This window comes from Ambystoma mexicanum, chromosome 14, assembly GCF_040938575.1.
Source record: "Ambystoma mexicanum isolate Mex_15411 chromosome 14, UKY_AmexF1_1, whole genome shotgun sequence".
Taxonomy (NCBI): Eukaryota; Metazoa; Chordata; class Amphibia; order Caudata; family Ambystomatidae; genus Ambystoma; species Ambystoma mexicanum.
In genome coordinates, this window is record NC_090940.1 from 581,588,306 (window position 1) to 581,660,394 (window position 72,089).

Consider the following 72,089-nt stretch of genomic DNA (forward strand, 5'->3'; position numbering starts at 1 on the left):
CCTGGTATATGCTCAGTATTAGGGGGGGTGTTGCGCGCAAGCAACAAGTTTATTAGGGCATAAAATATGTGCCCCAGGCAAGGCCTCCAAAGATTATGTGTTGAAAGAAACTCTAGTGTCTGATCTAATGGCAATAGATATGTCCGACAATGATTCGGGATGTATAGACATTGAAAATGTGGAGTTACCCGCAAAACAATTGAAGGTAGTTTAGCGCTTGGCATAGGCCAAAAGGAGGGTTTGTTAGAACTGATATAATATTGTTTAGTCCTCATCGTATATATTGGCCTATGCCCAGTCGCTTTGCAAGGAAATTCGTATTACAAGGTTGTGACCTCAAGTGAATCAAGCCTCCATTTTAGGTTAAAGCCGCCATTTTAGTTTTTTGTATAAAGTCACCCTGTAGTCTAAAATGGCCGTCTCGTGTGCTCTTGGTCTTGCCTTAACCTCTTCAACCTCTGTAGGAGAGTTAATGTCCAACCTGCCTTCAGGCTCATGTAGACCTTGTCCTTTGTTGACCTCGGGATCAGGGGATTACTTGAATCGGCGATGTTAACCTACAAGTATACAAGAACAATAACGCTATCCAAATACAACATGTGAAACATTTGTTTGATCTGTATTAAAGCAATGTGTAAAGAGTGTAACGTTAAACTAGAGAATAAGAGTGTGTGTTAGTAAATATGTTTAAAAGTAAACCGCATGCACGAGATATGTAAATTGGGAAACGAACCTGGTGCGACTCTAGCCCAGTTCATAATTAACCTGAAAGAGGCTAGACATCATTATAACGAAAATGTATAAATACGCCGATGTCCAGCTAACAATTCCTGTTCACTGCTCACATTGAACCCTGCTGGTGGTCTCTGTGATGTATTGACAGCCAAATAGCTATTTGTGTACTTTGTTTGGTAACTGTTCAGTTTTGTAATAAAGATTCTGGGAATCTTTTCTAGCCTGTGTCGGTGTATTTTCCTTTGCTTGGTGTAAAAACCTTAATATTGTATTTTTATGATTCCACAGAGGCAGGTAACACCTACTATCTAGTTCTAACGGTTAGGAAGTCCTAACAGCAAAAGTCTTATCTTTATGGATCCTTCTGGGAATTTTCTAGTGGTGACCTGACACTTCCCTGGTTTCTTAATAGGAACTGATGGATAAAGCGTGCAGACTGCAGACACCATGGTCTAGACTCTGTCTCTCTGCTGCTCCGGTTCTCGCATTTGGCTTGATCTTACTATGACTTCTGTTGTACCGTTGCCTTTATTCTCCTGCCCTGTCTCACTCCCTCTGGTCATCTACCCACACTCTCTCTCTCTTCTGTCCCTCTGATGTGCTCACTCTCTCTGCTCTTCTCCCCTTTCATCTCTCCTTCCCATTCTTCTCTTTCACACTCTACTCTCCTTACAACTCTACTGCCCACTCTCCACATCCCTCTTGTTACCTTTCTTCACACCCTTGTCCCTCTATGTACACATTTCCTAATCGTACCACACTCTCTCTGCCCATCTCTTTGATCTCCCCACTCCTGCTTCACTCTGCCCTCACCACTGCTCCCACTACTGCCTTCACTCTTGTCAGACCCTCAGACCATACACTCTATTACTCTCACACCCTCTAATTCACCCTACACTCCCCCCTCTTTCTCTTTCTTCACCCACCTTTCACACTCACCTTTTACACCCCATTCACACGACATCACATACAGCGGGTACCACTCTTTCTCACAATCAATACCTCCCTGTGCTCTACCACCCACTACTATGCACTCTGCTCCACTGTCTTTCTTCTGCCTGGTCTCTTGGTCTATGTCCACACCTCCTGTCCTCTCATTAGCAACCCTCACTCAGCACTTCTTTCCTTCGCCTTTTACAGTGCTCTTTAGTTGTTCTGACTCTATCCCTCTTCCATTGGTCACAGCACTCACCTGACGCTATGGACCAATCTAAAGCTGTTCTTTCACCAAGGTCTGGGTTACGCAGGTGGAAAGCTTTTATTTATTTATTTTATTTATTACATTTGTTATACACCCAGACCCGGAGGCTTTAAAAAAGATTCTTACATTTATTTCCGTAGCCAAATCTGTTTGGTCCCTCCAGTTCCCCTGCAGTGTCTCCTCACACATAGTCCATTTTCTGTTGCACTATAATTCTCCCGGGGTCATGTGGGGTTGGCAGGTCAGGTGTTGGTATTCTCATTCCTGTTGGCAAGAAAATTCCCAGTTCATTCCATTCTCGTTCTCGGATATATTTGCCCTGGCTCCAATCCGGGTTTCCTAGGTTGCTTCCAGGTGCATTCGCAGAGTTTCAGTTCTGAAACAGAAAAAAGAGAACACTGTCCAGAAACAGTACTGGGAAGGAACATATAACAGTGGGTGGAAATGGAATTAACATTCATGGCACTTGAGGGGAAACTGCCCCCTCGCAAGCATCACTCCCAGACTATGGGACAGACTGGCACTCACTTATGTCCTTGTACCTCTCCTAGACAAGAAAAAGGGAGGGAGAGTCAACAGCTACTCCTGGTCAATCGTGTAGAGAGAATAGGCTTAGAAGAGGCAGGGTGCTAGTATGCAATTACTAACCATTAAGGGTCACAGATAGATTGGAAAAATAATTAAATGTATTCATAGATTTGGACACATATCTTAAAAATAGTAGGTTCACAACAGAAAAAAACAACAAAGAACAGACTTGAAAAAGTCACATATAGGCCTCATTTGGCTTACAATGGAAAGTAAAAAGGGTGACAGACTGTTATTGCATCACAGTTGGTTAAGTGAGTATTAGTAGCATATATCTCTAGTGTAGATTTCAAATACTACTGTTGAACTAGTAGTATGCATTGCAGTTGACACATATTTATGCAGGTGTTTCTGGTTCGGGATCTAGTCAGCCTTCACTGGGTTTGAGATGTTCACAGATGAAGGGTCCGAACTGTCATCAGGACATGATTAGGGCTGGTGAATGCCTGTGTTCTATCAACGGTTGAAAATGAATTGGTGTCAGGAAAGCATCCAAAATGGCGCGGGCGTCTGTAGTGAAGAATCTTAATAGTAGGTATATGGTCCAGCGATGGTGCTGGAACTCTTTCACGGGAGAAAAAGTTCTCTGATGTTTGAGGCTTGTTCAGGGTAGACACATAGCCATGATGGCTGAAGTACGATTAGCAGTTTTCTTTCGTTGGAGAGCGGAAGTAAACTGCTAATCGTACTTACAATAACAGTCTGTCACCCTTTTGACTTTCCATTGTAAGCCAAATGAGGCCTATATGTGACTTTTTCAAGTCTGTTCTTTGTTGTTTTTTCTGTTGTGAACCTACTATTTTTAAGATATGTGTCCAAATCTTTGAATAAATGTAATTATTTTTTCCAATCTATCTGTGACCCTTAATGGTTAGTAATTGCATACTAGCTCCCTGCCTCTTCTAAGCCTATTCTCTCTACACGATTGACCAGGGGTAGCTGTTGACTCTCCCTCCCTTTTTCTTGTCTATGCCAAACGCCTTTCCTGAGTCAAGCCCCACTAAACAAAAAAAAGGCTTTCCTTGCCCTTATATTCCATTACTTGTACGTCTCCTGCCAAGATAGGGGCAGTGCCCTGACACCCACAGACAGGGTCAAGTACCTGGTTTTTCACAGCACATACAATTTCTTCATTTAGTGGGAATGACATTTTACTGCCACTAAGGGTGTAGTTAAAGTGAGTGCTCTTACATGGGTATACTCTCCTGTGTGACCAGAACCTGCATGGACATGTTTTCTTGCAGTGTATGGTATTTTCTGCAAAGTAAAATGAGTGTTCCTATGTGGGGATAGTTTCCTCTTTGGGTACAGCCATCATGGACAATTTATCTTGCAGTAGGACACATTATTATTGGCTTCATGAGCAAAGCCACTGTAAGGATTCATGTATGTGGATGGTAAACTAGAGTGGGCAAAGCTAGCATACATTTTCTTTTTCATGAAGTGATGTGGTATTATTACTAGCATTATGGGCAAAGCCAATGTCAGTCTTCTTACATGGGGCCACTGGGTTACATTGACACAGCTAACAGGTGTATGTCCCCTCACCCTGTTGTGTGGCAAAAAAACATGGGAGTCATCTTCGACTCCTCTCTCTCCTTCTCACCTCACATCAAGGACCTTGCCAAGAAGGCCCACTTTCAGTTACACCTCCTCAGAGGCATTCTCTCTTTCCTCACCTTCCCCCAGCAACTCAATGTCTCCAGAGCTCAGGTTCTCTCCAGGCTGGACTACCGCAACAACCTCTTCTTCAACCTGCCTCTTCCCTCCCTCTACTCTCTCCAACTAATCCAGAATAGCACTGCAAGACGTATCCTTGGGCTCAAGCCCAGGAACTGCATCTTTCCATCCCTAACATCTCTCTACATGCTCTTGGCGGCTGCAAGTATCAAATTCAAGAATCTCTGCATAATACACAAGGCCTTCTGGGGACTGGAAACAAACTACATCCAGCTTTCCCACTCTAAATAGCTCCCTGCATCAGTCTTCTAGCTCTAACTCTCTGCAGGTCAAATGATTCTCCAAGCAGAGAGTTGGGGGTAGATTTCTTTGCTCGGCAGGGGCCCCCCTGTGGAATGGTCTTCCTGCCCCTCTCAGACTTGAGCTGGATCTCCTTAAATTGGTTCCATGTCTTAAAATTGCAAATGGCAGTGAATACAAAATATTGTGGCAAAAATGCTGTGGTTTTGCAGCCACAATCATGTAAAGGAGGCGGGGGGACACCCCCGCGTCCCCTGGACCTATTATACCATTTAAGGGGAGCAGGGGACACCCCCACAACCACCACTCCCCTTAAATGGTATAATAGGGTACACCTTTACAGTGTCAAACCACAGCATTCTTTATACCGGTGACATTTTTGCCGCAATTTTATTACCCGATACCCTTAAGTTCTGGGAGCACCTCAAGACTTTTCTCTTCTCCTCCTCCTACCCTCTCTCCCTGCTACTCTCCCCCGCCGCAATTACTGACTGCCTGGTACCTTCCAAGTCTTACAGAGGCCAGGCCATCCTCCTACCAGTCTTCTGCAGTGCCCCACTAGCAGCAGTTGCCTTCGGGCACCTCTCCCTGACTAGCCTACCAAGTCCGTCCACCCCTGTTTCTCGCACTTAAGTGTTCTTAAGTGGCATTATTGGCATACGTTGGCACAGTCAGAAAATATTTTTTTTTAGTGGCATTGTATCGTATGGAATGCCAAATGGGTGTCTTTCTGTGGGGCTACTGTTCTATACTGGCACAGCCAGCATGGACATCTTACCTTGCAGTAGTATGGAATGTTTACTAGAATTAATGGGAAAAGGCTAAGTGGCTATTTTGTTTAGGAATACTGGCCTGTATAGGAATGTGGGGTGCATATTAAGGCTTCAAACAGAAGTCCCTTTCACATGAATAGCAGGCATTTAAACATTGCAACAAACGGACTGGCTTTTTCTTTTTTTGTGTATAGTTTGAAAGCCATTTGGAAAGGGGCTTACCTATCATTATCGACAAGCAGCAGTGTAATTCACCCAAGAAGGAGGAATCAAAGAATCCTGTGACATGGAAAACAGGAATTTTAAACATTAAAAGCAAAAACAGCTTACACATGTGTTTGCAAATAAAACAGCTTTAAAAAGTCACAATGGAAGAAGCTATCACTGCTCACAGAAAAATGTCAGGAAAGCAAAATTTGATGTGTGTGGTGACCAAAGCAAATGTATATTATGTTTCATCCACAAACTCCAGTAACATGTGAAGAGACACTTACTTCAGAAAAAACCTGTTCTGGCTGAGGTCAAAACCTCACAATCAAAAGTCCCACTTTCAGCCCTGATATGACATGATATGGCATTTATAATGGGCCTATACACAAGTGTTTCAAGGCACAACGAGGCAAGGTGGGGGAACAGGGGGAAGACAGAAAAACAATCCTACTAGGCCAGGTGTCATTCAGGTCATGCAAGTGCATGGGAAAGGGAAGGGGGAGAGTGCAGGGTGTAAAGGGGGGGAGGGACAGTGCAGTACATGGGATAAAAGAATACATAACAATAGTAGAAGTGTTGCCAGCAAGTGGCAAGGGTTGGTGCAGACATCTATCAAGTGCTGGAAGTGGGACTGACGGGATACAGAACAGTCCCCAAGTTGCCAGGAGGGCAGTGCAGGTGTGCGACTGGCTGGGGAGGGGACCTGGGCCCCGAGATCAGAGGGTGGCCAGGTAACCAGTGCAGGTTAGGTTTCAACCAGGAAGTCAGTAGGGGAGAGGAGGAGAAAAAGCTTAAGAAACGAGAAAGGTTTTGAGGTGCTTACGGAACCAGAGATAGTTCTCCTCAAGTTTCAGGGAGACTGGGAGGACGTTACAGAGGGAGGCCCCAGCCAAAGATGTCTCTGGATGTCACACCTCCCATCTAATGATGCCGTGCAATAGAATCTGCTGCTGAAGGGGTTGAAGGTCCACCATTCCCCAGACTGGACGGCCATGAAGGCAGTTAAAGCAGGGACTTCAAGGAAAAGTCATCCCTGGCTGAAGCATGAAAAATAGATCTGAGTCCTTTTGCACCCATTTCAAAAGAGCCCACATTGATTTCAAAGAGACTCATAAAAAACTCTGGTCACAGGCAAGCCCATGGAGACGGTTGGCTGTGGAGGATGAAGCTGCCCTCCCATTTGCTGAACAGACACTCCTAATTAATTTAAAAGACTATTTTCATTTTAGGCATTTTGCACAGCAATCAGACTCAGGATTGATTTCATTTTTATGCCATTTATCATGTAATTTCCAGGCAGTTTTAACGGTATCAAATGCATCTACATGTGACTCTGGAAACTGTACCGACCAGTTAGACTAGATTTCTGGCTTATCTAAACGTGTGGCGATTGTCAGAGTTGGTGAAAAGATGGAACATTAAATTAGGAATCTGTGTGATAACTTACATATTCATAACTGTTGTACATTTTATGAAAACTACACAAACGTGACAAATGGCCATGCTACATCGTATGGATATGGTGGTCGGCTTATCTAATTCCCCATGATCATCTAAAACAAAATATATGTTTCATATGGCAGTTGCTAGTACAATTGTGAAGTTATGAGACATAACAATTTTTTGCCAAAAAGTTGAAAGGAGAACAACAATGGTGATAAAAGGGAAAAGACAGGTGTTGCTCCAAAATCCCTAAACCAATCCTGACTGGGGGTGGAGAGAGAGGGTAAGTCTCTAATCCTTGTGGCAGGGATTATTGCAGGGTACTTCCCCTATATTGTAAAATTAGCGATGTCATGTCTGCTATATAAAGGGGATTGTACTAGGACTCAAGACACACACAAACCGGGGAGACAGAAAAGGACGATGGAGAAAAGGCTGCTGAAACTTACCATCTTTGAGAGTGGAGTGACCAGACCCCTGCCCAATCTTTCCAGAGTGTCCTGAGATCCAGCTGACTTTCCTGAAACTTAAACAAAAGCTTGCTGTGCAAATAGCAATCACCCCATCCCTAAATTGCATAAGCACTTCATTTTTGTAGCAGTGCATCAAATATGTCCCATTGAAAATCCCAAATTTCCAGTTTAGTTCAGCCATCTCCCCATAGAAGAATCTCTTGTTTGTCTGTGTATGTTAGCATATCCCCATTGAAAAACCCCTCATTTGACTGTGTAAATCCTTAGTATTTTTGTAATAAATCAATTAATTCCCCATTGAATTTCACAGGATCAGGATTGTTGGCGTTCAAAACCAACAATCTTTCCCCAGTGTAGTTGCTAATTGTTATAGTCATTAAAGTGTTGCCCAAAAGAATGAATCCCCTTTTGAGTTGAAACCAATGTTTCCCTGTGTCTAAATCATGCCCTGCTAAGCAAATTTTCAGTTACCAGTGTCATTCCAATTTGCATCTGTGTTATTAAACCCAAACCGTTGTTCCCATTGTTGGTAATCTCTTTGCCCAAAGCCTACCTGTTAGGTGCCCCTGTCATTTTCACCAAAACCGTGTTTCCTATGTGCCTTTCTCATTGTTTCAATGTTGAAAGCGTGCCTGTCATTATCAGCCCAAGTAAAATTAGTGTGATTCGTATTTTCGTTTTTCTAAACATTTCACTTCACCTTTGAAAAAGTGTTTTTCCTAGAGTATTCCCCTGCCCCTGTCATATTCTGAGCGTGGATTTTGAATTGCATTTCCTTTGTTTTTCATGGCATATAGCTTGCCTGTGATTTCCAGCCCCAGCAAAAATCAGGGTAATTACCATTTTCTGATTTCTAAAATTTTTAATTCACCTGTTTAAATCCGTTTTTCCTACTTTATATTTCTTCCTCTACTGTATCCTGACGACAGATTTTAGTTGCATTCCCTTTTATTTTGATGTTATTGACTTTGTTCATGTTTTGCCTATATTAAACTCGAATTTCCCATGTGTGCTAGCTAGTGTGTTTTGAAGCCCTATTTGTCTTCTAGTGTAAGCAGCCCAAAGTTCCCTTGTGTGCTGTCCCATAGCAGTAGTATTAAATAATTGAATACCCATTTAGCGATTGTACACCAAAACAAAATGTGCCCCTCTTTACTGGTTCCCCACATTGTGTCTGTGGGCACCACCCCAAAACCTATTTGTTCATTGTATTCTTACCCATGCCACTGCCTTCATTCAAAGGGATTTCAATCCAATTGTTGTTTGGGGAGTGGAGTGTTGCAGGGGGGAGTGCCTAACCTTCCAGCAATCATTTGAGTAAAATTGTTTTTAATGCTTTTCAGAAAACAAAATAGGATTGGCATCACAGTATCTGTTAACCTGGTTGGTTTCTAGAAGTCTGTGCATTTGTGTTGCCACCACATTAGTGGCTGCTGTCATCTATTTGTTCTGATTTGATATCAAAATAATACATTAATAAAGTATTCATTGACAACACACCGGCCTGGTTCCTAGTCCATTGTGACACAGGGTGTTGGTGGAGGTTGGGTGAGGGACGGGTGTGAGGCCTACTCAAATGAAATCAGTAGTATACTAAAAACAAAATGTGCTTTATTGTGTGCCACATTCATTGTAGGGGAAGGAGTTCTCTGGCTGGCGTGTGCCGTGTAATAAACCGTGACAGGAATAAGCAGCATACACATTGTTTTTCTTTTTTCTTGAAGTAGCACATTGCTATTGCTGGCATCATGAGCAGAGACAAATTAACTATTCTTACGTTGGGTGGCGATGCTGACCTATAGTGGCACAACAGTATAACAATGTTTTCTTGAAAGGGAGCAACAGTATTATTGATTTTATGGGCAAAGCATAATAAATAGTCCTCATTCATGTGAATATTAGACAACGTGGGTACAAACTGGATGGGCATATTTTCTGCAACTAGCATAATACTTTTACTGGCATTATCTGTAAAGCAAAACTGAGTCTTATTATGAGTGGCAGACTGTTTTATATGGACACATCCAGTTTGCCTATGCTTCTATGCAGTGTAATATCATTATGGCCAATGCCAACGTGAGTGTTATTACTGGGAAATGCTGCATATGTAGAAATAGTGGCCTATTTTGGCATGGACATTCTTGTGACATTATGGCCAAACCCAAAATGCGTGTTCTTCATATTTGGGAATAGTCATATGTAATGAAGCAACCAGCATAGACTTGCATTAGGGGCAAACCCTGCAGGAGTGTGGGAATACTGGCACATAAGGGTACACGCAGCATGGATTGCCATCTTGCAGTGGTAATGCAACCATTGTTGGGCATATCCTGCATTGCAAGGTATTCTTATGCTAGCTGAATACTGGCATACACTGTGGGCAATGTCATGATGAAAATGTCTTTTGACATTGGGAAGAGTGCATGCATACTTTGTCTGCAAAAGCATCATGAACATTTACTGTTAAATGGTACTCTGCACTGTTAGTAAGCTGACATCTATTGGATTGTTTAGTTCTTGTGTTCCCAGCAAAAGCATTGTAGATTGTATGTCTTAATTCCAAATGTTTTCAAATGATGTGTGCTGTTAAATTCCCTATTGTATCCAATGTATCTTAAATAATATCCTGGGGAAGAGAAGCACACAAATCTCCTTTGGTTGGGGTTATCTTAGTACTCTCAGTCAAACCCGACCTTAGTTTGGAAACAATCACCAGTCGCCCCTGCCTGAGTCTATATAGCAGTTCCCTTGCATGCCGTAAAGCTCACATCTTTTATTAAATACAGGTAAGCTTGTTTCACTGTGGATTCTGTATTTTCAATGCAAATATATAACACCAGTGGTGGACAGGTAAATGGTAGCTGATGATATTAGTTGACACAATGATGCTCATTTTATTGAGCTCAAAGGACTGATATAATGAGATGGCTGTTCTAGGAGGAAAACTGTAGACTAAGGGTCTGATTCATGGAATTATTTGTGTGTAAAATCTGGTACTTGGGCGTCAAACTGCGTGCAAATCTCTGCTTGTCGAATCATGGAATCGAATGTGCGGGACTCTTCCAGAACTTGCGTGGAGTTTGCAAAGGCTCAGCACGTCTCTGCGAGCTGTCAAGCACCTTGCATTAGCAGCCACGCAGAGCGTTGGGCATGGGTTGTACAGAGGGCTGGGAAGGGAGCAGAACACAGAAAATGGGGAAGAACATACGAAAAAGTGGGTGTTCTGAGGGACGGCCCAAAGGTCGTCCCTCAAAATGCCCACAATTATGCCAAACGACACGTAATCATGGAACCACCTGTTTAGCCTCTCGGCACAGAAATGGCACTTGCGCATGGTAATTGCAGCACAGTGGTTTGTACGCATGTCGGATTTTGGGGTGTGTTAACGCAACTGGGGTTCGGATCTGATTTAGTGGTGCGCAAAGAGTAAAGCGGGGTGCAGGAATGGTTTACAGGGGTTTTCACATAGATTTTCTGAGTTTAACCAGAATTACAAATTTTCGTAAACAGTGTTTCCCTTTGACAGTTCAGCTGGAAAAAGCAGCCGAGGGAGGGTTTAGTGCTTCACTGGGCTGGCTCCTCGGCTCCTTAATAATGGGTGAGGGGTCCACTGGGCGGATGCCCCCTCGCCGATTATGGATGAGTCACTAGGCTAGGACAGGCCTATAGGGCAATGCCCGCACCAAAAAATGCAAATGCTATTGTGGGCCCGTCAAAATGGGCCACTTTCTGGCCTATGTGGGCTAGTTTGATGAGTAACTTCACTATGCAGCTAGTAGGTATGACCATTGTTGCTGAATAAATATTCTTTAATTTGCTTACATTTCAAACAAGCCCCCACCCCCCTTAGGAACTATTCAAACAGTCTCTCACTAAAGAATGAATATCCATTTGCAACTGGGGCCACTTTTTCATTGGTGCCTGAGACAGTTTTATGCTCCAGTCCGACCATGTGAACCGCCCTTGCCCATTTCCTAAAATAAAAAAAATAAAATATATATATATATATATATATATATATATATTTCTTGTTTTCATTTTTTGTTTGTTTACATTTCATGCTGGGCCCTCGCACCGCCTGGAGATGCGGCCACGCCCCCTGAGGGCACACCCCACAGTTTGAAGACCTCTGCTTTAGAGTGAGTGGGGGCAGAGACAGCTTGTGTGAACTTCATCTCATGCAGAGATGTGGTGGTGGCTATAGATTTCTGTCCTTGGGGTCATTAAAACTTTGGTTGAAGTCACCCAAGACCAGGCATTTAGTGTTAGGTTTCAGGAGGGAGGCAAGGAGGAGGGGGATGTCAGCATCAGGGGTGCTGTGGTTGTAGGGTTGGCAGTAAAAGAGTTGGAGGTTGATGGTGGTTAGATTAGATTTTTGCTAGTAGGAATTCATTGCCAGGCAAAAGTGGGAGGCGAGAGACTTTGATGGGGAGCAGTGATTTATAGATGAAGGCTACTCCTCCGCCTGGGTTGGCATCTCTGTAAAATATGTGAATGGAGTCCAGTGGGTAGAGTGAGGGACAGGGAGGGGCCAGCTGCTTCTTGCATCCAGGTTTCTATGATGGCTAGCAGGTTAATGTTAATGTTAAAGGATATTTGTACCGCGCATTATCACCACCACAGTGGTCCCCTGGCGATCTGGAAGCTCTGAAAAAGGGAAGGAGGGGGCCAGTTAGTGTGATTGAGCTGGAAAAGTGCAAGAGAGCAGTGATGTGCTGTTGGCGGCCTCAGCCCGGTGGGTCCGTTGGCTCAGCTTGGGGTGCTTTCTATTTGGTAGCCGTTGTGTACTGTTGTGCGAGTCTATGCGTATTTTGTTTTGTTGTTGCAGTGTAATGAAGTTTGTGCGGTTTGTTGTGCTACAGAGTTGTGGTTGTGTTTGTTTAGAGTTTGAGAGGTGTATGCAGAGGAAAAAATTGTTAGTGGGTTGATTATTGATTCATGATTGTACACTTGGTCCAGGCTCGGCAGGTGAATCGTATGTCAAACATGAATCACATTTCTATCTAGTGACACAGACTAAACTCAAGAACTCCATCCAAGTGTGGCACGTGCTAACATTTACAATTCTAGCTGGACGTGACGCAGGCTAAACTTAAGAATTCCATCTAAGTGTAGCATGTGCTAACATGTACAGTTCTATCTGGATGCGACACAGGCTAAACTTAAGAATTCCATCTAAGTGTGGCACTTGCTAACATTTACAATTCTATTCTCTGTAAGGGTGCATGGTGTAAGTCTAGGTTATGGAATCTTTGTCTAGAATAAGGTCATGTATGTCAGAATGGTGGGCACACATGAAGCGGGCGTTGATGAGGGTGCAGGAAAGATGTTTGGACCTGGAAATGGTGGAAGGACTTGTGGCTGATGGGGTGGGAGTGGCTTTGGATAAGGAGTTGGAGATGAAAAGCATGAATTCAAAATTGTTAACAACAAATTCATCAATAGCAGCATATCATACAATCAAGAAAAAAGATCAATATAACAGGAATTAAACCAAAAATATATATATATATACCGTTTACATTTCAAGATTCATAATGTGTTTAATGTGCAAGTAAGCAAGTTCAAATTCTAAAATAGTGCAATAAAAGTACAAATATGTTCCTAGCAGGTACCCACTTTAGCTAGGCTCCATTTCCTTTTCCTCCAAGTTCTTAAAAGATAATTTGCCACATTGTGAACTGCTAATCTGTACATCTATAGATGCTAACAGCGACAGATCTATCATTGGTGTTGCAATGTCTGGAAAAGATCAGGGGCTAAGCTAATGTTGGTACTGGTAGGATTTTGGGGCTAGTTATAGCCTTTTGGTTGTAGTCCCTAAGCTTCCTTCCGGGGCTACAACCAAAATACCTGAGCCCCCCCCGCCCCCCCAGCAACGCCTCTGAGATCTATTAACCAAACACAAGGCTTCAGTATAGCCTTGCTATGATAGGCTTTCTTGACAAGTACATTTGTACTGCTGCCGATAAGGTCAGGTATATTCCAGCAAGTGATCTGTCCAAACTTACTGACCTACTCTCTTAGATGACAAACCAGGGGAGAGAAGACCCACCATTCTGGGCCAGGATGTCCGCAAAGGTTTCTCTGTATTTTGCTAGTGCGATGTGGACCAAATCTTGATCCAGAAAACACAGATCTGGATTTGCATATTGTTTCTATCCTGGACATATTTGTTTCTAAATAGGTGGTCATGCAAGGTACACAATACGGTAAGCCAGCTGGAAGATGCCCTATTTTCCTGATAACTGTTCTTAACATGATCACACCACACAGTCTCTAGAATGCAACCCTCCAGTTGGCCTATCTCCGACGGTTTGCCTTTGCCCAGTAGTGCCCAGAAATCCTGTGTGTCCTTTAATCTGATGACTGCAAGCATCTTACACCACATGTCTTGAGTATGAGCCTCCTTTTTAACTTAGGGGTTTAAGAGCAATCCTGGCTTCACATAGAGCTTGACTGCCTCTGTCAATAGTGGGGCTCACCTGTGTTTCGGTGTCTGATTCTCAGGAAGATAATTCAGCTTCAGTAGGTTGCGTAGTCCGGTCCGGAGTTCTTTTTTTAGAGAAGAGATATGGTCTGTTCCGGGAACTCGCCACAGTGGTTGTGTAAGAGGGCAGACAGCAACCAAGGTGGAGATTCCCCTGCACAGTCTGTTGAGGGGAAAAAGCCAGTGGCACAAAAAAACCCTGAAATTCTTGAATGTAGACAGAGCTGGATGGAAGTCCAGAAGTTCTCCCAGTTATGGGCAAGAATCCTGTCTTGCATAGGAGTGCGCTATAGTCTAGCACCGAGAGAAAAAAAGGCAAGGGGGTCCGAAGCAGGAATCCGGCAAGTACAAAGTAACAGATCCTTCGGCAGTATCCAGCAGGAGAAAACAGAAGTCCAAGTCCTTAAACACTCCAACATAGGACACGGCTGGTAGGTAAGTGTGGAAAGTGAAACTATGGAGGACCCAAGGAAACCTTTAACAGAAGCAGTGCTACATAGAAGAGACAGGAAGAAGACGTGTTTCAACACAAACAAGAAATAAATAGGAACAGGAAAGTAACCACATGTGTAGAAAGAGGGGAAACGCAAAGCCAAGATAAACTCACCATATGATGTCGAGTAGGAAAAGAATTAGGGTGAAATGACACTCAGAGAGGAATGCAACAGACCGCGGTGAAAACCCGATGCTAACAAGACAAGGAGCCACGAGTAGTGCAGAACGGTAAACAGAAAAATGAACCGAAAGAAAGCAGTCCGAGAAAGCCGAGAATAGGAGGAGGGGTTAACAGGTAGTGAAAGCCCGAGCACCAGCGGAAGGACAGGGAAGTAACAGCAGGAAAAGGAGCCAAGAAAACAGCACGGCAAGAGATAAAAACTGCTAAGGACCAGAAAAAAGGAAGCTACGGACGCAAGAAAATCCAGTAGGAGGAGTGTAACACGGAGGGCACTGGAACCGATGGCACCAGTGAAGCGTAGAACAGGAAACAGTTGCAACGCAATGAAGGGGCGTGGCTAACCGCAATATGAAGGGCACAGAACGTAACCACTAGAATGCTGCTCAGAATGCCGTGAAGGTTGAATTAAGGCGCTTCCACCGTGACCAAAACTTCCATTGTCCTGTCCTCATGGCAGCCTCTAACCTGCTCATTTTTTAGCACAGGATATCACAGCTCCCTTTGCCCTACAACAAGCCCAATCATACCATGCAGAAGGCCTTACTATCTAATTCCAAGCAATGGTGTTCGATGCAGAAAGATACTTGCCCCAGCTTTTTATTATATCTTCGAAAACCTCTAATATCATAGGCACTTCACAGTCTCGCTAGCATGAAAGTGTGTCTAGAGCTGGTATGATTTGACTATAAAAGCATGGTAAAAGAATATCAATGTCCAACTTATCCATCCATCTACCCATCCATCCACCCACCCATCCATCCATCCATATATCCATTCATCCATCCATTCATCATCCATCTGCCCACCCATCCATCCATCCACTGCTCAATGACCAAACACAATCCCTCTTACACACAAGAAATTCTGTAGGTCTTTTTTGTCACAAGTCATAATTATGTAACGCGCTACCACTCTCCATCCTGACTGATGCAAAATGTTACTTTCTTTTTTATATTTTAGAGTTTGTATAAATGTCCATTCATTTTTCATCTCTCTAAAGTGAGTTTGGTGGTCTACACTGGTGCATGAGTTCATTATACTCCCATTCAATTAAAGCACACGTTCATTAAAACACACACACACACACACACACACACACACACACACACACACGCACACTTATATATAATGATAAACACCTATAATAATAATAATCATAATAATAATAATCATAATAATAATTATTATTATTATGATTATTATTATTACTATTATTATAATAATGTATTTCTTATAAAGTGCTAAACACCCATACGTCTCAGAGCGCAGAAATAACAGAAGACAAAATGACAACCTCCTCCAAACACACAGTCATAGATTTAAAAAAAACACAGCCATGCCCAGAGTTACCCATAAAAATTCATCTGGTCCAAGGAAAACGTTCTGCTATTCAACCAACAAAAGCTGTTGGACTCATCTAGCTGGAGCTCGCAAATAGCGTGGATAGTATTGTTTATATACTCATAAGTTGGCAATCTTCCCCTTGCAATTCTGATCAATTTCACGCAGTGCTATTGAATATGCATTGAAACAGGGCAGACCCATGTGTCAGTGCAGTTTTACATCCATTTGTGAAACTTGTGTTAAGACAGCCTGGAAAATTCTAAAATAACAAAGAGGTTCTGGAGCCAGATAAACCAGACTCAACAACAGAAAATGGACAAAGTGCAAGGCAAAACTCAGTTTTATTAGATCCAAATAAAGCAGGGACAGCATACAAGAATATAAAGTTGTCACTCTTAGCGTGCTTATCAAAAACAACAGGTTTTATACTGTGAATGTGTTTTTAATGACATCATAACACAATGTTGGGATGTGTACCCAGTGGCAGTGTGTTGGTATGATGTGTGTGTGAGTTGTGTGTGAAATCTGTATTTGATTGTTTGATTGCATGTGGGGATGTGAATGCAGTGTGGGTGGGTGTGCATGCTGTGTGTGCTGTGTGTGAATTCTGTAATTCATCGTTTGAGTGTATTCTTGGAATATGAGGCTAGGAAGGTGAGCCCGCTCCATAGCACCTTCCCTAAGAGTCGAAGCAAGTGGGACCTCACCAAGAGAAACTCCCTCTTTCTGGACAAGGACTCCCATGAGGACCTCCCTGGTGCCAACCCAGTGATGGTGTATATGGACTTGTATGAATACACAATAATATTACCAGTTTCCTGAAGATAAAGTGAACTTATATTATCAACAACCAGAAACTGAGGCTGTCCCTTAACATCCAAGTCTCCAAAGGACTGCGCTGAGGAGAATGAAATGAGATGAGATGCTAAAGAACCAGAGAGGAGTGTGAATAGCTGTGAGAGGGCGTAGAGCTGGAAAAGGGTTGAAAGACGAGAGAGAGAGGGAGACTGAGAGAATCAGGGAAAGCCCCATGTACATGGCAGAGCAGAAGGAGGCGGGGCTGTCACAGAACGCAGAGCCCGAGTAAGCCTGAGCAGCTCTGATACAGAGCAAGAAATGCTGATGGACCAGCATGTGATAACAGAATAAATCAGAAGAAGTTAGGTGGTGGCGTGGCCACAAAGCAATGATGGTAGGGAGTCTGCCTGTACAACAACGCTGATACCACCAGCAGGAGGAACAACTCCAGATCCAAGTCATGACACCAGTAAAATCCCCAAAGCAAGAACAAAACACAGATGAGGGAGACGCTGCAGGGCCCCAAAGAATGCAAAAGAGCACCCTGCCTCCTACATGTGCCAGTGACATTGCCCCTGAACACTGAAGGTAATACGGGGAACAGTAAAACCAGAGAAACAAGAGGAACTCGTAATAAGCTAATTCCATCTTGCCCCAGTGCGAATGCTAAAACAGGTAGAAATAATGTGATGAACCAGAACTGTGTTAATGAGATCAGAATAAATACAATAACCACTAAGTCAGAAGGGAATAGAGTTGGAAACTTGCTACCTTGGGAAAAAGGAAAATTCAACCCATATTGTAAGGATAAAAAGGCAATTATAATAAAGAAACAGATTGGGGAGTGCAGTCCAGTGATTTCAAAGTTAAGACTTATAAATGAAACAACACTCTGGGAAGTGTAACAGGAAATTGAGCCATCAAAATAGCCGATAGGAGAACAATATACCAGAGTGCCTCGAGCCCTACAGAATAGCAGTATAGAGCCTGAAAACAACTAAAACAATCTGTAGGAAAGAGGACATGCAGATGATCAGTCCTCTAAAATAACTTCCTAACTTAAATCCAGAGGATAGCAAAAGACGATTTACAATTGGTCTATTGAGTGAAACAAGAAAGCCAAGAACTCCCTGTGATAAAACACAGAAACATGGAGTTGGGAGTCATTCGACCTGGCCTTAGTTAGCTATACTAGTGGTAGAGTCAGATTGGTTATATCTGGACTGCGGACCACCTTGTTTTGGACATTCCCACTGACTGACAAGCCCCTTAGTTAGTAAAAATAGGTTGGGAGCATCAGACAGCCTTGTTTTGGACATTCCCACTGACTGACAAGCCCTTTAGTTAGTAAAAATAGGTTGGGAGCATACCATAGTTATAGGGAAAGAAATTAACAACACAGTAAACATGTCTTTACAGTTTCTCCATCCTTCTTCTGTTTCTCCACACTCTGGTGTGTGTGTGTTTTGTGTGAATTCTATGTTTGCTTGCTTGAGTGTATGTTGGAATGTGTATGCAGTGCAAGTGGGTGTATATGTTGTTTGTGTGTTGTGTGTGAATTTTGTATTTGCTTGCTTGAGTGTATTTTGAGATGTGTACACAATGTGGGTGGGTGTGTATGTTGTGTGTGTGTGCGGGTTGTGTGTGAATTCTGTATTTTCTTTCTTCAGTTTATGTTGGGATGTGTATGCAGTGTGGGTGGGTGAATATGTTGTTTGTCTGTTTCATATACTCACTGTACAGTTCATATGAAATATGTGTGTTTATTCAGTACATACGCCATATTTAGATATATTTTAAATTAGCTGTGGCTGAGTCTAGTTAAATGGAAAAGAAAGAAAAGAGAGAGCGCACGGTTCTGATATGTATAATTTCACAATACGTGTGGGTAGTTTTTAATGGCTCTGGTGGTTCTCCTAGTTGAGGCAGTTTAATTTTCCCAGTAACACAACAGATTCCTTTTGTTTCTCCATTACATTTCATTGCCTTGCAATAAGGAGACAATTCAGTCATGGTGCCGATGAGAACATGCCGGCTCAAACTATAATCATCAGCTGGGTTGTAGTGGAATGCAAGGCGATTGTAATTGCGTGATTGTTGAACACGAAGTCGTGTTTGATGCTGATCTGCTGTTTCTTGTTGACGTCTTTCAGCCACTCTCAGCCTGTCGTGTTTATTCTGTTGAGAACGAAGCAGAACTGAAGCTGCAGAGCGTGATCGCCATTCTCGCAACCGCGCATCCTGAAGTCTGGTTGTACGTGCTTCCTCAGCAGGTATTTGAGCCATTCTAAATCAGAAACATTGAAATGGATTCATAAAATATTTAGTATAGCGTGCTTTGCTTTTACGTCCAACAAATGGCGCTGTTTTCCAGAAAAAGCATGTTTTTACCTGTCACAGGTGTAACCTCTATGTATAGTAGGTATATAAAAACATGCGCTTATTAAAATGCAACAGTGTGTCAAAATTTCAAAGCAATCGGTGAAGAACTTTAGGAGAGTTGAGATTTTGAACAAACGAACATTTACATTTTTGTATAGATATAAATATTAAATCCTTAATATATCAAAAGTGGCCAAGTTGATTCTAAACATTTTGTTTTAGTGTATCATTTGAATGTAAAATGTAGGCTCCTGAAAAAATGAAGTGGCCAATTTCTAGATATCTGGGCCAAAACATTTTTTTATTTTCCTATGGAAAACCCCATATTGAAAGTTGTTCAAAACGCGATCAAAGTAAACAATTTTTACACTATGAAGCCGTTAATGTAGAAATCTGAAATTGTGCATGCACTGGCGCCTGCTTCAAAATATGTCTCTGGAATAGTTTCAGAGTTTTTCATTTAAGCTTTCAAAAGTTATTAAGAAAGGATTTTTTTCTGACATGCCATAGAGACTTCAAGTTAACCTTAAAGATGCCTTGAACTAGCTGGCAATGTTGGTATTACTGGGACATACTACTAGGGGTTGGGGGGGGGCACTGTTTGGAATTGTTGGAATAGCATTTTTCATGAATGTGATGCAAATGCACAGCTGGCATGCCACAGTCAGTGAGAGGGATTGGTACTACACACGCCCACCTAACGTTGCTGTGCCCATGCCATAGATGTGTGTGCCATAGTTCTCTCATGTGTCCATTGGCTGCCCTACTCACTACTCTGGATCCTTGGTATTGCCTAGGTGCACTGGTACAAGGGTGCAGTTGTGGGTGGTTGTGGTCGATCACACGCACTGCACCTACTCACAGTACCCGGCTTTCGGACATTCACACTAGGGATAGAGTGGTGGCCTATTTATAATGCAATTTGCAAGGGGGGTCTCACCTCTAGCCTCCTGGCCGTTGCCTGCCTCCGCTCCTCCCACTCCATCAATTGATGACATGTCAATGAGGGTGGTGCACTGCTCCTCCCATGGTGTCAGCTCCGGTGGTGGTGGTGTTGGACCTCCACCAGTCACCATGGTGTTACTCCTGTGCTGTGCCAGGGGGCCCCGGACAGATACCTGCAGGTTGTTAAACTACCCGTGACAGTCCTCTCCATCCCTGGGACATGGCCCGCCACAATGACCTTCTGGCTGATGCCTGTCCAGATGTGGTTACACAGCTGTAAGCCTGTCTTTTTTTGTTGGGGGCCATAGAGCTCATCCTGGTGGGAAATTACCTCCTCCACCATTATTGACCGTTCTGAGTCCGAACACTTCAGTTTAAGAACCCGGTCCAGGGCAGACTTGCCCCTCACACACTCCTGATACATTTCTGGAAGTTTGTTGGTGTGGATGGCTTCCTGGGGCTGCGATTTTGGATGGATTGCGATTTCCAAAATGGCAGCCGTTTTGTTTCCCATTCCGGCAGTTATACATTTCCCACGACGCTATTAGCATGCGGTAATAGCTCGGGACACCAATGGTAACGCAATGTATGCTGAGTTTTCGGTTTCCCAGCCGCTATTAACGGTGACCACTATTTGCATTAACGCCCGGTCCGTGTGCCTATGCCCGCCAACTCGTGATTGGGCGTTGTTTATGCCACAATTCATGGCGTTAACGCAAATACCGCTCAGCAGTATATGCACCCGGATACCGCCAAACTCGTGATGAGGCCCTAAGTATTTATATTCGTTACATTGTACATTGTCTACACCATGGAACCTACACACACGTCAAATTTCAGCTTCATAACATGTTGGCAAGTATGCTGAATATTTGGAACATACATACACACATATATCCAAGCATTGCGGAGGGGTTAAAAAATGCATTCAAAAAATTGAAAAATGTATATTTTATCCTTCTTACATTGCCCACACCATGGAATCTACCAACCCGCTAAATTTCCAGTTTGTAGCACGTTTGGAAGAATGATGAACATTTTAAACAAACACACATATCCACACATTTCACTGCCCCAAAAAAAAGTAGACAAATGTATATTGTATTCTTTTTACATTGTCTACACCATGAAACCTACCCACATGATACATTGCTGTATACCTTGTGTACACCATGGAAGTTACCCACAGGTCAAATGTCATGTGTGTAGCATATATGGAAGTATGCTGAACATTTCGAACAGACAAACACCCATATCCACAAATCTCCCTTTTATATGTATAGAGAAGATATGTACACAGAATCACATTTATCACACACACACAGACACACACACCCCACACACCACACACACAAACACACACACACACACACACACAGACATGTATTCTATACACAAATCCTCTGAGATTGAAGCTTTACACAAATAAACACTTATCACCTACTTATCACCTGTAAATTCTGCAGCATATGGCTTAGTTTAAAGTATTCTTAATCTTTAATACCTATAAAGCTAATTGAAATCCTTGGAACGTAGAACATCAAAACCTTCTGCAAATTGGTTTTTAGTGTGTTTGATAGAGAGATTCATTACCCAGAAGCACTGTGACATTTACAGTGTGCCAAGTTAATTTTGACAGCGACTGAAGACTGAACCTTTCATCCACTGTATGCGCTCTCCTGCACCATGCATGCTTTTTTTTTTGTTGTACCTGTTTGTGGATCTCTTAGCTAGAATCCACTTTGAGGGAAAGGATCGTTTGCTTGTAGTGTCCTCACTGGATTCCAACCCAGACCCCCCCTCACTGACATGCTAGTCTAAGACAGGAGCAGATTCACAACATGTGTTTTTGTTGCACGCTTCGAGGGGGCCCTGGACCGCCATAGGAGAGTGGGCTTAGCGTGAGAGCAAATTCTGAGCTGGGCTGGACAGTGTTACTCTCAGTTAAGCTCTTCATAAAAAAAACACAACAGCAAACAAACATATATATCTCAGCACAGAAGCCTTCCAGGCAATCAGCCAATGAGCAATTAGCAAATGATGAATTGATCCATGGCCAATTGTTAATCAATAATCCACTTCAGTAACACTTGACCTGATCTCTCAAATTCATCTTGAACCACTTTGTCATTATTTGCACAATTCTTTGCATGGCTCCAGAGCAAAACCCCACAAAGGAGGGACTTTGCCCACCTATCATTGTGGCTAGTAGCGGATTTGCCCAGGAAACCGGTTGTAAGTTGTTATGGCCATATAGTTGCATTATTTGTCCACGTGTTTGTCACTGTTATTAATATTTGGCTAAGTGTCTAGCACAAATGCTACAGCTGTAGCACAATGCTTTCATGCTTTATTCTGTATGCTCTAAGCAGGGGTGGACTGGCCTGTAGGGAATTCTGAAGTTTTCCCAGTAAGTCTCTGCACCCTTGTCCTCTTCTGTGTGCTAACCTATTTTATTTCCAAATGTTCTCATATGAAAAGGGTTGGGCTTGTGAAAATGTGTGCTATGGGGCCATTTTGACCATTATGTCCATGGCCTCCGCTTGTTGCCAGTCTACGCCTGGCTTTCAGCAGATCGTTCCACCCTGTGTGACCAGCACCAATGCTTTCCTTTGTGAAGAAGAATATTCCCAATATGGCAGTTACAACACTTAAAGGACAGAGACACACTAGCAGAAGCCTTGTGGTGTGCTCCAAGGGGACACAACACGCCGACGACGGTCCTGTGAGGATGTGACTCAACAAGGACATTGGGGGCGTTATCCAACACATGGTGGCCACACCTTTCCAAAGGCGGTCCCAGAAATATACAACAGTCCTCTCTCTACTGTATCATGGACACTGTCATTCTCATTATTCTGTTTTGATCTGCCCTGTTAATGATGTCATAAATACTCTTCATGTGTTTAAGGATCTGGATTATGTTGTAATTTGGAGAGTTGTTTTCCTGCCTACCTACACTTTAAATCTTTGTGTCCCTGTTGACACAGATGCCCAGAGAGCTTGGACAACTACGTTTTCCCTCAGTAGCCCAGGGTTTTTTATGGGAAGGCAGGGGATGTTCTCCCGCCCCTCCCCCCGCCGCATTTAGCACAGATATGTTTGTGGTACACTTGCATTAAGGTATTTGCAGGCTTGCCTTTATTGGACTGCTATAGCGGGAGCAATGTGTGAGATGCTCACAGATTTTTGTGTGCCTTTCTGTACATTTTTGTAAAAGTGTTCAAAGGAAATGTACTTCCAACTCTGAATTTCTTAAATATGTTTCGCAAGGTTCTATCAAAATGAGGCAAAGTTAATATATAGGTCTACTATGTGCCTGCAGACATTACCTGCAATCCCAGATGTTAGTAAGGAATACCGGCATTTATTTAAAAGGCCGCCATTTTGCCCTGTGAAATTCTACTAAAAGGGCCTTGCTGAAACCACCACTGTAAACATTTAGGAAAATAGGCCAACTGGGGTACCCTAACCCCTATGTAATGTTGGGGGGTTGGGTGGGGGCAGAGGGACACAATATGCCCCAGAAAATGTGAGAAAGGTTGGTTCACCATGCTCAGGCTACCCAAAGCATCTGCTATCCATTGGTCACCAGCCAGGGAAACATGTATTATGGACTTTTAGTGACTGTTCCCACCCCAGCGTGAGGGGTGCCATAGGTTCTGCAATATGTCCCAAGAACCCCAACAAAGAACCAATGGTGGAGCAGGTGGTCTATGGACGACTAGCTTGGTCCACGGGAGTGAGCAAGCATGGGGCCCGCTGTCCTTAATCAGGCGTCCTGGAGTGGGCCAGGCCTCTGCTCATTGGCCAGAGGTTCAGTGGATAAGGGCACATGACAAAGGCCATGCCCTGGTGAAGAAAGCCACTCGTCATAGCCACAGCCACATTTTTTTTGTTTGTTTGCTTGGACATTTGTATGGCACCTATAGGCAAATGTTTTACAAGCGCCATACGACAAATTGGTGGGAGACATGGAAATCACAAAATGAAAAATAAGAATCAGTTATATTGGCCTTGTGACAATCCTACTGTGCAAGTGCTTGACAAGGTGTTAAGTGCAAGGGGGTGTAGGGTAGAGGGAGAAGTGCAGGAGTGGGGTGGCCCCAAGGGAGGGTGTGGGCAATAGCTTGGCGGTTAAGGTGGCAAGTGCCAGGCTAAAGGGGGGAAGGGAGGATGAGTGCGGTGGAGATAGTCGTGGAAAAGGAGCCATGGGGCAAGTGCTGGGAAAGAATGCTTGGGGCCTGGTAGGGGTGGTATGGCCTCTGTTTGACTCTGAATGGACCAGGCCCCATTCGCAGTAGATGATGGAGAGCTAGCACGTGAGGGGGTGGGGGGAAGAGGGGAAAAGCAAGGACTTGAGAAGCTTCCAGAACTTAAGAAGATCCAGCTCAAGTTTGAGAGGGGAGGGAGGTCGTTCCAGAGGGAGAAGCCAGCCAAGGAAAGGGATTTGCCTCCCACTCTCTGCATGGAGAAGCAGTTGACTTGCAGAGTGTTGGAGCCAGAGGAGCAAAGGACTCTAGCTAGGAGGTATTTAGGGAGGGAAAGCTGGATGTAAAGTGGTCCCAGGCCCCAGACAGCCTTCTGGATAATGCATAGGGTCTTGAATTTGATCCCTGCAGTCACCGAGAGCCAGTGAAGAGATTTTAGGGGTGGAGAGATTAGGTCCCTGGGCTTGAGGCCAAGGATAAGTCCTTCAGCCCTATTCTGGATTAGTTGAAAGGGGCATAAGGAGGAAAGAGGCAGATTGAGGAAGAGGCTGTTGTGCTAGTCAAGTCTAGAGAGAACCAGGGCTCTGGAGACATTGAGCTTCCGGGGGGAAGGCGAGGAAAGGTAGAATGCCCCTGAGAAGGTGATGCTGAAAGTTGGAATTCTTGGCAAGGTCTTTTATCTGTGGAGAGAAAACAATAGGGGAGTCAAAGATTATCCCAAGGTTTTTTGCATACAGGTGGCTGAGGGGAGGGGACCCAGTGAGTCTGGCCATAGAGTGAGGGTGAAGCAAGCAGCAGGTGTCGCAATGAGAAGAATCTCTGTCTTTCTGGCATTAAGCCAGAGTTCATTGGAGGAGCAACATGCCTGAATAGCAGACAGGCAGTCAGGTATGAGGGAGGAGGGGGTAGAGGATGGCAGCTTAAAGGAGAGCTGTGTGTCATCTGCATAACACTGGAAATGAGGGTGAAAGTGGAGATCAGGTGGGCCAAAGGGGCGGTCGTTGTTCAAGAGTAATGGCGATAGGATAGAGCCCTAAGGGACACCCAAGGTAGCGAGTGTGGTGGAGGAGAGAAAAGAACCCATTTGCACTTGGTTAGGTCTGCCATGCTAGTGTCCTATCCATGATGCCTTGGGTATCATGGAGACGGTTTATGAGGATGGGGTGGTTGGCTGTGTCAAAGGCAGAAGAATCATCAAGGAGGATCAGAACAGAGGAAGTTTCAGAGTCCAGTTTAGAGAGTAGGTCTGAAAGGTTGTGACAGACAGTCTGACTTCAGTTGGTATTGGTGTAGAAGACCCAGAAGAAAACCATGCCTCTGAAAAAGTGCCCACTGGCACTGTTTTTCTAATAGTGCATACATTAAAAAACTGAAACAGAAAAGTGCTTTGAAAAAAGGACATTTATAATTGGCATTGAAAGTGAGAAACAAACCTTATTATAGTGACATTATGGTTATGTTTATCTTTAACACAAATAAAACACTTTCAAATTTAATGGGAACATGTTTTAAATGGACAGCATGTTTGTAACAGTATGTAAGGGAATTCCCCCAAAATGCCATTATCATCCTAAAACAACCACAGTTCAGCCTCTGCTATCTACTGCTTATAACACAATGAATACCAACACAAAAAACTTACTCACAATTCATACAGAATCTCAAGACTGTTCCATACTACTTATGGTCACCGTGAACTTGATTGTAGACCTACATAACATAAATCCCTAATCAACTGTAAAACATAATTTTAAAACACATATATTTTCGACAGAAAATCAGCATAACAATGGGAGCAGTGCCTGGTAGTTGCAGAATTGTGCTCGCTTTATGATGGCGGTGTTGTTTTGTTAGGGTTGCTTTTGAAGCTACAACTTGCTGCCTGGGGTTTTGTTGATTAGTGTTGCTGCATAACATCCCAGTTAACAAAGTTGTTCACAAATATAAGGTCCCTTTAATAATGTTGTCTTTCACTAACTACAACTGAATATATATTATAGTGCGGCTGTCACTCCACTATAGTTAAGTTGAGTATCAAGTTATGTAGGAAACTCACAAAATTAATTTCTAATAACTTTGACTCGTATGACAGATTTGGCTTAATTTTTTAAAACAATAGCATACTCACAGGATCCACAAAACCAGAAATTGTGGGAAAGATCCATCATAAAATAAAGAAATTCTTAAGAAAATAAAGAAACACAGTTTCAGCCTAGTGCCCCACTAATTTTCGAAAATAGGAATAAGTAAATGTTTGCTCAAGTGCACAGCCAAAATGACTGGACAGAATTGAAAGCAAGTACGAAACAACTTGGGCACGAAGCATTGACTCGATTTCCTGGGTTGGTCTGGGGTTATTGCATCCAGTATTTTTTTTTTATATTTGACAGAGAAGAGGTTGCCCACGTTTCCCAAAATTATAGTGATATCTCCCATGGTCTTTGCAGCAGAGTGGCTTAGAGGCATTTTCGAAATGAAAAAGCAGCCATTTCCCCCCAAAGTTCTATTGCTGAAACCTCTTACTTGCTGGACGGATTCGGATGACATTTTGAAAACAAGAAGTGTGTCTAGTCTCCCCATAAATGCACATTTCGGAAATGGAATGTTTTAAAATGAAAATGTTATTAAGGAAACAAAATACCACAGTGTCACAGTGTTAAACCCATTCATTTTCCAAAATAGAAAAAGTGCAGTTTTTGAACGAACATAGCGCGTAAACCGTTGGGCAGATTTGTACCGAATAAGAAACAACTTGGGCACAAAGCATGGACGTACATTTCTAAAATGAGTGGGTTAAATCATTCCTTTCATTTTAAAAATATTCAACAGAGAAGGGGGTGCACCCAGCTTCTTAAAACCTTTATAATGCCCTTACTGCTTTTTTAAATCAGAGAGGCTGAGCAAAGCTAATACTTTTGACTTGCTGAATGAATTTGGTTGACATTTTCCATTAAAGATGTTTGTCAAGATCCCCACTAAACTGGACATTTTGGGAGCAATTTGTTAGAAAATATGAAAAGGTTATTTAGAAAACATAAACACTCTGTTTTCAGCCTACTCGCATTTATTATCCCATCAAGATAAAGTCCTGTTTTTCTAACAACCTTGGAGTGAAAACCACTTGACAGATTTGGACCAAATAAGAAACAATTTAGGCACAAAGCATTGACTTAACTTTCCTGACTGTTTGGGGTAAATACATCAAGTAGTTTTTAAAATATTTGACAGAGACATGGGGGTGCCCCCATGATTTTTAAACTTTAGTAATTGTGTGCCTTGATATGATATGATATGATATGGCACTTATAACGCACCTATACACAAGTGTTTCAAGGCGCCTTGGTGCTTTGCAGCAGTAAGGCTTTTCATAAATGAACTCCCCATGACCGTACATAGGCTAATAACATTCTCGACTTCAGAAATAGACTGAACACTCTTCTATTTATGTAGTCACTCTTACGAGAAAATTGATTGTTTTGACCCACAGTGCTTAGATAGCCTGGCATTTATCAGAACTGATTACTTTGAAATTATCACAGGAATTAGGAGACAGGAAAAAAACATTTAACATTTGCAGTGCCTACATCTAATGGGCAGGGTGCAATGGGTGTCTGGTAACAAAGAAATGGTTGACACAACAAGTGGTCCAAAAAAGAAAGATAGTGGTGCAACATTCACAGAGGCCACACCCACAGACCGTAGCTAATGAGACCTCAAACTATGCAACATGTTCGGCCATGGCTAGTCGGCCCAAAAGAAATCTATGGGTAAAACATGTGCAGTGGATCCGCCACAGGCCATGGCTAGGGTGCCCTGAGGAAACTAAGGTATAACAAAACCCTTGAAATTCAGTAAATAAACATTCAAGAGTGAGCTAAAGGTGATCAGATTTAATACAATAAAATCCATGAAACTCAGCACTCGCATTTCAATCAAGTCCACCGCAGAGAACAAAAATATGTCACACTAACCAAACAGTGAGGGGAGAGGGATTTCTGGAGGGGCTTATGGGGCTATAGCCCTGGTTCTTTTGGTTGTTGCCTGGATAGAATCTCAGGGACTACAACCAAAAGGCTGGCTAGCCCCAAGTCCCGACAGTCTCAACATTAAAGTAGCCCCAGGTCTTTTTCAGACCTAGCAACACCCCTGAGTGAGGGCCAAAAAGGATAAAAGCAATTGAGGGGAGTGGAGGAACCATGGAAAGAGCAGGGGGCATTTGGTGAGTGCCTATGAGGACAGAGAAGAGTTTGGCATTTTCGAGTATTAGCGGGGGAATATCAAGGAAATCAAGCAGGCATTGGTAGATCAATGTTGCAGTCTCTGTAGTTTGTTGCCATTATTGGGGGAATATCGGGGGAATGCCTCAGGAATGGGGAGAGAGTGAAAATGATAAATAATTTTACACCTAAAATGATTACATCTACTAAGCAGGGGGTAATGGATATCTGTGCTAATGGGCCCCAATGAAACTTATTAGTGCACAATGTACAAAGACCATGGCTAGAGGGCCCCAAAGAAACCTCAAAGAGGCATTAAGGAATTGGGTAGCCACAGTCATTGCATGTGAAAACCTACTGAAGGCCAGTACATTTTAGAAATGGTCTAAGCTGCTCACCATGCCCACCTGAGCCCAAGCCTGGGAAAGGAAATGCAGCCAGTCACCCACCACTATTTGGCCCTGGCTCGTGGGCCCAAAAGACATCTATAGTGGCCATGGGCGTATGCTGTGGGCCCCCTAGTGGGTCCAAAATAAATATATTGGGAGAACATGTACAGTTGGCACTGCCGAAGGCTATGGCCAAAGGCCATGGCTAGTGGCTCATAAAAAAAAGAAAACTATGGTATAGTAAAACCTTTTAAATTCACTGGAAAAAAAACATTATTTATAGTGTCGTTAAATTGAGCACATTTAACACAATAAAACCCTTGAAATTCAGTGGATGTGGGAAGTCATGAACAGCTTTACTCAGTGTGTTCCCATTGCAAAGTCCATCAACACATACAATTTATAAGTGCAGCAGAGAGGGCTAGGGAGGGGAAGAGGAGTTGAGGGGGTGGAGGGAGCTTTGCAAAGGAAGGGGGCACTTTGTGAGTGCCTAGGAGGGTAGGGAAGAATATTTTTTTATGCCTGTGTTATGGATAACTGTGGTTATTCCTGTGCTCCCACAAATAACCACAGGTATTTGTAGTACATTACCAAGTTAACCACAGGTACGGCAAAAAAGTTTAAAAAAAGAGTTTAAAAAAATCGTTTAATACAGAAAAATGAGATTTTAACAGCTAAAGTGAGGTGGGGGTGTAAAGTGAACAGAGCCATGCTAGTGGACCGGTAGTGTTTTAAAATATACAGTGGGTACGGCAGAAGTCATGTTCACTGGCAAGAGCCTGGCTATTGGGTCCAAAAGAACCCAACATATTGAGGGAACATGTACAGTGGGCCCAGCCGAAGGCCATGGCTAGTGGCCTGTTAGTGTTTTAAAAGATACAGTGGGCAAGGCCGAAGGTGAAGTTAAAATTAAAGTAACCACAAATTGGATTAATAAAAAAAAAGATGGTTACAGCTACAGTGAAGTGGGGGTGGAAAGCGGGCACGACCAAAGGCAATGCATGGTTTGCCTTTAGTGTTTTAAAATATAGCGCTTCATCATAACCCTGGCAGTAGCTGTGCCTGTAAAATAGGCACAGAAGCCGCTGGAGTTGCATTTTTACCAGCATCCGTCAATGAGGAATTGCTGGGTAATTCCGACATTGCCCGACCAGGTAATTCCTGCATTGCCGGGTGCCGTTGCCTGTTAGTCCCCATTCCCATGCGAGCCCCATAGGGCTCAATGGGAATGGGGACATTGGATGCATCCGACATGCTGTGCTTGCGGGTTCCGCTCTGCCCACCAGGCGAAACCTGGCATGCTTACAGGCGCCCATGAGCACAGCTCTGTGTATGGCGGTCCGCTAACTACAGTTCCGGCATGCTTACTGGTACCATAGTTCCCGAACTGCCATGCTTATAATGAGGCCCATAGAGTCACCTCGAACGAAGGTCAGGCTAGCCGACCAGGCCTGAAGGCCCTGGCTAGTGGGCCAAAAAGACATATGTAGTAGCCGTGGCCGTAGGCTGTGGGCACTTAGTGGGTCCAAAAGAAACATTGTGGGAACATGTACAGTTGACACTGCTGAAAGCCAGGCAATTTGACTATATATTATAAAAAGCACTTAATAAATGTGCCGCGTGCTAAGGGCGAACGTTTGTGAGGCTTGGCATGTGTCGGAGAGGAGCACATGAGGAGTTTCAGTGAGCTGTGTTCATGAGGAGGTGAGGCCTGCTGATCAGCGGAGGTTGCGCTGAAGTGAAGCAGTCACGTCCTGTCAGCTGTTCGGCGAGCGTAGCCAACAGATCCCGGAGTCATTGGGAAGCACGTTTGCTTCACGACACGGGATACAATATTCACGCAAGTACCATTCAAGCAGAATAACATGGTTTTTCAGCACAATGCTTACAATAATATTAATATAAATGACTTTAAAGACACATATTAATATATATTAAGGCTCTGAAAGGAAATTATGTGCCTTAATAATTGTTTCTATCAACCTATGCTAAACAAGCATACATATGACTACAACTAACTGTTCAAGACAAAGATACCTAGAAAACTAACAGAGCAAATCACTACTGAGGGATTTTCGCTCACATGATAGATATCTAAAAATATAACTGTTGATTCTTCATTAATAATTAAGTTGTTTGGTGGCTTTGTAAACAATCAAACCTTAAAGAGCATATTGTCTATAAGGAGACTTATAAACTCGGAATATCTCTGAATAACTCACAGAAAATAATTCTTCATCCTGCTTTGCTTATGCCAATGTTGTGAGAAATTTAAAATGACTACTGTGGGACAGAGAAATATTCTTTACTAATAACACGAAAAGCTAAATTAATTTCAATTTGTGTTCATCGTATTTAAACTGTGCGAAGAGGAGCTACACATTTGAAAATAAGTGTGCATAACAGAAATTTTGGCTTTAGTACCTTCATTTATTGAGAAACTATCTCTCATCCAGTGGTATTAATCGTGCGTCAACATGTCTTCAAAAAAGGGGCAACCCAAAGGAATATCAGCTATGCCCATCGGTAGCACCCACAAAAGAGAACAAAGTGATTCATCCACGCCCAAAGAAGATACACAAGATGCAGTCATGCATGCAATTCTAATGAAGATTAAGGGCCTCATTACGAGTCGGGCGATAGGGGATATCGGGCACCGGTAAGGAGACCAGTGCTGGCTATCCCCTACCGCCTGATTCCGAGGTCGGACCACACATCCCTTATGGGTCCCGTTAGGGGACCAGGCCACTAATTACGGGTCTGCAATTAGCAGGCCCGTAAATAGCACCTTCCCCATTCCCATTGGGGAATGGTTGGTGCAATGGGGACTTACCGCTCCCGCCAGGGTCGGACTAGACTAGTAAGTCCCCATTGCACCACACAGGACTCGGTCCCGTTATTTGTGGCAGTCATGGCACAAATAGCGCCATGACTACCACCAATCTTGGAATGAGGCCCTTAATCCCTTAAACCATTCATGGAACCCATAACTGCCGAGCTACAGATGCTTGATGATAAATGGTCCATATTTGAATCTAGGATAACGGAGATTGAATGAAAGGTGAGTGACGCTGAGGATAGAGTGCAATCTTTGGACAATTCAGTTGTATCTCTGGAGAAACAGACAGAAAACTTAGAAAACAGGAATAGAAGGAATAAGATATGTGTTGTTGGTCTTCCCGAGAATACTGAAAATGAGAATCCTACTCAATTTCTTTATCACATGCTCACCACTCTTTTGGATCTTACTACACCTCCACTGTTTAATATCCAAAGAGCCGCTCGGATAGGTCCTAGAAATCCATCCCGTAACACTCCAAGAACTATGATCATCGCTCTACTGGATTATATGTTATTTTGGATAAGGCTAAACAGAAGAAAACTCTTGTATGGGAATGTACCAAAATGTTCATAACACAGAATGTCTCCAACATCACAGCAGCAAGAAGGAAATCATTTTTGCAATTTAGACTGGCATTGAGACAGCTTAATGCTATATATGGGATTATTCATCCAGCATCCTTAAAAGTCACCCTCAACGGCCATATGTATACTTTTCAAGACCCAAAAGACTTACGCAGCTTTATTCAAGGTCATAGAAGAGAAGAGATGGACACAACCAAACCGCATACACAAATAAGAACTCTATCATGGAATGTTTGTGTTTTACAAAAGAGAGTCATGCCAAAATGTGGCACAGAACAGCCCATCTACATCTGGCTCTCCACCCCCTACTTATTTTTGACTGTCCAAGAACATGGTTTGGAGTGGCTGTATTCAGTTAGACACTACTCACCCAGACATTAGTTTGGTATTATGTAAACTGCAAAATCCCTTGTTCTTTTTGTTTGTCTAACCCCTCCCTTGCGTTTCTCTACCTTATGTGCAGATTAATATATTAATTTGAGCTGTATAAGTACTTATATTCCCCAGAATGCCTCCTATGTCACTTAACATACCTTTGTGGAATGCCAATGGCCTTCATAATCCAATCAAACAGCAAAAAAGTCTCTCCCATCTTAACAGAACTATACCTGCCATTAAAATGCATACAAGAGTCGCATCTCTCTCAATCGGAACCTGCCAATTTGAAATGTTTATGGGTAGGATAAGTCTTTGCGAGTGCAGCATGTGGAAAGAAAAACTGAGTTATTTTACTCATTAATAAACACCTCCAATGCCAAGTTATATTGACAGAATCTGATCATGTTGGGCAGATGGGTTTTGATCAAGCACCTTATTCAATCTGTTGAATATTCAATTATAAATGTGCACGGACCTACTAATGCTGACCCCACTTCTTGGACTCAAATAAGAAGTCATATATTTAGATCTAACACAATCAATCTCATAGTATGTGGAGATGTTAACAGGATTGTAGACCCTCTTCTTCAGAAAAAATCAAATGTACACTTTAAGAATACAAACTCGCATATACAATTCACCAACTTTATATCTGAATTAGGGCTCATTGATACTTTGCATCTAGTTCATCCTACAAACCTAGAATACACATTCTACTCCCCACCGCACAACTCTTTTTCAAGAATCGACTATGTTTTTATATCCAAATATATGAGAAATCGATTGTTGGACGCTACAATAGAACCTAATATTTTATCTGACCATTCCCTTGTTCATGTTCAATTATCTCATTTGCATTATAAACATCAACAAAATAGGTGGAGATTAAACGCAGACCTTTTAAAAGATACTTTGTTCAGTGAATCCATCCAACAACAACAGACCAACTTCTTTACTGAAAATCTAAATGATGCTACATCCATCCATAATAACTGGGACTGCTACAAAGCTATATTAAGAGGCCAAACTATCTCATATGTAGCACAAAAAAGAAAAGACAAACAAAAATTTGATGATATCCTCAAAACAATTAAACATTTAGAATTTAACTATATTCACACTAATACTAATTCAATTATTTTGCAAATAGCCAAATTAAAAATCCAATATACTAATCTGATTACACAATATTCCTATGCTAATCTCCTGAAGAATAAATAAAAAATGTATCAATTCTCCAATAAATCTAGTAAAGCATTAGCTTCATACCTTAAGTTGAAAAAAGATAGAGCCAAAATTACGGACATAAAATATCACAATCGAAAGAGAGTTCTCAAAGATGAAGAAATCCTACAAGCCTTCTCCAAATTTTATCAAAAACTATATTCTTCAGAATCACTACCTAATAGCACTGATTCTGATGATTGTCATTCTGACATATATACCACCATCAATGTCCAAACCCTAAATTAACCTATACACACTAATGAAATGTATCAAGCTATAAAAGATCTTAAAAAAGGAAAAGCCCCAGGACCAGATGGATTCCCGATAGATTTTTCTGCTCACTTCAAAGATCTCCTGACTTTGAAACTCCATGAACTCTACTCCTCCTGTATCTCCAATAAAAAGTCATGGGTTTCTTTTCAGAAGCAATGTTAATTGTCTTTCCCAAACCAAATAAAGACCCTGAATTAATCCAGAATGATAGACCTATTCCCCTAATCAATACCGACTGTAAAATCCTAGCCAAAATACTAGCTAATAGATTAGATTCCATTCCTCCGGATTTAATTAGAAATTAATTAGAAATGACCAGGTAGGATATGTTATGGGAAGATTATCCTCTGCAAATATTAGACTTTTTACGAATGTCATCAATATAATTGAGACCTCCACTAATCCCTATGCAGCTATAGCACTCGATGCTGAGAAAGCGATTGATAGGGTGGAATGGAATTTTATGTTCAAAGCTCTTCAGGTATCCCCGGTCCCTTTAACTCAATAGTGAAAACACTGTATTCCAATCCCAAAACGGCAGTATTTGTAAATGGACACACATTTTCCCTGTTTTCTCTTACTAGAGGAATCCGCCAAGGCTGCCCATTATCCCCCATTCTCTGTATTTTGGCTATAGAACCATTCCTACAGGCAATTAGACAACATGAAAATATTATTGGAATTCTACATGATCACATCCATGTAAAAACTGATGCTTATGCTGATGATGCTCTACTCCTATTATAGATCACAAACTCTTGTCTTGATCACCTACTCAACACCATTTTGCAGTTTTCCTTAGCATCCGGCTATAAATGTAATATTGAAAAATCAGAACACCTACCACTAAATATACACTAAATAAACATCACTGCTATAGATTAGGAATGAAATGGTGTTGCACAGGAATTAAATATCTAGGTGTTAATTCAATTAAGGATACTATAAATACCACAAACATACTTAATAGAATCAAAAATCTCACAAGCTCATGGTGTCCTATATTTTTGTCCTGGTGGGGAAGGTGGGTATCTATTAAAATGTCAATTGCTCCAATTGTTTTTTATTTACTATACATACTCCCTATCTCCCTTCCTGCCATGTTTTTTTTTTTTTTAAATCTCTGGACACATACATTCTTAAGTTTCTTTAGGGAAAAAAGAAACACAGAATCTCGGCATATAAACTCAAAACCCCTAGGATGAATGCTGGAGTTGGTCTCCCTGATTTCCAAAAAGATCATATAGTGTTTATTGTACGTCAAGCTCAGTTATGGTTTGCACCCACTTTGTTGAACCCACCAAATTGGCTTCTTATTGAGAGAGTGATGGTTCCCCCCAGATCCGAGCGGATTGCCCCTAAATCAAAAGATCCAATATATGTATAACCAATAGCAGTATTAATACTACCAATATTTATCTTAGAATATATCTACTACCATATATATCTAAAACTTCCCAATTTGTATCCCAATATATTTGCATAAACTCACTTATCAAGATCAGCGAAAAGACTATTCACAGAATTGAGAAAAGTAATGTGTCATCCCCACCTTTATTAAGCAAACATGAATTGAAATGGAGGTTGTTCACGGAATATTTTGAACATACAATACCTAGCCCTTAAACTGTAATAGCAAACTAACAATGTTCCCCACCACCTTTTTTTCCTGCCCTCCATTCCAGTCCGTCCTGTTTGTCATGTGTGTCCTCCCCAGTCTTAATTATTACAAAATATACAATATTCACCTATTAGAGTATATTGAAATATTGCATAAATGTCTCATTTATGCATTAAGATTTATCTTGTTAAGTTCTACAAGTTAGGTCTTTATTACATCATCAATTTATATGTGATAGTTTGCTTTTACTATGAAATATTCATATTGAATTAATAGCTGTATGTTCAAATTAGCCTTGTATGCCATTGTATCTGACAATGACCTGTTTTAAACAAAAAAAATGCTAAAATTACCTCTACTTTAACTGAGGTTTTTTCAGTGAATTTGAAAGGTTTTCTTATATCATAGTTTTTTTTTGGGCCACTAAAATATATATTACACGGCCTGTGGTAGGGGCCATTTATTTATGGTTAAGTTGCTCAACCAAGAGCACTTTTTGGGTGGCTTATCACTTTGCCTGTCTGGACGAATCCTCACCAAACTTTGCAAAAAAAGGTTTATGACCCCCTCAGATTGCTCACACCTACAGCCAAAAATCACAGGATGGATTTTCACCAAATTTGTGGCAGGAGCAGTGGCTTGGTCCCAAAAGCGAGCTTTTATAAATTTGGTGTAAATCCGCCAAATAGTTTTATTTTTTTAACTGGCCACAAAAAATTAGGTACAGAAATATGACTGATATCTGGGTTCGGTTCGCAGACTCACTTCCCTGTTCGGTCTGGGGACAGGCCTCTGATTGGTCCTGAGAGCGCTGTGATCTCTGCAGACATCAGATGCGCCCGCTGATTGGATGGTGAAAAGAGTGACGAGCGTCATATGTTTGGGTCACGCCCGCCATGTTGGATTCGCGGACAGTGACTGTTATCCCCAAACATTGCGGTAAAAACATATTAAACACAACATTGCACTTGTCAATCTAATGAAACAATCTCTGGGGAGTTGAGGGGTGATGAGGATGCAATGGGATATGGCCATAAAAAGCCAACAAAACAGGCAGAATTTCATCTCTGATATCCGCAAATAGTTTGGGTACAGTTCTGTGATGTTCTTAAACATCCTAGAAGTTTGCCGGCATCCAAACATATTTTTGCATTACAGGGTTGGTGAAAAACAGTTTTTTGATGGTGTACAACTTTAGCACCAAATGAAACTGTATGAAATATGTTCATATCATTCTAGACGTGACCTTGAATGCTTGTATAAAGTTTGGTGCTGTTTTTAAAATAGAATGTATAGCCATTCAAAATTTTTGAATGGCTTATTCATTTGCTGCCATTACACGAATATGCACAAACGTTTGGAAAAAGGTTTAAGACCCAGAATTAAATGTTTTTGCAAAAGGTTGGTGGGATTTTGTGAAGAGAGGGCAAAATTAGAGCGGGGTTTCAACATGTTTAGATGGGTTATAACTGATCTACAGGCACTCAGTACCATTGGGTCTATTGGGCTGGTTCTGAGCCCTTCCGCTCCAAGAGGTTCCGGGCTATCCAGACCTTGTTCCTCTCACGAGCTTTCATGCGGAGCATTGCATGCTTGCCAAACAGTGTTACGGATTCTGCTAAGCACCCTGCACCCTTAGCATGGACCTGCACCTGTCCTGTTTTTGTTTTTTAGCACATATTTCTTTTATCAGCACAGACTTGTGTTATCTGTGACTATTTATGTGTTCCAAACTGTGATGGGACATCTTCCTCACAACTGCTATAAACAGAGCACAACTTTGCTTCCAAATGTGTACACCCTTTCAAGACAAAGTGAGCGGCAAAATAAAACTCACTCTCTGAAACTCACTCTCTGAAATTCAACTCACTCTCTGTAACTCACTCTCTGAATGTAGTTTATATCCCCGATCCTGTTTGCATGCAAAAAAGAAAAAAAAAGATTAACTTTTTGTAAATATTCAATTGATTTTTTTGTGGCTAGGAGCTGGTATTTTGTGGGAATGGCTTGTGGACTGCATTCCATATCCCACTTATCCTTTACACCAATGCTAAGGTGTTGGTATATACGTGGCCACCTAATAGCTAAAAAAAATAAAATACAAAGTTCAATTGTTTGCCTCTCCACTGGGTGGGGCTAAACCTTCAGAGGCAACATGTCTGAATTTGCCCCCGTGTTGCTTTCGCCAGTCACACTGTGGTTCTATCATAATCTGACCCGAAACAAGAGTGCGTGACCCAAAATGCCGAAAACTGGAGCTCACTGAAAGCTCTGAGTGCAGTTGGCGAAGTCTCTGCTCTGCTGAACTGGCTTTTTGGCCCACCTTGCCCTAGAGTAGAGGACAATGCCGTAAAGGGTCCTGGGGCTTTCTGCACCGCAGCGGCCAAGTGGCTGCCTGAGCGCTCCCCGGTCACCCGCCAGACCCAGGCTCCAGATGTCCATGGAAGCTGGAAATGGAATCATTAGACTGCAGAGGCCCTGCCTTCTTCATTGTCCAGCTTGTTAGGGGTCAAAGTGAACAATATTCAAGCGTGTGGTTGATCCGCGATTACATAAACCATGACTTTCCGCTTGATACTTGCAATCACTTTCAACCCCAAATATGATAAAATGACTCAATGTCGCCTCGAAACACGTGTGTACAGGCGCATTATAAATGCCATATCATATATGATAGCATAGCATGGTGAGGGGGTTGAACAGGGACTTTAGGTATGGATGAACATTTCTCGGGCTCATGAGGGGTCCTTTTCAATACATTGTTTGGGGGCCCACTTGCCTATAGTTTGGGAAAATGGAGAGAGGCCAGTTGGGTGCCTAAATCATAATGGATACAAAAGAATGAAGAGAGGATTTATATCGCTGCAGGTTATCATGGGGCAGGGTGCCAGTGTGGAGCTGAAACACTAAATGTCCTCTGAACAGCTAATAATGGCTCTTTGTCAGCAGGGTGCTAATGCAGACCAAACCAGTATAAAAACAACGAGGAGATGACGCTGCTGGAAGTTTGGTGCCAGCAAAGGCAACCTGTAACGAGCATTCAGTAAAGCACACGTTTAAAGTCATGAATTAAATAAATGTGTTGCTGTGTATCATGACTGACTACATGGGAGCAGCTGCTGTGGCCCAATTCAACTGAAAGACATGAAAGGCTCTGACGCCGTCCCTGAAGGTCTTGCATTCCTGAATACAGAATCCAAACACAGTGCCACGCCCACCTAATGGACTCTCCCTTTCCTCTCCCTTTCCTCTGTTTATGTGTTGAGAGTGAGCAGCAAATTGGAGGAATGAAATCTCCAGATTGCTTTTTCTGAAACTCTGTATTCATGTGTGGAGATCATGTTATACCTGGGAGCCTCTTCTCTCCAATCAGCAATCACACCTCAATTACCTTCTTTATTTCACTCATATGGCGTGCACCGCTGATCACTGCGGAAAAGCAAATGCAGTTGCTTGCCAATTGCTATAAACAGTGCGGTTGTTTTGGACTTTTTTTTATGCACTTGAAGCATGAATCCGTTTGCCGATGCGCTGCTTGATCACGCATCTGAAAGCTACTGACCTGCCAAAGGGAATTACGCAGTGTGAATGTGCGTGCCTATTGGGCGTGTCCAAAGTCATTTGTATCTGATAGTGGATCTTAGAACCTCCCAACTTTGTGATCTTTCAAAGTGTTGGTCAATGTCGCCAATTTTAAAAACGTTTTAACTTAAATTTATTTTAAGATTGAACGTGTTTGCTTCTCATATAAGTGCCAAGGATGAGTATGCTGGTCCTTTTTGCACAGACTTGCATAACAGTCTGGCAGTTAAGGGCATGCATGTATAAGCTGATGTGCTCTGAATCTACTGCAGTGGCGATTCGGCGCAATAGAACAGCCTATTAAAAGAACACAATTATATATGCAGTGGTGCGGTCTGGTTCTGTCACTTATCTGCAGGATTATGCAACAGGCAGGCAATGGATGCTGGGCCTAGAGGGTGGTGCCTGTGTTCCTTCTGATCTTATAACCCTTGCCAGGGACGTAATTTCACAAAAATTCCAGGGGTAACGGAAGTGAAATCACATGACCTGTGACCTCTAATGACATCACAGGAAGTGATGTCATTTGACGCCCACCTTGAATTAACATCAAGGGAAGCGACGGAACACAACATTTCACCCCTTGGCAAAACAGGAAGGGACATCACATATTGTTCCTGAGTACACTACGAAAAACATGGTTACAATATCACTATAATGTTATATACATTTCATACAAGAATGGATCCCCACATGTATCGTTAATATCAGTGTGTATAGGCCCATATTACCAAGTTACTGTGAATGCAAGCAGACCAAGGCCAACTGATAATGATATGTTATTATATAGCACTTATGCTTCAGCGTGTTATATAGATCAAATGTACATACAAAATCACCCAACCTGTGTTGGTACTCATTCATCGACCTCAGAAGGTGAAAGGCTGAGTTGAGGTGTTTAAGAACAGGCTAAATCAGAGACTCACCACCTGAATTGTGCCTGGAATGAAACCTTTATGAGTCTAGCAAACATTGGATAGAATTCCAGAAAGGCAAATTATGTCTTATTCCTATTCTTTCTTATTTAAGGTCATTTAAGGTCACTGCTCAAAGTGATAGACTTGTGGAACCCCATATTTTTAAGAGGCCTGAACAAGAAAGTTAGACACTCCAAAAATAAACAGCCACATGACACTGGCCACTGGCCGCAGGAGCATACATTTAAAAAAAAAAAGATTTAAAAAAAGGTTTTCAAAAAGTTTTAATTTCTTTTCTTCTAGGGGTAGCTAGGGAGACCACAGGGGTAGCAAGGGAGACCTCAGGGGTCGCAAAGGTGACCCCTGGCGACCCCCAAATGACGTCCCTGACCCCTGCCTCTTCACTACACTACTCCTGCCCCTACTCTCCTTTGTCCTACCAACTCCACTCACCTTCTCTCCGCTCCACATCTCTCTTCAATGTCACTAGCTTTCCTCCCCTCCACTCTCCTCATCTCTCTACCTTCTCCCCACTACTAGAACTACTTCTTGCACTACTATTATCCCAATTACTTCCTGCACTATTACTGTCACAACTCAACTGCATCCTGCACTACTACTGCTACAACTCCTTCCTGCACTACTACTGTCACAACTGCATCCTACAATACTACTGCTACAACTGCTTCCTGCAATACTACTGCTACAACTACTTCCTGCACTACTACTGCTACAACTGTATCCTGCACTAATACTGCTACAACTACTTCCTCTAATAATACTGCTACAACTACTTCCTGCAATGCTACTGCTACATCTACTTCCTGCACTACTACTGCTACAACTGCATCCTGCACTACTACTACTACAACTACTTCCTGCAATAATACTGCTATAACTGCTTCCTGCACTGCTACTGCTACAACTACTTCCTGCACTACTACTGTCACAACTGCATCCTGCAATAGTAGTCCTACAACTACTTCCTGCTATACTACTGCTACAACTACTTCCTGCACTACTACTGCTACAACTGCATCCTGCACGACTACTGCTACACTACTTTCTGCAATACTACTGTTCTCACTACTAGCTCTGCATTACAGTCTCGCTACTACTTTGCTCTCTACTATTACCACTATCTCTACAACTACAGCCTCTCTCTACTACAGCCTTCACAACTGCTGCTCTCACAACTCCTACACTCACTACTGGTCCACGCCTCACCTATCAATATCACTAGCCTGCCCATCCCACTCTACCACTCCCTGACTACTGCTAGTGATCTTCTCTGTGCTACCACCACCACTCTTCTCTCCACAAAACCTGGGGATATATTTCCCCCTCACACCATCCCTACACCCACTCTCACTATTTTCACTGTTTCCCCACTTGCTACTACACACCTGCTCCTCACACCTTACTTCTACAGCCCTCTCTTAAATCTATCCTAGCACTCACTCCGCTCACATTAATTACTACTACCACACTACTAAACTGCTGTCTCCCACACTTTCTTCTACCTTTCTCTCTCTTCAATACACCCCTCTCCCCAATTTCTACACAACAATACACTAGCCTCTTTCTAAATCTACCCGCCTCCACTCTCCGCCCTTTACAACCTAATCCAGAACAGGACTGTAAGACGTGTCCTTGGCCTCAAGCACTGGGATCGTATCTCTTCAGCTCTGAAATCCCTTCATTGGCTCCCAGTGGATGCAAGGATTACATTTAAAACCCTCTGCATTGTCCACAAGGCTTTCTGGGGCCTGGGTCCAAAATACCTTCAACTATCCCTCTGTAAATACCTCCCTTTTCGAGCCCTTCTCTCCTCTACTTCTAACTCCCTCAGGATCAGTCGTTTCTCAAAAATAAAACGAGCTAAGGGTAGTTCTCTGTATTCGGCTGGGGCCTCCCTTTGGAACAGCCTCCCGGCCACTTTGAAACTTGAGGAGAACCATCTCCGGTTCCGGAAGCACCTCAAGACCTTCCTCTTCACTTCCGCCTTTGCCTCTCTTATCCCCTGGCGATCTGTTTTCTCTCTTGGTACCGTGCACCTGGCCACCCTCTGTCATTCGGGCTCAGATACCTGCTCACCCTGTCACTCTCCTGCACTGCCTCAGGCCACCCCTTGCACTGGGGTCTCTATCTGTACCCATACAGTCCCCCTCCCACTTTTCTTCTGCATTTATCAGATATAACCTCTCTGTATATTGCTGTACAAACTTGTAACTGAAACAATTCCTGTGCACAACTGAACAGAGCAAGTTTACAGGACAATAGAAGCAAGAGTGCATACCGAGGTATTTTATTCAGTTAACCCCACTGCACCCTAATAAATTGGGGGCTGAATGTGATTGCCAATATAGATTTTGGGACACTAACTGTCATGATGCCTACCTCCAAGGAGCCAGACCAGGCCCAGCTACCCCAGAGACAGACATCATGTCCCTGAGGGAAGTCTCAGCAGCCCCAAATAAGGGCCCTTTGGACTCAGTCCTGGCGCCTTTGGCGCCAGGCTCATATTGGACAACAGTCCTGGCGCCATAGGCGCCAGGCTCATAAAAGATGACTTTGTGTAGAAAGGTGCTTGGTGTAAACTTACCTGATACAGACCATGCTGCAACATCCAGGCCATCTAGAGGTCTGAATGGGACTTCTTTATCTTTGGGGACTACTTAACAACACGGGTGTGGCCGGAGGAAGAATACATACCTGAGAGAAATGATACATACCTGGAACTACTTTGAAGGCTATTTAAGCCACGCCCAAGCAGCAACTCACGCTTCGTGTTGTTCTGCATTTAGCAGCTGGACGCTCACCGTGTCTGCTCCTGCATCCTGACTTCTGCCACGCCCGCCAGCATCCTGGAACACCTGCAAAGGGAGAAGAGAAGAGAATAGAAGAAAGAACAGTCCTTAATTGCTAAATCCGCATCCCGGAGACATTTCGCAGACGATCCTGAAAAGGAAGACATTCATTTTAAAAGCACATCGCATCGATCGCTGCAGCGCCGCATTCCACTCACCTTTACTGGGCGCCTCCATGTTCATCAGCGACCATCTGGATCCGCAGCCACATTTCAGCGGCTAGGGAGAAAAAGACAAGAACAAAGGTGAGCTAGGGAAGAGAATAAGAAAACCTTAATTTTCCATCATAAGACTTACCTGTTGGGTCATTCCCACTTCATTTCAGGTCGGTGCCGCATCCTGGCATTTCCGGACCCCGGCCCCTAAGGGGAAAAAAGAGACATCAGCGTTAGTGAGCGAATGCTAAGACATTACCTGAACGCTCAATGCACCTGAAATAGAGACAACGGACAAATATTATTTCGGGCTCATACTTATAAACAGAATTCTCACAGTATTTTACCGGGAAGGTCAAGCAAACTTGAACTCTCTACAATCCAAGATCCAGTGAAGTAACTGGATTACAACGCGCCCCTGCATTAGAAGCAGGATGGAGAGCTCATCCTTTGAGACCCTAAGGTGAGACTTCACGGGGAATCGCAGAAGGGTTTCGTAGAGGGTGAGAAGGGAGTGGGAGGCTTACACATTATCCCGCAGATTGTTAATACTCCCTTTTCACACACAGAAGGATATTTCTGCGAGCCAGACAAGCCAGATTTGAGGGTCCGGTCCTGTCTATCTTCCGAGTCCTGCGCTTCACCATAGAAGAGGCAACAGCACTACAAACCAGGCCTGCGCCTCTGTGGGAGTCAGGTGAGCGTAACAGAACACGAAGCCTACCGACAATTTCCCACCCGGGCGCTATGGAAACTTCCGAGACAGACCAGCTGGCCCAGCTTTTGGGGGAATTACGGGCAGAAGTACACTTCGCCCGCCAGGAGACTAACGCTCTCAAAAGAGAACTGATCCTATCTAAGGAAAGAACTGATGACCTGGCCAAACGGTTGTTGCAGGGTCAGGCAGGACAAACTCCTTTACCTAGTTCCGGGGGTAATCTCACTTCTATGATTTCGAATAACCCGGTACAAATCAATCTACCTGGAAACATGCCTTTGGCCCCGCCTGAACGTTTTGCTGGGGACCCCAAGAAATATGCCGTTTTTATGAACCAATGTCGCTTACACTTCCTATGCAGACCCGGGGCCTTCCCTAATGACCAGACCAAGGTAGCTTTTGTATTATCTTATCTCAGCGGCAGTGCTGCCGATTGGTCAGTTCCTTTGGTAAATCAAGATGACCCAATTCTCCAGGATTTTCAAGGCTTCCAGGCAAGCATGGAAAGATTATTCGCTCGACACTCTCAGGGACAGGCCCTAGACAACAAACTGCTTTCCTTACGACAAGGTAACCAGGATCTCTTATCTTACATCTCCACCTTTAATAGGTTGGTTGTGGAAACTGGGTGGCCAGAGAATAAAAGGATCACATTATTCCATCGAGGTCTGCGCGTAGAACTTAAAGACGTGCTAGCCCAAATAGTAAATCCACCCCAAGTCTGCGCGGAGTACATAGACCTTGTGGTCCAACTTGATCACAGACTTCAGAATAGAAAAGCAGATTGATCCAAGTTTGAAACCAGAGTGTTGATCAAAATTCACGCTAACCCCAAGAGTACCGACTTTTCAGAACCTATGCAAATCGGTGGAGTTAAAGGACCGTTAACGCAGAAGGAACGGGAGAGAAGGCGGCAAAAGCAATTATGTCTCTATTGCGGGGCTTCTGGTCACTTTCTACGAGACTGTCCGGTAAAACCACCTAAGAAGGTGGTTGGAGCCACTGACAACAATTTAACAGAACCTGATTCGGGAAACGACCAAGCCCGACAAGCGTAGAGGTCTGCTTGCCGAGCTTGAAAACAAACTCTTTGACCTCGCATTTCATCATGCCAATGGTCCTCGTGGATCCGAAACAGCCTCGGCGGTTGCATGCTATAAAGGCATACATCGACAGTGGAGATATTGGAAACTATGTAGATCATGAATTGGCCTCCAGGATTAATCTCCCTCTCCGTCCGAAAACTAACAAGGATGTCATTACTACAGTTGATGGAACCGAAATAGCCTCAGGGCCGGTAACTCATTCCACTACAGAAGTGACACTAGTGGGTCAGGATGGACATCGGGAAGCCATTGTGTTTGACGTAATCAAGGCCCCGCAGTTTCAAGTAATTCTAGGAATTCCTTGGTTAGAAACACATAATCCTCGAATAGACTGGCGAGCAAAGAGAATAACCTTTCCTGATTGTGAACAAACTTGTTATCCAAGAAATCCAAATATGGGCCTGGCCTCAGTAACTTCCGCCACTATACAACTACCGGCTGAGTACCAAGAATTCCAAGACGTTTTCCAAAAAGAACAGGCCAACACGTTGCCTCCCCACCAGTCGTACGATTGTCAAATCGATCTGGTACCCAATGCTCAACCGCCTTGTAGTAGGATTTATGCTCTTACTGAATCTGAGAACCTTCACTTGCGTCATTATTCAGATCAGTTCCTTGCCAATGGTTTTATTTGCCCGTCAAAGTCTCCTGTTTCCTCAGCTCTGTTCTTCGTGCCGAAAAAAGAAGGCGACCTTAGAACATGTATTGACTACCGCGCCCTAAATCAAATAACGATTAAGAATCGTTATCCTCTGCCTCTGATCCGTGAACTTCTCGACCAGGTAAAAGATGCTTGTATGTACACCAAGTTAGATCTCCGGGGAGCTTATCACCTGGTGCGTATAAAAGAAGGCGACGAATGGAAGACTGCATTCCGCACCCAATATGGGCTCTTTGAATATCAGGTGATGCCCTTCGGATTGTCCAACGCACCTGCCGCCTTTCAATACTTTATGAATGATGTTCTTCGGGAACTTATCGATGTTTGTGTCATCGTATATATCGACGACATTCTGGTGTACTCCTCTTCGGAATCCGATCACAGAAAACATGTCAGGGCAGTTCTTGAAAAATTGCGCCAGCACAAAATGTTTGCAAAACTCGAAAAATGCGTTTTTCATACCACAGAAGTCGAGTTTCTCGGATTCATCCTGACACCTAAAGGAGTCCTAATGGACTCGCGAAAGGTGGACGCCATCCTCAAATGGCCATCTCCTAGCTCTGTGAAGGGGGTTCAGAGCATGCTTGGTTTTGCCAATTTTTATCGAAGATTCATCCCGGAATTTTCTCGAGTGGTACAACCCATCACAGCTCTCTTACGGAAGAATAAACGCTTCAAATGGACTCATGAGGCAGAACAGGCCTTTCAAGACCTAAAGACTAAATTCACCTCCGCACCTGTGTTGAAGCATCCACGCCCAGATCTCCCTTACATTGTTGAAACCGACGCATCCAGCTTAGCCATGGGAGCTGTCCTGTCTCAAAGGGATCCAATAACTAACCAACTACACCCTGTAGCCTTTTGGTCCAGAAAATTCTTGGCTCCTGAAATTAATTACGCAATCACCGACAAGGAGTTACTAGCTATTAAGTCTGCCTTCAAAGCTTGGCGTCATTACCTCCTCGGCGCAAGACACACCATCACGGTGATTACAGATCACAGAAATTTGCAATATTTAAAGACGGCCAAAGCCCAATCATCACGTCAATTCCGGTGGGCCTTATTCTTTGCGGAATTTGATTTTGTAATCCCATATCGCCCTGGTTGCGAGAATGGCAAAGCGGACGCTTTATCTCGGATTGGGATGGAAGAAACAAATTCCAGCTTAGAACCAGTACCGATTATACCTGAACAGAGAATTTTGGGTTTGACCTCTTTACAAACTATTGAGGACGTTCAAACTCGAGTTAAACAACTATTAGACTCCACAGCCTTACAAGAATGGAGCCAAAAGGGGTCCCACTTTTCCGTTAATAACGATTTACCGTACTTCCAGGGGCGATTATTTCTGCCTAACAAAGAAGTGCAAGAACTCATTATTGCCCATCATCATGATACATTAATGGAAGGACATCCTGGTATCGCTAAAACTGAGGAAAAGATCAAACAACAATTCTGGTGGCCATCCTGGAGAAAATACATCAAATCTTTTGTGATGTCTTGCAGAGTTTGCGCCCAAAATAAAGGTCAAAAGAAAAGACCAGCCGGTCTTCTACAGCCTTTGGATATTCCACCGGCACCTTGGCACACCTTGTCGATGGACTTTATTACCGACCTGCCTCCTTGCTATAGATAGAACACTATCTTGGTGATTGTGGATCTCTTCTCCAAAATGGCCCATTTTATCCCTTTAAAAGGGCTACCCTCAGCCTCCATCTTGGCCAAGGAATTTCTGGAGAACATAGTTCGTATGCATGGTTTTCCATCCATATTAGTCTCAGATCGAGGAAGCCAGTTTATTTCCCATTTTTGGAGAAAATTTTGTCAACTGGCACAAATTGATGTATGACTATCCACCAGTCACCATCCCCAGACCGATGGCCAAACCGAGAGAACTAACTAAACCCTTGAACAATATCTACGGTGCATGTTGCACCAATCTGAATGCAATTGGAAAGACATTCTTTGGATCGCAGAATATGCATATAACAATTCTGTACATTCTGGAACAGGACAAACCCCTTTTTACAACTTGTATGGTCATCATCCTCGAACCTCAGACCTGGACCCTCCTCAAAACCTGGAAATGCCTGCGGTAGATCATTTGCATTCCACGATAACCCGAGCTTTCAAAGAAGCTACAACTCATCTTCAGCAAGCCAAGAGAAAGTACAAAGAAAATGCTGATTTACATCGAAGTGAAGCACCTCCGTACCAAATAGGGGACCAGGTGTGGCTAGCAACTAGACATTTACCTCTCAAAGGACCGCAGACTTTCAGCCCAGGATACATAGGACCCTATCCAATCAAAGCTATAATCAACCCGGTGGCCTTTAAACTCGATCTACCAGCGAACATGCAAATTCATCCCGTTTTTCACGCCTCACTGTTGAAACCGGTGCAACCAGGAACCAGACTGATCAAACCACCAGAACCAATTCAGATTGATGGGGAATTAGAATTTGAAGTTAAAGACATATTGGACTCCAAGGTGTTAAAGTCAAAACTCTTCTATCTAGTTGATTGGAAGGGGTATAGACCTCAGGAGAGATCTTGGGAACCAAGTGACCATGTACACGCGCCGCGATTAATACAAAAATTCCACCGAAAATTCCCAAACAAGCCAAAACCCCCGGAGAGAACAACCTTGGGTCGGGCCTTGGGAGGGGGTACTGTCATGATGCCTATCTCCAAGGAGCCAGACCAGGCCCAACTACCCCAGAGACAGACATCATGTCCCCGAGGGAAGTCTCAGCAGCCCCAAATAAGGGCCCTTTGGACTCAGTCCTGGCACCTTTGGCGCCAGGCTCATATTGGACAACAGTCCTGGCGCCATAGGCGCCAGGCACATAAAAGATGACTTTGTGTAGAAAGGTGCTTGGTGTAAACTTACCTGATGCAGACCATGCTGCAACATCCAGGCCATCTAGAGGCCTGGATGGGACTACTTTATCTTTGGGGACTACTTAACCACACGGGTGTGGCCGGAGGAAGAATACATACCTGAGAGGAAGGATACATACCTGGAACTACTTTGAAGGCTATTTAAGCCATGCCCAAGCAGCAACTCACGCTTCGTGTTGTTCTGCATCTAGCAGCTGGACGCTCACCGTGTCTGCTCCTGCATCCTGACTTCTGTAACGCCCGCCAGCATCCTGGAACACCTGCAAAGGGAGAAGAGAATAAGAAAACCTTAATTTTCCATCATAAGACTTACCTGTTGGGTCATTCCCACATCATTTCAGGTCGGTACCGCATCCTGGCATTTCTGGACCCCGGCCCCTAAGGGGAAAAAAGAGACATCAGCCTTAGTGAGCGAATGCTAAGACATTACCTGAACGCTCATTAAAGACTTACCTGATATCTACTGGAACTGCACCTCTCAATTCGGGTCGGTGCCATATCTCCGGCATTTACGAACCCCGGCCCCTATGGGGAAAAAAAGACACAAGGATTAGTGCATTAATGCAAGGACACTAAAGGAACCTCTCATCAAACAACTCACCTGAGTTTCCTTCGTCGTTTCCATTGCTCATCTCGGAATCTTTGTTCTGCACCTGAAATAGAGACAACGGACAATTATTATTTCGGGCTCATACTTATAAACAGAATTCTCACAGTATTTTACCGGGAAGGTCAAGCAATCTTGAACTCTATAAAATCCAAGATCCAGTGAAGTAACTGGATTACAACGCGCCCCTGCATCAGAAGCAGGATGGAGAGCTCGTCCTTTCAGTCAGGTGAGCGTAACACTAACCCATTGCACCAAAAAAAAGGTGTTCCCGATGGAAGAAAATAAATCCTTTTCCAAGATGGACACCATTGAAAGGGAAAGCGGCCATTGCATTCAAAGTCTTTTTTTTCGCTTTCCATTACAATTGTTGGAAAATAAAAAATGTAAACGTGTGACCATAATGGGCAAAGAACATTTGTATTTGTTCTAAAATGTGTGGTTATGAGCAACACCTGTAACAGCAAGCCAATGCCAGGTGGACATGGCGACTGCAAAGCAATGTTTTATCACAACTAGCAAATGGCAGTATTTACCTCCCCGATATTGTGGTCAGTAAGCATACCTACAGCATACCCTTCAGACACAAAAGGCGTACTGTTCATTTATTTTGTACATAATGACACTTAGGAAATATGAAAACAGTACTACATGCATAACACAGAAGGTGTTTTTTCGTGCGCAATGACCTTTACATAAATGTGTGCAATATACAGGGATTATGTTTGGAAAAAATTCACTAAGGGCAGAAATATTGCAAGCAACACCATTACCACTGACCTGTGCACACATTTTTGTGTAAGTGTCACAAGGTGAAATGGGTGAAGAAAGGTGTACTGAGAAGGTATAAGGAAGCATTGCTTTTGAAGCGTTTCTGTACAGCAAACACTTTCACTGCACCTGATCTCATTTGTCCACTCATACAAATAGACCAAATCTGACAACATAGCGTCTATATGCAAAACTGATCTTGGCAATTGGGGCATCTGGATTTCAAAAAGTACCCCAACGGCATGAACGCATAATAGATGCCCTCAGCCTAATGTTGCGAACGGAAGTGCTGTCCAATACCGCTCTGGATAACGTACCCTGGCAGCATAAAGAAATTATTCCATAAAGGCTCACGTAATGTGATACGTCACCTATGAAAGAACATATTATAACCTGCAACATACCATGGCTGATTATGAAGGGGAACATGAAATGGTGAAAAAACACACTAACATGTGAGCAGTAGTAAGGGACTTTTATTTCACAATGCACAGTGTTAAATCATCGCCCTGTTCTCAGTTGCAAAGCAATTGGAAGTTTCTGTCTCTGCTGCACAATTAAAATGTTACTTTTGACGGTCACGTAGATGTTTTCCCACACAGTCACCATGCGTTGGCGCCACAGTTTTTAACACACACATAGTATGCAGGTGAGACAGAGTAGTCGGTTTCCCCTCACAGTCATTGTGAAGACAGCATCAATCGCTGTGATGTAGTCCATCAGAAAGTAAGGTATGGTACGTATGACGTTACTGGCAATGCTGAAGTTGTTGTTTAAGGAGACTGAAATTTTGCATTGTTGACACAGAATGCGTATGCCTGTCACAGTGATTTACAAGGCGGCGTGAATGGGTGCGAACTATGACACCAGAAAGGATGGTATGTTGCTTCTTACTGCTACAACCGCATAAGGACATAGAGGTCCAATGCGGTCATTCTATTCAATGATGATGCTCATACAACCGGTGACGTAAAGCTGCACTTGATGTTTAAAGAAACCGTCAGTCGGACGTTGAAGGCCATGACATTCGCAGCACGGAAGGAAGTAGCTGAGGGTAAAAAGGAAAAAGAAATCTATCAATGGAAAGCCTTTGCGGAAATGTACGGTGCAACACATTACATTTCTACAATTATTTTTATATGGGGAAATGTATTGACTCCTTAGAAAAGGCGACAATGTACAATTTGCATAGTAGGCAAAAAAAATTGATTTCACATAAATGCCGTAGGTAATAATGGAAATGGTAGTGACATTGTACAGACGGCGCTAATGTGCGATATGAAATTTGAAGGGCACACAAACTTCCAAAAGCATTACTAGTAATACATTTGTTTTTTTTCCAGACTCCAAAAGAGGGCTAATGTGCAATACAAAATTTCAACAGCACACAAACTTCTAAAAGCATTAATAGTAATAAATGTGTTTTTTTTCCAGACTAAGTTAATAATTGCAGGTTGGTGTACAGGCCTCTAAAATAAGCTTACATGACATGCACCGGCTCCATTTCGACCTCCTCAGTCACACAGTAGTTCTTTGCTAGAAGCCCAACACGGGAACTGATATTTCATGTGCCTCACAAAACTTTTTGAAGCATAAGTTATCAAAGGGAATGTTTCACAAACTGTGACTCCCTACATTCTTTCTGTCTCTATTCCCTGTACATCAAGGTCAAAAAACAATTGACCCTTATGAGGTTTGGTGCGTGTGCGACCATACTCAGCGCCTACTGAAAAAATGCAATGAGATGAACTGACCTTCACTTCGAACGCAAATAAATTCTCTTTTTGCTACTACATATCAGCAGTCACTCATGAGAACCGTTTCTCCCGACCACGTGCAGAAGCGCTCTGTTTATGAAACCGTGCAGGTGGCAGCCACACATTCCAAAATATAGGACGGCAGGCTAACCGCAGTAATGTTGCAGATGGCTTTGTACATAGACGCAGTAAATAAATGTAGTACATTGTGTACCAGGTTCCAGTGCACGGTACGATAGTGGTAACTAGAATAAAGTACTGTTTCACTTTCTACTGCCACTTGTAAGTAATGCTTACCTTTCGACACAAGGGTCCATAAGGGTTTGTTTGTAGTGATTTCGGCGTACAACTCAAAAACTAAGTGACCATGGCAGCCGTATCAAAAGAATGCTACGCACTTGACGCTGTGCAAGACCCAATCGGTGAAAGGGTAACATCTTGACATACAGCATGCCATGGATTAGCCAATAGAAATATTCTCCACTGAGCGAACAGGGAAGTGGGTACGCGGAGCGGACATAGATATCACACATTTTTAGAGTGCTATTTTTTGATCATTTTAAAGGAAATGACAATAAGATTTATCAAAAAATTTACAAAATCACGCTTTGGGGAACAAGCCCCTGCCCCTGCCGCAAAATTGATGACAATCCGTCCAGTGGTTTGGCCTGTAGCCGATCGTAAAGTTTTTTCCCCATTCAGTCTATGGGAAAAAAAGACGTTTTGGGACCCGCCTATAACTTTGGCCCCCCTTGACGAATCCTTACCAAACTTTGGAAAAAAACTCAGAGCGGCCCATATACTTTTTTTTGCAAACTTTGGTAAGGATTCGTCCAGTGGGAGCCGAGTTATAAGCCGCCCAAAAAGTGCTCTTCCTATGGAAACAGCAACTTAACCATAATGTCGTACACGGCAGCCTGCAATACACGCGTTTGTATTTATCCAAGCTTATAAAGTGCTTGCCAAAGTGCTGTACAATGTAGCTATGATGGCACAGAAGTTGGTGGAGGGTACGGGGCGTGGCCTAGATCCATGGATTGAGGACATACTTCTCCTGAGCTCCTGCCCTGATCCTGAGACCGATCCTCGTAAGAACTTCCAGCCCGGACCGAGGATGGAAATAATCATATCTCCAGCTGCCTCATCCGAGCCTGCACCGCCGAGAGCGAATCCAGACGAAAACGGAGCCGACAACACCGAAAATGCGACCTCCGCGCTTCGGTCCCGGGGAATCAAAGACGGCGGCCGCGACTCCGTCCGAAGCCCGCAGACGAGGAGAGCCCGGGAACTGAAGGAGGCGGCACCCGCGGCTCCGGATGGTGATGAATTACTGATCGCCTGTGCCACAGACGGTGAGCAGACTACTGCGCCTCCCATCCCTGCGCTGAGACCATCGCGGGGCACACACCGCCACACACCGCCGCTGCGAGGAAAAGAGGAGAAGGCGGGGGCTGGTGGCCCAGGCCGCTACGTGCCCCCAAACGGACGAGGAGCACCGCGCGGAGGGGCACACTGAGCCTTCCAGCCCTTCTTTGGACCCGGCGGGTGGGGGCCCTCGCCGCCGGGCAATACTCGCCCTCGGTCCGCGGCGCCCCTAATAGACGCCGGCGGGCCCTGCAGGCGACCGCCACTTGGCCTGCACACACGATGTGAGCCCCCTAGGACACCAATAATCTCCCAAGCCATAACGAGGGCCTGTGAGCCCCGCGGCGGGGGCCACCACACAGCCCATCCACATAACGCGGACGAGAGGACCGATAGTTGCACAACGCTGAAGTGCCGGGCCCCAGCACAAGAAACAACCCGCACCGACGGCCAAGAGTGGCTTCACCCCAGCGGACACTTCCCCACCTTCTGCCCAAAGGATACACCCATAGTCGGGGAAAACAGCACAGCACCATAACCCCCACAGCCCCCGAGAGGAAGAACGACCCGCTGGCAACTACTTGATCAATACCCTACAATAACGAGGTGAGTGAGGGGGAGCACCTTACTGCATGCAAAATGGCAGCGCCCACAACAAACCAGTGAACGGCACCCTCTCGCACAATCACTGAAAACGAACTGAGGAGCCATCAGGCCACAAAGTCCACCAAACCACGACGGCCCCATATTCCTGACAACCAGAGGTCCCGAGAAAAGAAACAGTGCCGGAAGTAAGCGTACCGGAGAACCAGGCCGTTGGGAGGGGCCATAACACTGTGGGAACCAGCCCTAAAACATGAAAACACGCGGATGAGTCCCGAGGCGAAGCGAGGAGCAGAATACCCAGCAGCAAGGGGGGTCACCTACCTAAGGCGAACTGAAAGCCGCATCCAGGACTCCCTCATAACAGTCAGGCCCAAACAACAACAAGAAGCAAGGGCAACAGTTGCACAAACGACTCAACGGACACGCTACCACTGCAGGCAGCAGCGACACTGCACATACCTCTCGGAACACTCTGCTGAGAGCCCTGGTGGACGAGCTTGAAGCGGTCATTATATAGCACCTCACCAAAAGCCCTCTTTAGAAGGAATGACACCTCCAAGGCACAAACCCAAACTTGTCACAATGGATGCCTTCACCTCAGTCAGACCAAAACAACAGATTCCACAGGAGATGAGTGCTGTTCAAGGATCTCCGACTCAGGCAACAGATCCTCGAGACTCCCAAATCCTACAAGCGATAGCAGCACTGCGAACATCCATGGAAGACAAGATCGGCGAAATAAAATAGGACATTCAACTGATGAGACAAGACGCGCGAAACCTAACCGACAGAATGGTCACTGCGGAAGCCTCTCTGCAGGACACCGCGGAGACCACACAGGAACTTAAAGCGAAAGTCAAAGAGCTGGAATCCACAGTAGCTCGACTGGAAACACGCTCAGAAGATGCGGAAGGCCGTGCCCGCCGCAACAATGTCCGAATACTGGGGATACCGGAAGATTCAGAGGGCCCCGACCCTACCGAATACATTGAAATGCTGTTCCTGCAGGAAATCGGGGCAGGCAAACTCACCCAGGGTTTCTCTGTGGAGCGAGCTCACCGATCCCTTCAAAAGCGACCACCCCCGGCTCACATCCGAGACCTATAATAGCTAAAATCCTAAACTTCAGGGATCGGGAGGCCATTCTGAGGTTCTCGAGAGAAGGCGGAGAGATCAAAAGAGGCGCGGCGTCAATAGTCATGTATCCCGATTACACCCCAGTAGTACAACGGGCGAGAAACTCTTTTATACCAGTGAAGGCCACTCTAAGGAAACTCAACCTTAAATATATGTTGCTATATCCAGCGAGACTCAAAGTGCTTCACAACGGGAAGGCAATCTTCCTTGAAACCCCGGCGGCGGCAAATCTATGGCTTGAGCACAACAATCTGGCGGAGGATGCGGAGGGAATGGCGAGAAGCAATAAACACCAGGGCAACGACAAGGATCACGCGAGAAGCTGAAGGACACATCAACCACGGTTACCACCTCGGAATGAATCGCATCGCCACACCAAGAAGGCGACGCAATCGGGCAGGAGCTCGGAGGCTCTTGTGCAAAAACACTGACGACCCACCCCAACCGAAGTGGTGCAGGTAAAATGCCTACACATCACCCGGGCCGGAAGACCTGGAGAGGACTGGAAGGCCCGGGAGCCCCCGAGCGTTGTGAGTTCGTAACAACTGCTGGGGGCAGTTTACTGTTGTTCTTTTTTGTTGATCCATTCTACGGGATGGAGGTTGTTAATGTTGATAAATCTCCGAAGGCAAAATCACAACTGACGGGTGGGGGAACTGGCTGGAGGGCCAGGATGGGCAGGACCGCACAAAACAGTGCCGAATTGGCGACGCCGGTCGCCACCATCTGCATTACTGGTGGAAGTAGGGGCTCTCTAAGTGTTTTGCGAAAACAAGATGGCTACACACATTAGACTATTGACTTGGAATGTAAGGGGCCTGGGCACCTACCTCCGCAGGAACAGGATTAAATCCTACCTACAGAGAAAGAGAGTGGACATTGCTCTCCTACAAGAGACTCACTGCACCGCTGAAACGGATGAGAAGCTCAGAGAACACTGGGGGGGACAAGGCTATGGAGCCCCCTACTCTAAATTCGCCAGAGGGGTGTTCATCTGGTTCAACCCCCAGGTACCGTTTCTCCTACGCAGGTTGGTGAAGGACCCTGAAGGTAGATATCTGATCATATGGGGAACGGTAGAACAAAGAGAAATATGTATAGTAAACTCATACTTCCCCAACAATAATATCCCAGCCCATTTAAAATTACTTAGCGCCCAGATGTCACAGTATCGGGATGGCCTCTTCTTGTGGGGAGGTGATTTTAATTGCGTTTACAATCCTGAACTAGATAGGTCTTATCCACCGGTAAGCGGCTTTCCCACTGCCACCTCATCCCTGAATGTCACGGTCAATGAACTTGATCTGATTGATGCTTGGCGGGACCTCCACCCGGGTGAAAGGGCATACTCATATTACTCATCCCCACACAAACTTCACACGAGGTTAGATTATTTTTTCATAAGCAGAGAACACATGCCTCAGACGGCTAGCACACAATACCTAGGGAGGACCATCTCCGACACTCCCCACTCCTGTTAGACTGGCAACACAATAGCCCTAGACCGCCCATCCCTATGTGGAGAATGCCTGCTGAGGCCCTGAAAGATCCGACCTTTAGGGATGAGCTCCAGGAGTCCTTGGAAGACTATATAGCGGTAAACACAGGCAGTGTGGACCAAATAGGTACGCTATGGGATGCCCTAAAGGTGGTAATACGGGGAGAAGCAATTGCAAAAGCAGGGGGCATCAGGAAATCACTACGGGAGGAACTGAACCAGAAAGAATTGGAAGTCCAACAACTAGAGTCCATCCCTATTGACAGGTTGGGGAGGGAGGAAGAACTGAGTTCTCTCAGAGAGGACTGCTCCAAGGCATGGGACAGGCTGGCTAAGTTCGATTTTAGCGTTAGAACTAATAGAGCACATGCAGAGGCCGACAGACCGGGTCGACTACTAGCGTGGCTCTGCAAAAAAGAACACCCTAGGCAGGCTACTACAGCACTACAAGACGAACAAGGCATAGAACACAGGACTCAACAAGACATAAACAATACCTTTCAGCGCTTCTATGCACAACTATACTCCCACACACACAAGGTCCCACAAGACCAGATATTAGATACCCTGGAGGAAATTGGCCTGCCCAAACTGTCGCCAATGCAGTCCGAAGCCCTAGACTCCGACATCACACCGGAAGACATAACAGAGGCTATCAGGTCCCTCGCTACTTGTAAGACCCCAGGATGCGATGGACTCCCCCCAGAATTCTACAAGGAATACAAACCCACCCTGACGCCCCTGCTACACCAGGTCTTTTCTGAGACATTTGAAACTGGTATCCTACCCGACAGTATGAGGGAAACCTTACTGGTCCCGATGCTCAAACCCAATAAACCCTCCGATAAATGCGACTCCTATCGCCCGCTCGCCATGCTTAACTACGATGTGAAAATACTGACGACAATACTAGCGAGGCGACTATCCAAAGAGATTGGTGACATAGTGCACGAAGACCAGAACGGCTTTATCCCTGGACGTAACACCTAAACTTACGCAGGCTTCAGCACATTATAGCTGAAACCAATACAAGCGAAAAACAACTCGCATTACTCTCCCTAGATGCTATTAAAGCATTTGATTCCATTTATTGGGAGTGGCTGGTAGCGGTCCTGGAGGGTTTTGGACTCGGCCAACGATTTATCAGATGGGTAGTGATCCTATATAATGAACCAAGGGCCAGGATAAAATCCGGGAAATATGTGTCAGACGCATGGGATATTCGCAGGGGCACTAGGCAGGGCTGCCCACTCTCTCCCATGCTTTACATCCTGGGCCTAGAATCCATTGCAATCTTCCTCAAGCAGCAATTTTTTGATGCAGGAATTAGGCTGGGCGGGACTGACCATATTGTTTCATTATATGCAGACGATGTCCTAATATACGTTAACAACCCTCATCTCAATGTCCCGACAATACTGGAGATCCTTGATAACTACGCCAAAGTTTCGGGTATACAATTTAGCAAAACGAAATCCTGCATGTTTCCATTAGCATCCCTGAAAAATAAACCTGCAGAAGTGCTTCCCTCAGTGGGCATAAAGTGGGAGACCAAATCTTTCCGTTACCTTGGGATCCAGATAATGCACACCCCAGAACAAATGCATACACGAAACACGATGGCTGCGATACCCAAATTGCGCAAATCCATAAGTTTCTGGTCTAAGCTTCCATTATCCATGCTGGGCAGGGCCTCAATAACCAAGATGATCATTCTCCCTAGATTCCTATATGGGTTCCAGAATGTGCACTTTTATATCACCAAACCCTTATTCCAGCTTCTAGACACAATAATTAAGGAGTTTCTATGGGGTAAAGGCAGACATCGGGTGGCACTATCTACCCTAGTATTACCACACAGCCAAGGAGGGATCCAGTTACCAAGCCTAGAGAAATACTAACTTGCAGCTCAGCTAAGCCATGTAACCAAATGGCTAGCGGACGGGACCACTTCAGAGAGCCCCCTCCTACAGGCCATGATCTCCCCAATCCGCCTGAGGGAATTGCTCTGGGCCCCTCAAACTTTGCTACACGATCAGCCCTTTCTGACAATCCTAGGCAGGAAAATATGGTGTACAACCGAGACGATGTCACACTTGAAGCAACCATACTTCCAAGAAGTACCAATACTCTCAGGACTCGACAAATCTGTCACCACCCTCCACACCATTAGGCACTGGGAGGAAAAAGGTGTATACACCTGGGGCGATCTATACTCCGAAGGCATATTCAGGGATTTCGTTGAGCTGCAAGAGGAAGAGGGCATTCACGCTGGCCAATTCCTGTGGTACCAAAATATCCGCAAGATAGCACGCACTAAATGGGACACCTGGCCAGAGGAACCAGAGGCCACCCCCTTCCTGTCTTTAATGTACACCCTGAGCGAAGAGGGGAGAGCAATATCTCAGATCTATAAACTCCTTGTTGACATCCCTAATCCCCGCAGTGATATACTAAAGACCCGCTGGGAATCAGACATGGGACAGGAGTTGTTCGAAGAGGAATGGAGTAGAGCGCTATCCTTTCCAAAAGAGGTCTCTAGAAACCAGAGATTTCGGCTAATCCAATTAAATATACTCTATCGCACCTACTTAACCCCGAGCAGGATTGCGAAGTTCAACAAAACCGCCCAGGCACAGTGCACCTGGTGTGGGACAGAGGGAGCAGATCTAATCCACATGCTATGGAACTGCACCAAAACCCGCAGCCTCTGGTCAACGGTGAAAAATACCTGCGAAGAGGCAGAAGTCACTAGATATAAGTGGACCCCAGCTGAATGCCTCCTAGGCTGCTATCCCAGATTGGCCAAACTCAAATATGCGGTTAAGCTGATGGACTTGCTATGCATAACAGCCAAAAGGACCATCGCCATGGCATGGAAACGGCCGGCAGGACCAAATCACAGGGCATGGCGCAAAGAATTTGAAAGATGGGCGACCGCCGAAACAAGAGCTTGGGAGGACAGCGTGGCTAGATCCACGGATGAGTCGAGTATGGCCCTTGCTGCATGGAAAGACACCATGTCTAGACTGTTTCACTCCTCTGATGATAAGAGCCCCTGAACTATCCACCGGCCCTAGTACAGGACCTGAATGATTGCCTAAGACACTCGAAACCAAGCCCCTCCAGCATTAACATTCTTGGAAAGCCCATACCCGCGTCCGTGTCGCCCGGCCACTCCCCCTCCGCTTACGACCCAATCAGTCATCACCTACCCCTAAATCGGAGATAGTTAATGTTTCTAATGTTTTTAAGTTCTTGTTATGTAAAGATTGTTGTTTAACCGCAAAGACTGAATGTCACTGACCAAATCGGTCACCTTGGAATAAGTAACTGTAACCAAAATGCCAATAAACAAATTTAAAAATAAATGATGGCACAGAAGTTATGCATTATACAATTCATGGGCTAAAATAAAATAAGAGAGGAGAGGACTAGGACATGTGTTTGAAAGTGTGGAAAGGAGATGAGCTTTAAGACGGGTATGACAGAGATGCAGCGGGAAGTAGAGAGAATAATTGGAGGGGAGAGTTCCAAAGGATAGGTGCAAGAGGTGAGAAAGAGCAGAAGCGAGAATGGAGAAAAGGAGGAGTGGGAGCAGTGAGGAGGAATTGAGATTGCGACCACAGAGTGTGAGAAGGAGGGTTGAGAGAAATTAGAGGACAGAGATAGGGAGGAACAAGACCATGGAAACATGTAAAGACAAGGGGCCTCATTACGACCCTGCGCTAAGTGTTTAACAGCGCTGTAAAAGGCTGCGGCGCCGTTAAACACTTAGCGCCTTACTACGAGGTCCCTTTGCGGGACCCGACCTTAACGGCTGGTCTACACCAGCCGTTAAAGTATGGACCAGAAAAGGGACCTTGGAGCTAAGTATGGTACCGCAATTTGCGGTACCGTACTTAGCGCCTTCCCCATTCCCATAGAGCCCTATGGGGTGAAAATGGGAATGGGGAAGGGCCATGGTTCTATGGGGAATTACCGCCCCGCCAACCTTGGAATGGGGTGGTAATTCCCCATTGAACCATGGCGGACCCGTTACAACACTGGCACCAACCATGGTGCTAATAGCGCCATGGTTTAGCGCCGGTGTTGCAATGAGGGCCAATGACAAGAAAGTGGAACAGAAGATGAGAGTCAAAAAAGAAAAGCAATAGACAAGACAGAAGAAGTAATGGTTGTGTGCAGGCAAAGAAGAAAAAGAAGACACATGATACATTATAAATAGTCGTGTAGGATGGGAGCTAGGAAGACCAACGAAGAGTGCACCACAATGATCTATACGGGAAAAGATAAGTGAGACAATTAGAACTTTAATAGTAGACAAAGACAGAAAAGGGTGAGCGCGACAGAGATTTTAAAGATTAAAGCAGCAGACTTGAGCCATGTGAGCAGTACAGGAGAGAACAGGTTCGAAGATGGAAACCAGAATGTTAGCAGAGCAATAGAAGGTAAGAGTTGTAAATGGAAAGAGGAGGAGAGGAGATCATGGGGTGATGAGTATTAGCTGGAAAGAAGAGGAGCTCAGTTTTAGAAGAATTGAGATAAAGTGAGAAGCCATCCAAGATTGTATAGCAGAAAGACATCTGCAAACTTTAGAATAAAGTGAGCAGAAAAGGACAAGGATAAGAAGATCTGAGTGTCATCCCGTAAAAGTGACAAGATTAAATGAAAGAAGAAATAAGATTAGATAGTGGAATGGTATACAGGGACAAGATAAGGGGACTAAGGATAGAGCGTTGAAAGGGGTGAGGAAAGAGGTGAACACAGAACTGAAGTGAGAGTAGGAGCGGTTTGTCAGATAACAATCAAACCATTTCAGGACTGGACCCGAAAACCCAAGAGCAGAGAGGGGGGAGAAGAAGGGAGTGATTGACAGTGTTGAAAGCCAGAGAAAGATCTAAGGGAATACACATAGAGGATTGTTCAGAATGCCATGCAGAAAGAAAGGAATTAGTGACATAGAGAAGGGCAGTCTCATTAGAGTGAGAAGGATAGGGCCCAGATTGAAGGGAAGGTGTGAGTGTGAGTTAAGATGAGAGGATGGCTGAGAATAAACGGCGTGCTCAAGATGTTTGGAGAGGTAAGGAAGAAGATAGATTGGTCAGAAGTTCACAGGAGTGACAGGACGTAGATTTGTTTTTTTAAAGGATAGGGTTAAGGGTGGCATATTTAAACAATGAAGGTAAAGAGACAGCAGTAAGGGAAATGTTCAAAACACTGGTAAGATACATGATATGATGCTAGGAGATAGAGGGACACAGAGAAGAAGGGAGAAGGCCAAGAAGCACGGCCATTGGCTGGACATGCAATGGAAGACCTGCCATGTCTTTTTCCTTAAGGGGGTGAAAGATGAAAAGGAACGACAATCAGGAGAGGGGTGAGAAAAAGGAGCAGAGGAAGAAGTAATAAAGGAAGGATGAAGGCCAGGAGCCTTCGAAGTGAAGAAATCGACAAAGTCAGATAGTGGAGAAGATCGAGAAGGATCCAGAGGTTGAGGAGAAAGAATGATATTAAAACGCTCAGAGAGATGACAAGGATGGTGTGACAAAGGGATAGTAAAATAAGCTGCCTATAGTATCTTAAGATAAATGAAGAGTAGAGCGAGTATAGCTAGGCACTGGGACATTTTCCAAGAGCCTTCAACCCTATGTATAAAAGCCTATAAATAATGTCATTACAGACTAGTTGTGACATCACCACTGACCTGTAATAAGAAAGTGATATCACTACTGCTTCTTAATCACTAATTCCAGTTGAGCTTTGATGTCACAATCCTGTTTCTTCAGCCAGCAAACAACAGACTTACAGCTCTGATTGCGCTGATTGCGGTACTTAATTAAATCCATGAAAAGCTTTTTAAATTCCCTTTGTATAAATATGTGTTCTGTTATATTTTACTATTAAATTTATTTAGTGCCAATTGGAGTTTCAATTATTATTTATTTTAAAACAAAACAGGTTTTCCAGATGTATTTCATTAAACTACTTAATCTATTTTTCTGCAAGAGATTTGAAGTTGCATATTAGTTTTTTTTCTTTAATTTTATCTGCTTCTACTCAAATTATCTGTAAGAACAACTGGAACATGGCTACTCATGAGATTAAGCAAGAGGCCAGGTTTTAAAGGGGATGACAGTGCGTGCCTATTTATGTATTATAAAGAATGCAATACCCCTTACAACATATAAAAAGGATATTGCACCTCAGAATTCCATGACCGTTTAAGGGTACTCAGCCTTCAGCCTTATTCCTATATTTGGTCACAGAACCCTTTGGTGACTTGCATATGGTAGGGGGGGTACTTTATTCTATCCATTCTAATATACGTGTATTATTTATGAAATAATTCTTGTAAAAATACAAATACTAAATTAATATAATTAATACATCAGCATAATTAAGAAGCCTATTATGAACAGCCGGTCAGAAAACTGATCCAACTCTCTTTCTCTTTCTTTGCAGTCTTGTTCTCTCTTTGTCTCTGTTTCTCTCTGTCTCACTTTTGTCTATGTCTCTCTCTCTGTGGGGGAGAGTCATGTTGTCAGGTGTACATTTCCAGGAGCCACCCCAGCTGTTGCTGACAGCCACACAGCCAGAGAAACACACAGATACCTTGAAGGAATGACAACAAAGGATAGTTGATTTTTGGTTATGTTTAAACGTAGGAGTGTAGTAGAAAAAAGTAGCTTCTCATTAAACAGAATTAATTTGTGTTACACTATTGCTTCGTAACATGCTGATCCAAATATATAATGCTATTATTTACAGAAATTTCCCTGAAGTTGAATAGGAATATCTGAAACAAAACATTGTACTACATCTGTGTATGCCATTAAAACATTTTTTATTTAACTGAACAGAGTATAATTGTTACATTGGATGTAGTGAATATTTACATGTACTTATTGTACTTATTGATAATCCACCAGGGTTCTGACTCGTTTTTAACAAAAATGTTGCCAGAATGGTTTGTGTTATTGTTATACTCTCCATGTGCAGGAGAGTTCTGAGGTGAACTGAATAATTACAAATAATTACAAAGGAATTGCAAAGGAATCATTTTCAAAATAAGGTTTATAGAAGTGCCCAATTTGATGGCTTAGATGTTGCACATTCTTGCTGGAACAAGTAGAGCCACGCTAATAATGTCCTTCGGAGAAATTGGTAGCATCACAGATAAAAGAGCAAACACCTTAGGTTTCAGTGCTGAAGAAGCAGGTAGTTTTCAATTTGAGCAATGACTCAAGTAACATCAGTTTTGATCAAGACCCTACCAAAACAGATTAAAAACTAGAGCACCTATTTCAGTAAGAGATTAATGACAAATTCTACACAGTAACACTCATGAGCTATTACGGAGCACAGCATATTCCTCGAGGGCTCCACATTTCGTTAAGGCCGACATTATGCAAAGAAAACTATGAATTTGTTTTTAAATGGGATCAAATATTAAATAAACGTTCACTGGCCCTAATTTTGTTGACTATCCAAGAATTATCAAAAAATCGTAAAAACTTGCATATAGAAATTGAAGAGTTACTGAAAGATCTACTTAAGACAGCCATCAAATCTCAGTTAGATAAAACACTAGAACAGATTCAATTGAGTTTGAAAATGTAGCAAAGGAGAACTAGAAAAGAAAAAGATCAGAAAATGTAAGTGTGATAAATTTGATTAACTAACTGAGGAGTTTAACACATGGATGAATACAAACAAATAGACGAACATCACCAAGCAGAACAGTTCAGATTTTTCAACCGTAGATTCAGATAAACCTAAAAGAGAACAAAATGATATAGGACCAGGGTCTACTGAATATAACCTTACAGCGAGTACCTAAGGTTTATCCCCAATGTATTTACAATGAGGAGCAAAATCAATATGTCCCTTTTTTGTCTGCAAACATGACAATACCACAAAAAGGTTTAATGGTGAATTGATCATGTTGTGTACTAACATCTGAAGAAAATGTAACCCTTCTAAAAGGTTTATGTTTTGTTCCTATCTATAGTTCTTCCCCTTTTGAGAACACATTTGCATTAGATGCATGTGTGAAAATGTTTAAATTATGAGTGTTTTCTTTCATATCTGGACCCCAACAGCGTGCAGACATGGAAGATGGCTGTGCAATGGGAAACAAAAAGCACATTTATTCCTTCAACATATAACTTCATCATAGATTATTTTCAGAATTTAGTTTTAGCTGATTTAAAGAAAATGTCTTATAAGAAACATAAATCCGTGTATATTAGTTACAGAAAATTCAAATAGTTACTTTCTGTATATATTGATGAACACATTGTTATTGAACCAGCAGACAAGGCAGGAGCCTTTGTGGTAACAAATGCACTGATTACAATGTTAATTTCAATGGGTCTTGTACTGTGCACTGTTGCCACTGGGGCTATGGCAGGTCTGCATTGGAAGGAGGGTTGGGGCAGTTTGCTAGTGGGATTGAGAGGCAGACGAGCAAGAGTGCTTTGATATGCTGTTGGCAGCTTCAGTTTGGAGAAACAGGTCACTGAGTGTTGCTGTGTTTTCATGTACTAGTCATCATGTGGTGTTGAGGTATGATTGTTTATGTTTTGTTTTCTGTCATGGCCATAGGGCAAGGGCCCAGGCCTTCATCACTCCCTGGGTCCACATGGACCCAGTCCTGGCACCTTTGGTGCCAGGCTCATGGAAATGTGTGCTTCGCACACTCTGTACCTAACGCACGTGCATCAGGGTAGGGCGTGGCCATAGAACAGCATTGGGAGGCACATGCTGGAGTCCTTGGGCAGAGCAAGGTGGAGCCACAAGGCGTGGCTAAAGGGAGGGGCCGGATCCAGCCTATATAAGGTCAGCCCAACCACATGCCCTTGCTTCGCGCTACTCTGCTTAGCAGCGTGATGCTTACCACTGTTTTTCACCTTGATTCCGGTACTTCATCCTTTGAAGATCATCGCACCTACCTGATTCCAGCCGCTCCATCTCTGAAGGCACACTTACCCGATTCCAGCTGCTGCATCGCTGAAGGTGCGCTTACTTGATTCCAGCCGCTCAATCGCTGAAGGCGCACCTACCTGATTCCAGTCGCTCCATCGCTGAAGCCGTGCTTACCTGATTCCAGCCTCTCCATCGCTGAAGGCACGCATACCTGATCCCAGTCACTCCATCGCTGTGCGCGCACCCTATCTGCATTCCAACGGAGTCGGGGCCTTGTCTCACCCGATTCGGGCTTCCAGCGACGCAGGAGTCTTCGCTTCTTCTCTGCTTCAACGCAGTATATTTCTCTGGAGCCGCTGAACTGTCTTCAAGCATCCAGACTCTGCTGTCGTACTGCTCCTACAAGGGGAAAAGAACAAAGCAGGTTAGAACCTCATAATAACAAACTCTTGGCCGCATTATACCTGAGTCTTGACTTCCATCATAACTGCCACTTACCTGTTGACCTTGAGAGTCCATCATCCTTAGGGGAATCCCAGGTTCTGCTCCACGCTTCCGATAAATCAGCTCCACACCTAGAGAAGAGCAGAGACATTACAAGACATTGTTATTACTTACCATCAAGTCAGACTCATGGTTAAAGACATTATTGAAAAACGAACAATAACTATAACCCAAGACTTACCCTCCAAGTGGATTGGTCACAGCCAGTCTGGATCACCACTCCGCAGATCAGTGAAGCAACTAGGCCCATTCAACGTGCCCCTGTTGGAAAAAGCAGGACAGAGAGCCCAGCATTACAAAATAACAGGTGAGCTTGCATGGGACGGCTCTTGCACACTCCGTTTTGTCACGAAAGGGTTGAGGGAGTTTGTAATACCTCCGCGCCATCCTCATTACCTCTCCTCCTCTCCCAGGGGTGATACCAGCATCCAGAGCAACATACTCCGCAGCAGCTGGGGAAGACAGCCGATACAGGGGAGCCAAGTCAAGGGAGGGCTCCAACCGTGCGCCAACGCCCCCGCAGAGACCAGGTGAGCGTAACAGAACGTGAAGCCTCTCCGAATCTCTGCCTGAGCGTAATGGAAACCTCTGAAACAGACCAGTTGGCCCAACTACTAGGGGAGCTGCGGGCAGAAGTGCATGCCTCAAGACAAGTGACTAATTCCTTGAGGAGAGACCTCATATTAGCCTGAGAGTAGACGGATGATCTGGCAAGGCAAATGTACCAAGCACACGCAGGACAAACTCCGTTACCCGGGATCTCACCAACCCCGTTGCCCCAGCCATAACCTCCAGTACAAGTAGTACTCCCGGGGGCGGTTCCCCTGGCTCCTCCAGAAGGTTTCTTCGTTGACCCGAACAAATACGCCATATTCATGAACCAGTTCCGCCTCCACTTCTTGTGTCGACCAGGAGCCTTCCCTAATGACAGTGCAAGGGTGGCTTTTGTACCTTCCTATTTGGGGGGTTGTGCAGCCGACTTGTCCATCCCATTAGTAACCCAGGATGATCCAATACTTCGAAACTTTGGGGAGTTCCAACGGGAGTTGGAAAAACTGTTTGCCAGGCACACCCAAGGACAAGCATTAGACAACAAATTACTTTCTCTTAGACAAGGGAATCATGACTTATATTGCCACCTTCAACCGCCTCATTGCACAGACTAATTGGCCGGAAGACAAAAGAACCACACTATTTCACTGAGGACTACGGGGTGAGTTATAAGATGTGCTAGCTCAAGAGGTCAATACGCCCGAGGGTTGTGCAGAGTATATTAACCTAACTGTACAACTGGACCATTGTCTACAAGACCAGAAAATGGATCACAGAAGGGAGGTCAGTTTACCTGAGACCACATGACAGTCAAACCAAGGCTCATGAAGCTACCAAACCTATGCAAATCAGGGGATTGCAAGCTCCCATTTCCAAGGCTGAGAGAGAAAAGAGGAGACAACAGCAGCTTTATTTATATTGCGGAAAGGCTGGACACTTCTTGCGTGATTTCCCTGTTAAACCCCCCAAGAAAGTGGTAGGGGCTGTGGATAATGAAACTGAAGCAAAGGAACAGAAGTCGGAAAACTCCGACGCCCGGCAAGTGTAGGGGTCCACTTGTCAAGCGGAATCAAGAAAGTTGTACAGACCTCCCACCTAGCCATGCCAGTGCTTCTAACCCATCACCAACAACCATCAAGAGTCCATGCCCTGGAAGCCTACAATGATAGTGGTGCGGTGGAGAATTATATCGATCAGGATTTGGCCACTCGGATAGGCCTTCCACTTCAGCAAAACCCACACTCGGAAAATGTCACTGCCGTGGTTGGCTCACAGCTGTCTTCGGGGCCAGTAACTGAACACACCGATAAGGTAATGCCGACATGTCAGGATGGTCACCAGAAAAGCATTTTGTTTGACCTTATAGGGGCCCCCCAGCTCCAAATGATCCTCGGAATGCCGTGGCCTGAAACCCATAACCCAATGATCGAGTGGCGCACCAGGAAATTGACCTTCCCTCAGGAATGTGCAAAACGCTGTTACCACAGGGATGGGAGGAAACTACAGCTGGAAGGAAAATCCATCCTAGGAATTGTTGGTTCATTACCTTCCGAATATCAAGATTTTCTGGACGTGTTCCAAAAGGAACAAGCTAATACCCTACCACCCCACAGAATTTATGACTGCCAAATCGATCTGGTCCCCGGAGCACAAATTCCCTCCAGCAGAATCTACGCTCTGACTGAGCAAGAAAATCAGCACCTAAGAAATGTACCTAGACCAGTACTTACCTCATGGGTTCATTCATCCGTCCTAGTCCCCCGCCTCTTCAACGCTCTTCTTCGTGCCCAAGAAGGAAGGGGACCTCAGAACTTGTATATATTATAGGGCATTAAACCAGATTGCTGTGAAAAATAGGTACCCCCTGCCGCGTATTCCCGAACTACTTGTTCAAGTAAAGAATGCACAAATCTATACAAATTTGGATTTACGGGGAGCTAACCATTTGGTAAGAGTGAAAAAAGGCAATGAATGGAAAACTGCATTCAAACCAAGTACAGACTTTTTGAGTACCAGGTTATGCCCTTTGGGCTACGCAACACACCAGCAGCATTTCAGTTCTTTATGAACAATGTACTCCACGAGTTATTGGATATTTGTGTCCTAGTTTACATCAATGACATCCTCATCTTTTCAACATCCAAAGAAGACAATGTGGGAAATGTACAAGCCATTCTAGAAAAGCTCTGCCAACATCGACTATTTACCAAGCTGGAAAAATGCTCCTTCTACATCATGGAAGTCGAGTTCCTGGGTTTCATGCTTAGCCCGCGTGAAGTGCACATGGACACTCGTAAGGTAGAGGCTATTCTTCAGTGGCCATCCCCGACATCGGTCAAGTGAGTGCAAAGTGTACTCATATTTTCTAATTTCTACCGGCGATTCATTCCGGGATTTTCACAAATCTTTCACCCATTCACTTCTTTGTTAAAAAAGAATAAGAAGTTTTCTTGGCCCCCAATGCAGAAAAGACCTTCCTGGAATTAAAATCGGTTGTCACTTCAGCACCCATCCTTCGGCATCCTCGACTCGATCTGCCCTATATCCTTGAGACCAATGCCTCCAGTGTGGCCATGGGGGCAGTATTGTCACAAAAGGATCCAGACACAGGACAGTTACACCCCATAGCATTTTGGTCTCACAAGTTTACAGCACCAGAATGGAACTATGCCATAACCGACAAAGAATTGCTGGTGATCAAATGAGCCCTTAAAACCTGGAGACACTATCTTCTAGGAGCTAGACATACTGTCACCATTATTACAGATCAGCGTAATCTGCAATATTTGAAAACTGCTAAGGCCCAATCTTCTCGTCAGCTTCGCTGGGCTCTCTTTTTCACGTGGTACGATTTTTTGATTACTTATCGGCCGGGAGTGCGTAACGGAAAGGCAGATGCTCTGGCACAAATGGGAGAGGAAAAAGACGCGTTTATGCCATCAGAACCAGTATCTATCATCCCAGAAGAGCGAATTCAAAATCAGATTGTAGTAACTGCCTGCTGGGAAAATCTGAAGATTGACCTCCAGACTCAGATGGACCAAACCGCCCAACAAGAATGGTTATTCAAGGGGAACCAGTACTCCACTAAGGACTACTTATCCTATTTCCAAGGGAGACTATACATCAAAGACAAAGAAACTCAAAACAAGATAATTGCAAACTACCACAAATCTTTTATGGAGGGACACCCCAGAATTACTAAGACCCGAGCCAAGATAAGAAAAAGTTATTGGTGGCCGACCCGGAGAAAAGATGTGACCCAATTTGTTACTACCTGCGGAGTTTGTGCACAACAGAAATCCCAAAAGTCAGATGCCGCAGGATTGTTGCATCCACTAGCTATACCACCGGTCCCTTGGCACACATTATCCATGGACTTTAGTTACCTCCATGCAACGGCTTCAACACAATGTTAGTGGTGGTAGATTTATTCTCCAAGATGGCAGACTTTATTCCCCTTAAGGGGCTTCCGACTGCTGGAGCTCTGGCAACTGTATTCATAGAACAGATAGTCAAGCTATATGTTTTTCCTTCGGTATTGGTTTCTGACCGAGGAACACAATTTGTCTCAGCATTTTGGAGGAGTTGTTGCAAGATAGCACAAATTGACCTGCACCTCTCCACCAGTCACCATCCCCACACCGCTGGTTAAACGGAACAAACCAACCAGACGCTGGAACAATACCTGAGATGCATACTGCAGCAAACCAAAAAACCCTGGAAGGTCATTCTCCGGTTAACTGAATTTGCGTACAATAACTCCATCCACACCAGCAATGAACAAACCCATTCTATATTATGAATGGTCAACATCCTCGGACATCCTCCTTTGACCCGCTTGATGAGCTAAAAATGCCAGCAATCACCTCCCTACATGAGACAATTACTTAAACTCTGAAGGAAGCAACCAGGAATTTAACCAAATCCAAGGAGCAACAAAAGAAGTTTGCTGACAGGCATAGAAGGGAAGCCCCACATTACCATATTGGGGATAAAGTATGGTTGGCTTACTGAAATATACCATTGAAGGGGCCTTGAGTCTTCCATCCCAGATATCTTGGACCTTATCCCATCAAGGCCATTATCAACCCGGCCGCTGTAAAACTTGATCTACCAGCCAATATGCAAATTCACCCAGTGTTTCACATTTCCCTCCTGAAGCCTGTGAAGCATGAAACTAGGATCAAAAAACCTCCACAGCCAGACATAATTGAAGGAGAACCTGAGTACGAGGTTAAAGACATCCTGGACTCGAAAATGGTACAAGGAAAACTATACTATTTAATTGATTGGAGAGGCTATGGACCTCAAGATCGCACTTGGGAACCAGTGGAATTCGTCCATGCACCTCGACTAAGCAGGCGGTTTCACTGTGACAATCCCGCCAAACCAGGACCGGGGAGAAGGGCACCCGTGAGAGAGGCCTTGTGGGGGAGTGCTGTCATGGCCTTAGGGCAAGAGCCCAGGCCTTCATCACCCCCAGGGTCTACATGGACCCAGTCCTGGCGTCTTTGGCCCCAGGCTCATGGAAATGTGTGCTTTGCACACTCTGTGCCTAACGCATGGGCTTCAGGGCAGGGCGTGGCCATAGAACAGCATTCGGAGGCACGTGCTGGAGTCCTTGGGTGGGGCAAGGTAGAGCCACAAGGCGTGGCTAAAGGGATGGTCCGGAGCCAGCCTATATAAGGCTAGCCCAACCACATGCCCTCTCTTTGCATTACTCTGCTTAGCAGCTTGATGCTTACTGCTGTTTTTCACCTTGATTCCGGTACTTCATCCTTTGAAGATCATCGCAACTACCTGATTCCAGCTGCTCCATCGCTGAAGGCGCACCTAGCCGATTCCAGCTTCTCCATCGCTGAAGGCGCGCTTACCTAATTCCAGCCGTTCCATCGCTGAAGGCGCACCAACCTGATTCCAGCTGCTCCATCGCTGAAGGCGCACTTACCTGATTCCAGCCGCACCATCTCTGAAGGTGCGCTTACCTGATTGCAGCCACTCATCACTGAAGGCGCGCTTACCTGATCCCAGCCACTCCATCGCTGTGCGCGCACCCTACCTGTATTCCTTCGGAGTCGGGGCCTTGTCTCACCCGATTCAGGCTTCCAGCGACGCGGGAGTCTTCGCTTCTTCTCCGATTCAACGCGGTATCTTCCTCCATAGCTGCTGAACTGTCTTCATGCATCCGGACTCTGCTCCACGCCATCGGACCACTCCTACAAGGGGAAAAGAACACAACTGGTTAGAACCTCATAATAACAAACTCTTGGCCGCATTATACCTGAGTCTTGACTTCCATCATAATGGCCACTTACCTGTTGACCTTGAGAGTCCATCATCTTTAGGGGAATCCCAGGTCCTGCTCCACGCTTCCAATATCTCATCTTCACACCGAGAGAAGTGCAGAGACATTACAAGACATTGTTATTACTTACCATCAAGTCAAGACTCATTGTTAAAGACATTATTGAAAAACGAACAATAACTATAACCCAAGACTTACCCTCCAAGTGGATTGGTCACAGCCGGTCTAGATCACCACTTCGCGTGCCAGCGAAGCAACTAGTGGTCAACGCGCCCCTGCTGAAGGAAGCAGGACAGAGAGCCCAGCATTACAAAATAACACGTGAGCTTGCATGGGAAGGCTCTTGCGCACTCCGTTTTA